The 72,089-nt window shown below is 38.4% G+C and overlaps 2 protein-coding genes across 7 annotated transcripts; both read right to left on the bottom strand.

Annotated features, from left to right (window-relative positions):
• Window positions 1–18,570: 18,570 nt before the first annotated feature.
• On the bottom strand, window positions 18,571–27,917 carry LOC114386870 (G-type lectin S-receptor-like serine/threonine-protein kinase B120). Of its 4 annotated transcripts, none has more exons than XM_028346932.1 (7): window positions 27,787–27,917; window positions 27,618–27,660; window positions 26,483–27,244; window positions 19,638–19,742; window positions 19,336–19,535; window positions 19,049–19,259; window positions 18,571–18,744 (listed from the first exon to the last, which is right to left on the bottom strand). In XM_028346932.1, the coding sequence occupies exons 1-7, from the start codon at window positions 27,895–27,897 to the stop codon at window positions 18,605–18,607; spliced, it is 1,572 nt and encodes a 523-aa protein (XP_028202733.1). In that variant the 5' UTR covers window positions 27,898–27,917; the 3' UTR covers window positions 18,571–18,604. The 4 variants fall into 4 exon arrangements, with proteins under 4 accessions (XP_028202733.1, XP_028202734.1, XP_028202731.1 ...); XM_028346933.1 differs by having other exon boundaries at window positions 27,530–27,660; window positions 27,787–27,888; XM_028346930.1 differs by having other exon boundaries at window positions 26,483–27,660; window positions 27,787–27,888.
• Window positions 27,918–33,931: 6,014 nt separating this feature from the next.
• Window positions 33,932–42,196, bottom strand: LOC114387649 (protein PAT1 homolog). Of its 3 annotated transcripts, XM_028347857.1 has the most exons (6): window positions 41,858–42,196; window positions 41,567–41,748; window positions 40,923–41,071; window positions 40,290–40,346; window positions 38,179–38,242; window positions 33,932–36,833 (listed from the first exon to the last, which is right to left on the bottom strand). In XM_028347857.1, exons 3-6 carry the CDS (start codon window positions 40,971–40,973, stop codon window positions 34,525–34,527), a joined length of 2,481 nt encoding a protein of 826 aa, XP_028203658.1. In that variant the 5' UTR covers window positions 40,974–41,071; window positions 41,567–41,748; window positions 41,858–42,196; the 3' UTR covers window positions 33,932–34,524. The 3 variants fall into 3 exon arrangements, with proteins under 3 accessions (XP_028203658.1, XP_028203657.1, XP_028203656.1); XM_028347856.1 differs by lacking the exon at window positions 41,567–41,748 and having other exon boundaries at window positions 33,932–36,824; XM_028347855.1 differs by lacking the exon at window positions 41,567–41,748.
• Window positions 42,197–72,089: the final 29,893 nt, after the last annotated feature.

Raw genomic sequence — 72,089 nt, forward strand, 5'->3', positions numbered from 1 at the left:
TTATAACTTTTTGAATAAAACGAGTTTATCCCACGTTTTTACTCTAAAAATCAGTGCGAATCAAGTCACTCCTGCATTTTATCTCTAGCATGCATTGTATGTTGGTCTCGTCCTTTGTCACGGGAAGCCGGAAGGTCCATATCACCTTCTTAATTGTACACATGGGGCACTGCGCTCCCAAATGCGCAAGTAAGAAGAGATAATTTTCCGGGCTCTCATGTCCGTAAAATGCATTCATATCATGCATCGCATAAGCATCTCTTCATAACATCATAATGAACATATCGTTCCTGCATTTGTCCGTTATCATATTCCAGCCTCACATTTTGCATAAGTCATGGCATCATCATGCATATGCGTTCAACATACTTTTTGTTCTACAAACTGCATACCTTTTGTTTTCATGTTTGCTCATGCATGAGCCTTGCATTTTCCTCTACAAAACAAAAACAAAAAAGGGGAAGCGTGAAACTTCACACTACATTCTTAGTTGCATGTGTTAGGCACCATGAGCCAACCATGTTGGGATCATAAACCCATTTGTAAAAAAAAAAAAAAAAGCACACAACAACAAAACAAAATAATTGAACATGGTACCTAAATGCATGGTTAACTAGGAAATGGTGTCTCTTCGGGCATCTCAATTTCATAATTACATTTTCCGTGCATAAGCTTAAAGTATGCCCGAGTCATTCATCCCTATGAGATGTTGTTGAAGTATTGGCGATCGGAATTGCCATTCCTTGGATTATAGGGTTGAACCAAGCTCATGCTTTTACAAAAAGGTTCATCAAGTCAAGTTGAAATATGGAAGTAACCGTCTTGCAAAATTGGGGCAAAAGAAGAATCGAGTCGCATCATTGCTTCGTCTACTTCCAAACATTTTTAGGATTGTTGATGTCCTTGTTACTTCCAGTTTCACCTTAACAAAGATGTCATGGACCATGTTGAAAATCTAAATTGATTCAACCCCATATCCTGCGTAAAAATTCGCAATACTTCAACTGTAGATCATTCGCATACATCCATGCTTTTCATTGGTTGCATTGTTCATTACATTCTTTCCTTGAAAAATAAAATAAAATAAGATAAAATGAACTTAATCATTGTTATCAAAAAGAAAAGGACACGCTTTACGGCGCCCTTACCAAACTCGTGCTAGAGCTATAGTAATGGGTGAAGCAGAGGAGGTGCAAGAGAAGATGAAGGCCGAAATGGAGGCCATGAAAGAGCAAATGGCCACAATGATGGAGGCCATGATGAGCATGAAGAAGATGATGGAAGCCAATGCGGTTATAGTTGTCGCTACTAGCGCTGTCGCTAAGGTGAACCCGATGCTCCCATCTGGCCTCAAGCATATGAGTCATCCAACCTCAAATATGGTAGGCAAAGATTTGGGAAGTACGGACGACCCCATGATGTGCAAATTCAAAACGAGCACGCCTTCCCATCATATGGCTTGCCTCCTAACTATACACCACCCAATGTGGCATACACTCTCAATGAAAATCTCAATAACTCCACTCCTATACCCATTGAGAGCCAACAACCCCGAACTGATCATGCACATGTCTCTTAAACCGTGGGGGAGACACATGAAATTTCCCATCACAATCTAGCCGACTTCGAGCCTTGGCTCGAATATGCCACTGAAGGGCAAGCAGTTGGTGGTATACCCCTTGAAAGCACTTCGGAAGGCCCTCAGTATCACCCCCAACCACAACCCTCATGTTCCACAACGGTTTAAAACCCTCATGACTATGGCAGGAATGGGAAAGTTGGATCATCTAGAGGAAAGGCTTAGGGCCATTAAAGGAGGTGAAGATTATGCCTTTGCTAACCTAGAAGAGTTGTTCCTAGTACCTAATATCATCACCTCTCCCAAGTTCAAGGTGCTGGACTTTGACAAGTACAAGGGGACTACTTGCCCCAAGAACCATCTAAAGATGTATTGTAAGAAGATGGGGGAATACGCAAAAGATGAGGAATTGCTGATACATTCCTTCCATGAAAGTCTTACTGGGGTAGCTGTTACCTGGTACACTAACTTGGAACCTTCCCGAGTCCATTCTTGGAAGGACCTAATGGTTGCCTTTGTTAGGCAGTATCAGTACAATTTTGATATGGTTCCGGATAGGATGCAACTACAAAACATGTGCAAAAAGGGGGACGGATCTTTCAAAGAACACGCCCAAAAGGTGGAGGCATCTGGCGGCCCAGGTGGTACCCCCAATGATGGAAAGGGAGACGATAATCGTGATGGTAGACACATTATCGATACTCTACTATGAAAAGATGGTGGGCTGCGCACCCTCAAAGATTTCCGGATTTGGTCTTCACCAGTGAAAGGATCGATGTGGGTCCGAAAAGAGGCAAATTTGATCATCCTACTAGGACAACTGAGAAAACTGGGGCAAATGAAGAGGGTGAGAAAGAGGGAGAAACCCATGCTGTGACTGCCATTCCTATACGGCCAAGTTTCCCACCAACCCAACAATGTCATTACTCAGCCAATAACAAACCTCCTCCTTACCCACCGCCCAGTTATCCATAAAGGCCATCCCTAAATCAACCACAAAGTCTGTCTACCGAACTTCCAATGACGAAGACCACCTTTAGCACAAACCAAAAAACACCAACAAAAAGGAATTTTGTAGCAAAAAGCCTATAGGGTTCACCCCAAATTCCGTTGTCATATGCTAAACTTGATCCCATATCCACTCAATAATTCAATGGTAGCCATAACCCCAACCAAGGTTCCTCAACCTCCATTTTTCTGAGGATACGACTCGAACGCAACATGTGCTTATCATGGAGGAGCCCCAGGGCATTCCATTGAGCATTGTATGACCCCGAAGCATGAAGTGTGAAGTCTAATTGATACGGGCTGGCTGAAATTTGAGGAGAATCGCTTGTTCAATCCTAACATTGACAAGCAACACCATACATGGGGCAATTCTGGAAGCTGTTGTTATGACTCATCAGGATTTTCAAGTTTATGCCATAAACCACAGTTACAATGCTAAATGATATGGATAAAATAGACATCCTCTCAAGAACACATCTTTGCTTATTCAACATCCACCGGAATGTGAGTGTAAGCCATTGGTCTGTTTGCTCAAGCAACCTGCGCTCCTGAGTGTTGACTTCCAAGACCGTTCAATCAGAGATTACTCATCTTGCACGTTGGTGGGGGTGCCGTAAAACAACGAGCAAAGTTCAAAACAATTAAGTTTCAAAATAAAAAATAAGTTTCAAAATAAAAAATAAAAAGGCATTTGATTGACTGTGTTTTCAAGTAAAAATATAGACGTTCATGTGACCTCATTTTGTCTTTTTAGAGAGAAGTGAGTTATCAAGAATAGGATGTTGGACAAATGGCCTCAGTTACCTTAAGAAAAAGGGGGGTTGAATTAAGATGCAAAGACTATTCCCCAATTGAACTATCACTCTTTCTTTTTGGATTAACAATGCACCCTTAACATGAATTACTCAAAAGACAATTCAAAATAAACTTCTTTAAAGCAAAAGATAAATAGCAATAAATAAAAGAAGTTTAAAGGAAGAGAGGAATGCAAACTTGATTTATACTGGTTCGGCCACTTCCCGCGCCTACGTCCAGTCCTCAAGCAACCCACTTGAGATTTTCCACTCTCTTTGTAAAACTCCTTTTACAAAGTCTGAACCACACAGGGACAACCCTTCCCTTGTGTTCAGGAATCCTCTACAACAAGAGACCCATGGTCTCTTAATCCCTTTTCAGAAATAAGAAGAAGAGAAGAAGAGATCTCTCTTAAAAGAGATAGATTGTACAATGAAGATCAATCAAAATTCTTTATTGAATATGCAAGTGGTTGACCAAGGAATCTTTTGAGAGGATAAAGACATTTCAGTTTGGAAAAACTCTTAATCTTCTGAGAGGATAAAACTTTGTGGGCAATGAAAACTCTCTTTAAATTCGTGCTTCCAAGCCACCTTTGATGCCCATTCATAAACCATTTGAATAGATGTGACTCTTGGAAATTATTTTCCGAAAATCCCCTCTGGTAATCGATTACAAGACTTGTGTAAACGATTACAGGTTTTAAAAATTTGAATAAAAACATTTTCAACTGCTGGTAATCGATTACCAGAGAGCAAATCTCAATTTGAAATGATAGAATTCTTTGGTCAAACCTTTTGTTTTTCAATTTGGAAACTTCTTCCTAAGATTCTAGAGATCAACTTGATCATATATCTTGATTTCTTGTCTCGAATAAAACTTAGAAGCACTTGATCCTTCGGCATCATCAAAACATCAAAATATCTTGCTTCTACATAGGAGTCATTTGACTTAATCCATCAACTGAAAGATCCTTCAACTATTTCTCGTCCTTGGAAAATTCTTTTTGCAAGAATCAACTACTTCTTTCATTCTTCCTCACTACGAGGCTATGAAAACAAGACAACACTTGGTACCTCTAAGCCCTACACTGGGACAACGAAAGGCACCATGCATGAGCCTCAAGTGAACCTAGGGGCAGATTAGAAGTTCTCCCCCAATAGGTTCCCTCCAACAAGGTCATGATGAAAGACAATGATTGGTACCTCAAAGCCTTACACTAGGGCAATGAGGGGCACCGTGCATGAGCCTCAAGTGAACATAGGGGCCGATCAAAAGTTCTCACCCATCGATGTTTTCAACAAAAAAAAAGGGGATAAACCCAAGGATTTCAATGGATTTATTAAACATCAAATGACTCCATTGTCGTCACTCCAAAATGGTCAAGTGACTAAATCAAACAGAACACACACTCTGAGGGAGTTCTCGGAGAGATTTGCAAAAGATAGGATAAGGTCGCATGAATTATCACCTCTTTCAAAAGGACAGTCAATCTGTGTTTTCCAAAAAAAATTAAATCAAAATCAAAATCACAAAACAAGGAAAGAATGACATGAACGTTGTACAAACTTTCCATTTCATTGCATTATTTCATATGAAGTCCGCATTTACCAAATTTCACAACAAAGGTTGCATGCATCTGCATCCCTAAAAATCATGTTGACTACATAGATTCCCTACATCTAAATGTCCAAATCTTTTGAATTTGGGATGACCGGCTCTCTCGATGAGTCGATCCCTTGCTTTCTCATAAGGATGGACCCTTGGGTACTAGTACCCTCGTCTCAAGAGGACTATACGTCCTCACCTTCAAAGGGCTACACGTCCTCACCATCAGAGGGCTGCACGCCCTCACCTCCAGAGGACTACATGTCCTCGCCTTGAGAGGACTACACGTCCTCACCACCAGAGGGCTGCACGCCCTCACCTCCAGAGGACTATATGTCCTCGCCTTGAGAGGGCTACACGCCCTCACCTTCAGTACTAGTTACCCTCACCGTCAGAGGACTACACGTCCTCGCCTTGAAAGGACTACACGTCCTCACCATCAGAGGGCTGCACGCCCTCACCTCCAGAGGACTATATGTCCTCGCCTTGAGAGGGCTACACGCCCTCACCTTGGGTACTAGTTACCCTCACCGTCAGAGGACTACACGTCCTCGCCTTGAGAGGACTACACGTCCTCACCACCAGAGGGCTGCACGCCCTCACCTCTAGAGAACTACACGCCCTCGCCATTAGAGGACTGCATGTCCTCACCTTCGTAGGGCTACACGCCCTCACCTTTAGAGGACTACACGTCCTCGTCAACAGAGAGCTGTACGCCCTCACCTTGAGAGGACTACACGTCCTCGCCAACAGAGAGCTGCATGCCCTCACCTTGACAGGACTACACGTCCTCGCCAACAGAGGGCTGCACGCCCTCACCTCTAGAGGACTACACATCCTCGCCTTGAGAGGGCTGCACGCCCTAACCTTTAGAGGGCTACGTGTCCTCATTTTCAGTGTGCTCCACATCCGCACCTTAAGAGAATTTAAGGTCCTCTGTCCTTAAATGCTTAACTGAGACTTGCACTCCCGGTTAAGGGACCAGTAGTTTCCTTTTAACGGTTCCTGGGCCACCCCCTGATATTGGAGGAGGGCCAACTGTGCAAGCACAACCAGAGAGGGAGGCTATCACACAGCTACTATGCATACCGGGGCAAGATTTCACCCGTGCCGCTGCAAAGAGACGAGTGCGGATCATGCGCACCAACATGACCACTCTTACACAGATATAGATGACATTGCTACTTAGCAACATTCTGCCCAGCGACCGCAATGCCAATCTCCCCCCTGCAAAAGTATCGGTTGGTCTGTGTCGTCCCGACATGGGTAAGTATGCATATGGTTCAACTGATTTCTGATACCATCTATTGTTTGCAGCGATCGCACCCACAAAGACACCCAGTGGAACTGAAGAAGTCCAACAGGGCCCTGGGGTTTCCAGCTTTGGTTACGGGCCTCTGTCGGCCCTACAGGGCGCCCGTTTCCCCCAGCAAGTTCATGTCGTCGTGGCATAGGTAAGTGTGCACCTCCCCCAACTGATTTCTGATGTCATCTATTGTTTGCAAGGATTGTGCCCGCAAGACACCTAGTGGACCCGAAGAAGGCCAACAGGGTCTTGGAGTTGCCATCTCTAAATACGGGTCTCTGTCAGTTCTAGGGAGTGCCTGTCGCCCCCAGCAAGGTCATCAGGCCCCCCCTACCAATCGAGCTTTCATCAAGAAGTACTGCGCCCCCAGGCAGGCGCAGGGCGAAACACCACATCAGCATTGGGATGGCCGGTAGTGGGCAACAGACGCACCGCCATCACCTCTAGAGTTTACCTCTGCTCATCCACAAAAAGGTTTGAGTATTGCCTACACCACATGGCCGACCAATAGGTGACCAAGTCCAAAGCCAAAGGTAAGCAAAGTACTAGGTCAGTGACCGACAAATCATAAGGCGTCCAGCACAAGACGTTAAAGAAGGGCTACTAGGAGGCAACCTAGTACCTTTTAAATCTCTGCTTGTTATTTGATCAGCTTTGTTTCTCAAGTCATAGTGGGACACACCTAGTTGCTCATGATCCTAAGAATTTAAATAAAACGAGCACAAGCTCGGAAGGTAGTCATACCTCACAAAATATATGTATGCGTGTTTAGGTAGCGAAAAATACCTTAGATATGCATGTATGTAATTTAGGTAGCAAACAACTACCTCACAAAATATATATATGTATGTTTAGGTAGCAAGATACCTTAGATATGCATGTATGTAGCAAAAAGATACCTCACAAAATATATATATGTATGTTTAGGTAGCAAGATACCTTAGATATGCATGTATGTAGCAAAAAGATACCTCACAAAATATATATATGTATGTTTAGGTAGCAAGATACCTTGGATATGCATGTATATAGCAAAAATACCTCACAAAAATATACACATGTTTAGGTAGCAAAATACCTCATGAAAAAAAAAGGAAAAAAAAAACAAACAAGAAAAAGAAATAAACAAATGATAAAAAGGAAAAAGAGAGAAAAAAGAAAAATAAGTTGTCTAGCTGAAAAACCGACATGCTTTTGAAAAGAGATGACTTCCAACTTTTCTTTGAAAAAAATTCATTGATCATAACCAATTTTTGAAAAAAAATGTGTATACACCTGAAAGGTGAATGCTGTGAAATTTTTCCGGACGCCCGAAATGGACTCGGATGAATGCACAAATTGATAAAAGAACATATTTTGGAAACATTGGGTTGATTTAAAATAGAGGAAATGAATCCTGAGCCCTAGCATCACATGACCATAAAAATTTGACACTTGAGCGTCCTCATAGGTGCATGCATGACCAGTTTTGCATAAAATTTCCAAATCATCATTTTTGCATTTGTGTCATGGAAAAAATGTGGGGCATCCCTTTTTATCCTTGAGCCAAACCAAACCCCTGACATGTATCATGCCTAGCCATTCTACAAGTCTTGAGCCAAAATCCTGACTCACCATAAACCTTGACCCAGGGTGAGAATGTCAATCCTTACCCCCGGAAGCAAAAAAAGAAGAGAAGGAAAATTTCCAATCAAAGAAAAAGAGAAGGAAAATTTCCAATCAAAGAGAAAGCAAAAAAAGAGGGAAGGAAAATTTCCAATCAAAGGAAAAAAGGAAGCAAGAAAATTCCCAATCAAAGAGTGGGAGAAAGCGAAGAGAAAGGAAAGAAAATTCCAAGTCAAAAAAAAAAAAAGAATGGGAGAAAGTAAAAAAAGAAGAAAGCTCCTGGTCAAAGAAACCAGAAGAAATGTGCAGAGAGGTCTTTGGACCGGACAATATTTGAACAATACAGAATTGTCACCAAATGAACAAAAAGAAGGAAAGGAAACCACGACCTAAAATGGTCTTCCCCCATTAGTTGCCAACCAAAATCTTGTGCGCTAGCAACCTTTTTTTGCCCCGCACTAAACAAAAACAGAAAAGGAAAAAGCCAACAAAAAATCAAAAGCCAAAAACACACAAAAGCCAAAAAACCCATCAAAAGAACCCATTCCCAAGGGAAGTCCTATTGATCCATGGTCACGCATGTAATTTTTGATTTGATAGGAAATAATTTGCAAAGTTAAGTCAGGACATATCTATGGTTCGGAATTAGGATGAAACACTTACCTGTGCGAGATTGATACACTTTGAGTGGATTTCTTCTATTTTTGTCGAACCTAGTGTTTCCTCTAAATGGTCATTTAGAAACGAAATGCTAACATCCAAAATCTCATTTATGGTTATGGGGGATTTCATCAACATACTCTCCTTCCCCGGTAAACGCATTGTTCTTTTCACTAAAAAAAAAAGCATATGCTGCTCTAATCAGTTGGAATATTTGTCTCTTTACTAAAGCATGTTTGCATTTTTAGTGAAGAAAACACCAAGACTTTTTTAAGTCTCACAAGTTATCCAGAACTACGTAGGTCTGAGTTCCTCATTGGAGGATACGTAGGAGCAAAAGCCTCGCTTTTGTCGACCACACTGCTTTCTGTTACCATGACCCAAGAGCTGGTAGCCCGCGGAGACACCTTACGGTTATCCGCACCTCGAGTGTGATTGATAAGCGGAGGCCAATATGGTCATCTGCGCCCTTTCCGGAGATGTAGGCATCTTCTGGTGGAGACTTTTTCAAGTCTCACAAGTTATCTAGAACTACGTAGGTCTGAGTTCCTCATTGGAGGATCCGTAGGAGCAAGAACCTTGCTTTTGTCGACCGCCCCATAATCTTTGTCATACTGACCCTGAGGTCATGTCACATGCACCCTTATGTCATCCAGAGGCGGCGGGACCGATGACACGCGGAGATACCTTACGGTTATCCGCACCCTTTTGTCATCCAGAGGCGGCGGGCCCGATGACACGCAGAGACAAAATTTGGTCATTCTGCACCCTTGTGTCATCCAGAGGCGGCGGGCCCGATGACACGCGGAGATACCTTACGGTTATCCGCACCCTTTTGTCATCCAGAGGCGGCGGGCCCGATGACACGCAGAGACAAAATTTGGTCATTCTGCACCCTTGTGTCATCCAGAGGCGGCGGGCCCGATGACGCGCGGAGATACCTTACGGTTATCCGCACCCTTTTGTCATCAAGAGGCGGCGGGCCTGATGACATGCAGAGACTGACATAGTCTTCTGCACCTTTTGTTCCTCCGGGAACAACGAGTCATTTACATGCGGAAATTTTATGGTCACCCGCGACTCTCGTCAACCGAGAGGAACGAAATTAGTGTCATACCCTAATTTCGTCCGGGGACCTTTGCTTGATGACATGCGACCTTTCTTTGGTCCTTGTGAGGTGCTTGGCACCCATCATTAGGCAATTTGTGAAATTCCGGGAACAACAAGTCATTTACATGCAGAAATTTTATGGTCACCCGCGACTCTCGTCAACCGAGAGGAACGAAATTAGTGTCATACCCTAATTTCGTCCGGGGACCTTTGCTTGATGACATGCGACCTTTCTTTGGTCCTTGTGAGGTGCTTGGCACCCATCATTAGGCAATTTGTGAAATTCCGGGAACAACAAGTCATTTGCATGTGGAGATTTTATGGTCACCCGCGACTCTCGTCAAATCGAGAGGAACGAAATTAGTGTCTTATCTTTACTTTCCTTTTATCTCCAATAAAAGACAAGTAAAGAGGGGCAACTGTCATACCCTAATTTCGTCTGGGGACCTTTGCTTGATGACATGCGACCTTTCTTTGGTCCTTGTGAGGTGCTTGGCACCCATCATTAGGCAATTTGTGAAATTCCAGGACATGCCCGAAAACCGAAAAAATATTGATGCACAATCCGTAAGTTTCCGTGACACACCAGAAATCAAATGGAAGCATCATTGCATAATTAAGTGAGATTCCGTAACATTCCGTAAGTCAAAAAGGGGATGATTATGTAATCCGCAAGGTTCCGTAACATTACGGAAAGAAAACAAGTATCGTTACGAAATTCGTAAGTTTCCGTAACTTTACGAAAAAAGAATCCCAAAAAAAAAAGGCAGAGGGAGGTGTACTTAGTAAAAATGGGGGTGCAAATAGCACCCAGGCCCACTTTGGCCCTCCAGAATATTCCTCCAGAAGGCTGTTGCTTCTGGAGGAAGCAACCTGGCTCGCCTGGGCGAGCTGGGCGGCAAGCACCTCCCCTATTTTGCTATAAATAGGGGAGGAAGTGAAGAAGAAAAGGGTTCAGCCCCTTAGGCACTTCTCTCTCTTTCGAATTTGCTTGGAAAAATTGTTTCCGTGAAGAAAATCTAAGCCGAGGCGCTTCCGAAACGTTTCCGTAACGTTTTCCGTGAAGAATTTCGCGAAGGTTTCGACCGTTCTTCGACGTTCTTCATTCGTTCTTCATCGTTCTTCAATCTTCAATGGGTAAGTACCTCGAACCAAGCTTTTCGATTCATTCTATGTACCCGTAGTGGTCCACATTGTGTTTCGTGCATTTTTATTCTCGTTTTGTTTACTTTTTATACCCCCTCTTGACGTGCTTAAGCCATTTTACTTAAGTCATTTCTCGCTTAACTTAAAAATAAAATAAATTTCCACCGAACGTTTGAATTGTATTATCCGTTAACTTCGGTTAAAATAAATTCCGACCGTTCGGTCGTGCCGTAACCACGTTGGAAATCAAAAAAGGAGGTAAAAAGTAATATAATAATCAAAAAAAATCTTTTAGCAAAATAAAGCGGAAAATCAATCGAACATTTTCTCTTTGGGATTTCTCATTCTTAATCGAATTGATTAATAACTAAAGTGAAACTAAGGCTAAAATCAACTCGCCTAGTCAAGCTCGTCCATAAAAATAGGCTTTTGAAGTTTGTCATTTCAATTTCTCACTAAGTAAAATGGATCATTTTTAACGGTCCAACGCCTTAAAATGATCACCACTTAAGTAAAAAAAGAATCACTTGATAAGAAAGAACTACGTAGGTCTGATTTTCTCATCCCAAATTGAGGAATACGTAGGAGCAAAGGCAAACACCCTTGTCGACCACAAAAAAGAAAAAAATATAAAAAGGGTATAAAGGATATAAGGACATAAAAGGGAACGTAAAAATCAAAGTCATGTTTGCACATTCGATTAAAGGCTGTCGTCCCTTGGGACGGACGTGTGGGGTGCTAATACCTTCCCCGTGCGTAAATACAACTCCCGAACCTTTCACTTAAAAGTTCGTAGATCGCGTCTTTTCCGGTTTTTCCGACGTTTTCCTAAAATAAACGTTGGTGGCGACTCCGCGCGTATTCCTTTCGTGGAATACGCATCCCGCGAGTCTCGCGTCGCCCTCCCGCCGAAGGGTAGGTTGCGACAGTTGGCGACTCCACTGGGGAGGGCTGCACGTCCTCGCCAACAGAGGGTTGCACGCCCTGACCTTGAGAGGACTACACGTCCTCGCCAACAGAGGGCTGCACACCCTCACCTCCAGAGGACTAGACATCCTCGCCTTAGAGGGTTGCACGCCCTCACCTTTAGAGGGCTACGTGTCCTCATTTTCAGTGTGCTCCACATCCGCACCTTAAGAGAGTTTAAGGTCCTCTGTCCTTAAATGCTTAACCGAGACTTGCACTCCCGGTTAAGGGACTAGTAGTTTCCTTTTAACGGTTCCTGGGCCACCCCCTGATATTGGAGGAGGGCCAACTGTGCGAGCACAACCAGAGAGGGAGGCTATCACACAGCTACTATGCATACCGGGGCAAGATTTCACCCGTCCCGCTGCAAAGAGACGAGTGCGGATCATGCGCACCAACATGACCACTCTTACACAGATATAGATGACATTGCTACTTAGCAACATGCTGCCCAGCGACCGCAATGCCAATCTCCCCCTGCAAAAGTATCAGTTGGTCTGTGTCGTCCCGACATGGGTAAGTATGCATATGGTTCAACTGATTTCTGATACCATCTATTGTTTGCAGGGATCACACCCACAGAGACACCCAGTGGACCTGAAGAAGTCCAACAGGGCCCTGGGGTTTCCAGCTCTGGTTACGGGCCTCTATTGGCCCTACAGGGCGCCCATCCCCCCATCAAGTTTATGCCATCGTGACCTAGGTAAGTACGCACCTCTCCCCAACTGATTTCTGATGTCATCTATTGTTTGCAGGGATCATGCCCGCAAAACACTCTGTGGACCCGAAGAAGGCCAATAGGGTATTAGAGTTGCCAGCTCTAATTACGGGCCTCTGTTAGTTCTACGGAGTGCCTATTGCCCCCAACAAGGTCATTAGGTCCCGCATTAACCGGGCTTTCATCAAGAAGTACTACGCCCCCAGGCAGGCACAAGGCGAAACACCACGGCAGCATTGGGATGGCCGGTAGCGAGCAATAGACACACCGCCACCACCTCTAGAGTTCACCTCAGCTCATCCACAAAAAGGTTAGAGCGTTGCCTACGACACATGGCCGACCAATGGGCGACCAAGTCCAAAGCCAAAGGTAAGCAAAGTACTAGGTCCATGACCGACAAATCATTAAGCGTCCAGCTCAAGACGTTAAAGAAGGGCTACTAGGAGGCAACCTAGTAACTTTTAAATGTTTTCTTGTTATTTGATCATTTTTTGTTTCTCAAGTCATAGTAGGACACACCTAGCTGCTCATGATCCTAGGAATTTAAATAAATCAAGCACAAGCTCGAAAGGTAGTCATACCTCACAAAATATATATATATATATGTATGTTTAGGTAGAAAGATACCTTAGATATGCATGTATGTAAACAAAAAAAACACTTCACAAAATATATATATGTATGTTTAGGTAGAAAGATACCTTAGATATGCATGTATGTAAACAAGAAATACTTAACAAAACATATATATGTATGTTTAGGTAGAAAGATACCTTGGATATGCATGTATATAGCAAAAATACCTTACAAAACATATATATGTATGTTTAGGTAGAAAGATACCTTGGATATGCATGTATATAGCAAAAATACCTTACAAAACATATATATGTATGTTTAGGTAGCAAGATACCTTGGATATGCGTGTATATAGCAAAAATACCTCACAAAAATATTCACATGTTTACGTAGCAAAATACCTCATGAAAAAAAAAGAAGGGGAAAAAGAGAGCAAATAAGAAAAGAAGAGAGCAAGAAAAAGAAAAAAAGAGCAAATAAGGAAAAAGAAAGCAAGTAAGAAAAAAGATGGGAAAAATAAAAATAAGTTGTCTAGCTGAAAAACCGACATGCTTTTGAAAAGAGATGACTTCCAACTTTTCTTTGAAAAAATTCATTGATCATAACCAATTTTTGAAAAAAATGTGTATACACCTGAAAGGTGAATGCTGTGAAATTTTCCCGGACGCCTGAAATGGACTCGGATGAATGCACAAATTGATAAAAGAACATATTTTGGAAACATTGGGTTGATTTAAAATAGAGGAAATGAATCCTGAGCCCTAGCATCACATGACCATAAAAATTTGACACTTGAGTGTCCACATAGGTGCATGCATGACCAGTTTTGCATAAAATTTCCAAATCATCATTTTTGCATTTGTGTCATGGAAATAATGTGGGGCATCCCTTTTATCCTTGAACCAAACCAAACCCTGACATGTATCATGCCTAGCCATTCTACAAGTCTTGAGCCAAAATCCTGACTCACCATAAACCTTGACCCAGGGTGAGAATGTCAATCCTTACCCTCGGAAGCAAAAAACAAGAGAAGGGAAATTTCCAATCAAAGAAAAAGAGAAGGAAAATTTCCAATCAAAGGAAAAAAGGAAGCAAGGAAATTCCCAATCAAAGAGTGGGAGAAAGAAAAAAGAAAAGAAAGAAAATTCCCAACCAAAGAATGGGAGAAAGTAAAAAAGAAGAAAGCTCCTGGTCAAAGAAACCAGAAGAAATGTGCAGAGAGGTCCTTGGACCAGACAATATCTGAACAATACAGAATTGTCACCAAATGAACAAAAGAAAGAAAAGGAAACCATGACCTAAAAGTGGTCTTCTCCCTTTGATTACCAACCAAAATCCTGTGCGTCGGTGACTTGTTCGCCTCGCGCAAAACCAAAAAGGAAAAGGCCAAAAACACACAAAAGCCGAAAAAAAAAAACCACTAAAAGAACCCATTCCCAAGGGAAGTCCTATTGATTCATGATCACGCATGTAATTTTTGATTTGATAGGAAATAATTTGCAAAGTCAAGTCATGACATATCTATGGTTCGGAATTAGGATGAAACACTTACCTGTGCGAGATTGATACACTTTGAGTGATTTTCTTCTATTTTTGTCGAACCCAGTGTTTCCTCTAAATGGTCATTTAGAAACGAAATGCTAACATCCAAAATCTCATTTATGGCTATGGGGGATTTCATCAGCAGACTCTCCTTCCCCGATAGACGCGTTGTTTTTCACTCAAAAAAGCATATGTTGCTCTAATCAGTTGGAATATTTGTCTCTTTACTAAAGCATGTTTGCATTTTAGTGGAGAAAACACCGAGACTTTTTCAAGTCTCACAAGTTATCCAGAACTACGTAGGTCTGAGTTCCTCATTGGAGGATACGTAGGAGCAAAAGCCTCGCTTTTGTCGACCACACTGCTTTCTGTTACCATGACCCAAGAGCTGGTAGCCCGCGGAGACACCTTACGGTTATCCGCACCTCGAGTGTGATTGATAAGCGGAGGCCAATATGGTCATCTGTGCCCTTTCCGGAGATGTAGGCATCTTCTGGTGGAGACTTTTTCAAGTCTCACAAGTTATCTAGAACTACGTAGGTCTGAGTTCCTCATTGGAGGATACGTAGGAGCAAGAGCCTTGCTTTTGTCGGCTGCCCCATAATCTTTGTCATACTGACCCTGAGGTCATGTGACATGCACCCTTGTGTCATCCAGAGGCGGCGGGCCCAATGACACGCGGAGATACCTTACGGTTATCCGCACCCTTTTGTCATCCAGAGGCGGCGGGCCCGATGACACGCAGAGACAAAATTTGGTCATTCTGCACCCTTGTGTCATCCAGAGGCGGCGGGCCCGATGACACGCGAAGATACCTTACGGTTATCCGCACCCTTTTGTCATCCAGAGGCGGCGGGCCCGATGACACGCAGAGACAAAATTTGGTCATTCTGCACCCTTGTGTCATCCAGAGGCGGCGGGCTCGATGACGCGCGGAGATACCTTACGGTTATCCGCACCCTTTTGTCATCCAGAGGCGGTGGGCCCGATGACATGCAGAGACTGACATAGTCTTCTGCACCTTTTGTTCCTCCGGGAACAACGAGTCATTTACATGCGGAGATTTTATGGTCACCCGCGACTCTCGTCAACCGAGAGCAACGAAATTAGTGTCATACCCTAATTTCGTCCGGGGACCTTTGCTTGATGACATGCGACCATTTTTTGGTCCTTGTGAGGTGCTTGGCACCCATCATTAGGCAATTTGTGAAATTCCGGGAACAACAAGTCATTTACATGCGGAAATTTTATGGTCACTCGCGACTCTCGTCAACCGAGAGGAACGAAATTAGTGTCATACCCTAATTTCGTCCGGGGACCTTTGCTTGATGACATGCGACCTTTCTTTGGTCCTTGTGAGGTGCTTGGCACCCATCATTAGGCAATTTGTGAAATTCTGGGAACAACAAGTCATTTGCATGTGGAGATTTTATGGTCACCCGCGACTCTCGTCAAATCGAGAGGAACGAAATTAGTGTCTTACCTTTACTTTCCTTTTATCTCCAATAAAAGACAAGTAAAGAGGGGCAACTGTCATAACCTAATTTCGTCCGGGGACCTTTGCTTGATGACATGCGACCTTTCTTTGGTCCTTGTGAGGTGCTTGGCACCCATCATTAGGCAATTTGTGAAATTCCAGGACATGCCGAAAAACCGAAAAAATATTGATGCACAATCCGTAAGTTTCCGTGACACACCGGAAATCAAATGGAAGCATCGTTGCATAATTAAGTGAGATTCCGTAACATTCCGTAAGTCAAAAAGGGGATGATTATGTAATCCGCAAGATTCCGTAACATTACGGAAAGAAAACAAGTATCGTTACGAAATTCGTAAGTTTCCGTAACTTTACGAAAAAAGAATCACCAAAAAAAAGGCAGAGGGAGGTGTACTTAGTAAAAATGGGGGTGCAAATAGCACCCAGGCCCACTTGGGCCCTCCAGAATATTCCTCCAGAAGGCTGTTGCTTCTGGAGGAAGCAACCTGGCTCGCCTGGGCGAGCTGGGCGGCAAGCACCTCCCCTATTTTGCTATAAATAGGGGAGAAAGTGAAGAAGAAAAGGGTTCAGCCCCTTAGGCACTTCTCTCTCTTTCGAATTTGCTTGGAAAAATTGTTTCCGTGAAGAAAATCTAAGCCGAGGTGCTTCCGAAACGTTTCCGTAAGGTTTTTCGTGAGGAATTTCGTGAAGGTTTTCGACCGTTCTTCGACGTTCTTCATTCGTTCTTCATCGTTCTTCGATCTTCAACGGGTAAGTACCTCGAACCAAGTTTTTCGATTCATTCTATGTACCCGTAGTGGTCCACTGGGAGGACGTAGGAGCAAAGGGAAACACCCTTGTCGCCAACTATCGCAACCTACCCTTCGGCGGGAGGGCGACGCGTGACTCGCGAGATGCGTGTTCCACGAAAGGAATACGCGCGGAGTCGCCACCAACGTTTATTTGAGGAAAACGTCGGAAAAACCGGAAAAGACGCGATCTACGAACTTTTAAGTGAAAGGTTCGGGAGTTGTATTTACGCTCGGGGAAGGTATTAGCACTCCACACGTCCGTCCCAAGGGACGGCAGCCTTTAATCGAATGTGCAAACATGACTTTGATTTTTACGTTCCCTTTTATGTCCTTATATCCTTTATACCCTTTTTATATTTTTTCTTTTTTGTGGTCGACAAGGGTGTTTCCCTTTGCTCCTACGTATTCCTCAATTTGGAATGAGAAAATCAGACCTACGTAGTTCTTTCTTATCAAGTGATTCTTTTTTACTTAAGTGGTGATCATTTTAAGGCGTTGGACCTTAAAAATGATCCATTTTACTTAGTGAGAAATTGAAATGACAAACTTCAAAAGCCTATTTTTATGGACGAGCTTGACTAGGTGAGTTGATTTTAGCCTTAGTTTCACTTTAGTTATTAATCAATTCGATTAAGAATGAGAAATCCCAAAGAGAAAACGTCCGATTGATTTTCCACTTTATTTTGCTAAAAGATTTTTTTTTATTATTATATTATTTTTTACCTCTTTTTTTTATTTCCAACATGGTTACGGCACGACCGAACGGTCGGAATTTATTTTAACCGAAGTTAACGGATAATACAATTCAAACGTTTGGTGGAAATTTATTTTATTTTTAAGTTAAGCGAGAAATGACTTAAGTAAAATGGCTTAAGCACGTCAAGAGGGGGTATAAAAAGTAAACAAAACGAGAATAAAAATGCACGAAACACAATGTGGACCACTACGGGTACATAGAATGAATCGAAAAGCTTGGTTCGAGGTACTTACCCGTTGAAGATCGAAGAACGATGAAGAACGAATGAAGAACGTCGAAGAACGGTCGAAACCTTCGCGAAATTCTTCACGGAAAACGTTACGGAAATGTTTCGGAAGCGCCTCGGCTTAGATTTTCTTCACGGAAACAATTTTTCCAAGCAAATTCGAAAGAGAGAGAAGTGCCTAAGGGGCTGAACCCTTTACTTCTTCACTTCCTCCCCTATTTATAGCAAAATAGGGGAGGTGGTTGCCGCCCAGCTCGCCCAGGCGAGCCAGGTTGCTTCCTCCAGAAGCAACAGCCTTCTGGAGGAATATTCTGGAGGGCCCAAGTGGGCCTGGGTGCTATTTGCACCCCCATTTTTACTAAGTACACCTCCCTCTGCCTTTTTTTTGGTGATTCTTTTTTCGTAAAGTTACGGAAACTTACGAATTTCGTAACGATACTTGTTTTCTTTCCGTAATGTTACGGAACCTTGCGGATTACATAATCATCCCCTTTTTGACTTACGGAATGTTACGGAATCTCACTTAATTATGCAACGATGCTTCCATTTGATTTCCGGTGTGTCACGGAAACTTACGGATTGTGCATCAATATTTTTTCGATTTTCCGGCATGTCCTGGAATTTCACAAATTGCCTAATGATGGGTGCTAAGCACCTTGCAAGGACCAAAGAAAAGTCGCATGTCATCAAGCAAAGGTCCCCGGACGAAATTAGGGTATGACACTAGCTTTCAAATCTCTGTGAACGACTTTGAGTCTTGAGTACTTGTGAAGATAAAGTAATCCTTGAGCAATTCCTTCTATTATGTTGAAGCGCTTATTCCAATCTAGTAATTTGCTTCTACTACTATCTACACCCAATAAGAATATAATTATATGTGTTAGAATGTATACTATACAAGTGTAACAAACAAAAATGAAATTTTTTCAATAGTATGACTGACGAGTAAAGAAAACCATGATATTTACTTAATTAAGTTCTAGTTAGAAAAGCACAAATCAATATAGTCAATCTATATCATTCACAGCAATTATAGCTGAGAAAGCTCAATGTTTCCTTACATATGTATTCACATATCTGCATAATAACGAAAACAAATTTTATGTATTTGTTCTCCAAAACAAAACATTATTAAACAGTAACACATTCCTCACCGAATAGATAGAAATCCAAGCTTTTGTTGGGCATATATTCGTAAATTAGAATCTTCTCTTCTTCATGAATGCAACAACCAAGTAGTTGTACGAGATTCATGTGCTGAAGTTCACATATAAGTGTTAGTTCATTTTTAAACTCCATAATTCCTTGTGTAGAAGTTTTTGAAAGTCTTTTTACAGCAACCTCCTGCCCTGTTGGCAGAATTCCCTAAAAAGGCAATAAAAAAATCATCAGTCGTCTATAACAAACTTGTGAACAAATAACTTTAGGGGTTTCAAGTCACCTTGTAAACGGGTCCAAAGCCTCCCTGTCCTAACTTATTTTCAGATGAAAACCCATTTGTAGCCATCATAACTAATGTATAATCAAATACATTTAACTCGTGTCCCTTTTTGAAAACATTTCCAAAATCTTCGATTGAAGATAACCCATCACAAATTGTAGAATGTGGCATCTTCATCACCATTTCTTTCCGTTTCTTCTCTGTTTAGAAGAAAACGAGAAAGATTAATTGAAGTATAGAAAATTGATAGAGATTGTTTTTAGTAAAGCAAGGACAACAATGTTTTTGAAGAATGTAACTACCTTGACCCAAATATTTTCGTTTCTTCAATAGGCACAGAATGGACAGGAATATTATTAGTAAAGTAGTTGCTATTACTGCACTTAACCATATCCACCTTTTTGTACCTGCATAGAATAGTTACGTAAAATCTTCATGTATCAATCATCCATAGAGGATTGCTTTCTATTTGGAGATAGGAAAAAGACTGACAAAACAAAACTTTTAGTGCAGTGCCCTATATGTCATATATGCTATACATGACTAATTAAATTAATATGTTTATAGATCCTTTCTATTCTGTGTCATTGTAGATATTTAATGAATTTCCGTGGCCACTAAAAAGATGTTAATCAATGGGTTAAAAGGTTAAAATTGAATATGAATCCATTTTGACTAGGTTAATATTTTCTTATCTCTTTAATTTGGACTATATGCAACTTTGGTGATTTAAGTTCGTTTTTTGCCAAGCAAGTCCTTTTTTAGACAGTATGAATTCGGTTCTGTCGTAAATTTTACTCTACTTTAGAGAAAGTCTTCTATAGACACAACTCTAGCGTATCATATTTAGACACATTCAATCAAAAGTTTACATATTATTAAAAATAATATATAGTTTTTTTTTCTCTCCTGTTCATCGATCCTTCTTTCTTGCTCTCTCACTTGCGCCCTCCTATTTTTCTTCCTCCATGAACAAAAACAAGCCACTGCATCACTACCCAAAATGCTTGATTAAATTATTTTAAATCTTCTTCCAGTTAAAATTCACCGCCCAAAACATAAAATCTTGCTAAAAGTTACAAAATAGTATAATGTCATACTTTCCCCCTTTTAAACCGCATTCTCACCTCCTATAAACACTCAATTTTTATTAAATTTTCACTAAATTTATAACTTTTTGCAAACTTTTAAATTTATTTTATATCCCAAACCTATCATACACCCCCTCATATAGTTGGATAAAAATGAATAATATGAGAGTTTAGGGTAGACAAAATTGGATAAAATATGTTTTTAGTGTATTGACTATTCAATGTTTAATTTTTCCGTTAAATGATAACTCAAAAATTGATTTGTGGTGGACTTTTTCTAGTGGTTAAAAATGACTAGAAATTGCTTGGTGAATACATTAGGGGTGTTTGGTTTGACTGTTTTCTGTTTTCATTTTACTGGAAATAGAAAATGATGATGAAAATGTATTTGGTTGGATTTTTGAAAATATTTTGAATGAAAATATTTTCTCAAACGAACCAAAAATTGGAAACAATTGTTGGTTTAGAGGAGGAAATTATAAAAAACAGAGGAGAGAAGAGAGACAATACGTATGTGGAAGAAATAGAATTATTTTATTCTAATTCAAATTGTTCTCAGCAGTGATACAATAAATAGCAAAAGATAAACTAATTAGATAACAAGATATTAGCAAAACAAAATATTAAAACTAACTTGCTCCTTAAAGATAGGAACCACTTATTGACTAGGCTAATTCATTAAAACTGCTTTACTCTTAAAATATAGGAAATCAACTTATTTACTAAATCTTATCTTAAAAACTGAAAAATAAAATATTATGCAGTTACAAAAGTATATCTCCAACACTCCTCCTTGCTTTTGGAACTGCAAACTCCAATTCTTTGAGTTCAAGTTTGTTGATAGGTAATGACTTTGTAAACATGTCAGCCAATTGATCTTTAGACTTACAATAAATTAAGTTCACTTCACCACTTTGTTGCATCTTTATCAAATAATAGAACTTGATGTTGAAATGTTTAGTCTTCCCATGACACACGGGATTGTTTGCAATAGCAATGGCTACTTGATTGTCAACAAAAATTTCAGTTTTGTTCTTTTGAGCAAATAGAATGTTTGGTCTTGTTGTAGTGAGATACATTAGACATCCAATCAAGCTCCCATAATATCCTTCATCAATGTTATCGATACCTTCTTCTTTTCTGAACTTCTCCTTTTGATTCATTAGTGTGCTAGCAGATTTGCATTCCTCCATTTGAAACTTCTTCAAATTTTCTTTTGCATATTTCCTTTTTTTCATGTTTAGCATTCTTTCAAGATGGCAATGATCAAGTCTCTTGTGCTTGAATTCCGTGGGTGTGACTTGAGTGAAATAGGTTGTATGCTCCTCTTCTGCTGGATCAAATGAAAAGCTTTTACCTTTCATTTTAACCCTTAGAACTTCCCGGCCAAAATTGTCATAGATAAAGCAATGTTGATGTTCAAAGGACACTTTAAATCCCTTTTTAATCAACTGACCTACGCTTAGCAAGTTTTGGTCAATGTTAGGTACATAAAGAACATCTGATATTAATTTGATACCTGAACACGTTGAAATTGCAACAGTTCCTTTTCCTTTTACAGGAATATAGCCACCATTCCCAATTCTGACCTTTGAGACATTAGTTGGCTTCAAATCCTTGAATAGAGTCTTACCATATGTCATGTGGTTCGTACAACCACTATCAATCAACCAACTTTCACTTGATTCACTACTCAAGAAGCATGTGGCCACAAACAGTTGGTCATCTTCTTATTGATTAGCAATCTGAGCTCCCTCATCATGGTGATTTTTGTTGGCGCAGATCACCGCTTCATGCCCTATCTGGTTGCACTTGTTACATTTTGCATCTGGTCTCCTCCAACATTTGAAAGGTGCATGACCTTTTTTGCCACAATGCTGACAAGACGGATATTTTTTCTTTTAATCCTTACCTTGGTTGTTTGCACTGTTTTTGCTGCTTGCTGGTTGATTCTTCTTGAAAAAATCCTTTTTGCTTTCATCAACTTTATGATGTTTGGCGGGCAAAGCACCTTCGACAACACGATCTTGCCTCATCAACCTTCGCTGCTCTTGAGCTTGCAGGGCATGTAGCACTTCTGCCAATGTGATTTTCGACAGATCCTTTGTGTTCTCCAATGAAGCTATAGATGCTTCATACCTCTCCGGCACCGTTACCAAAATTTTCTCTACAATTCTCGAATCAACAAAATCACTTCCCAACAACTTTATCTTGTTGGCAATACCCAACAATTTGTTTGAGTATTCTTTGATTGTCTCTGACTCTTGCATCCTTTGAAGCTCAAATTCCTTCCTTAAATTCAGCACTTGCATGCTTCGTATTCTATCATCTCCAGCGTATTCCTCTTTCAGATATTCCCAAATTGTTTTGGGTGATTTAAGAGTCATGATTCTAATGAATATCATTTGTGAAACACCAGTGAACAAACATGACATCGCCTTTGCCTTCTTCATCTTTCTTTTCTTGTGATTTTTAATTTGGGCCATGGTGGGATTTTCAGACAACGGATATATTTCATAATCCTCTTCCACAGCATCCCACAAATCCCAAGACTCCATGTAGGATTGCATTTTCACTTCCCAAAGATCATAATTCTCTCCATCAAAGATTGGAAGAGTTATGTGGGAAAAACTTGCTTCACCTTCCATGGTAGAGGTCCCGTAAGAATAAGGCTCTCAATACCAATTGTTGGTTTTGAGGAGGAAATTATAAAAAACAGAGGAGAGAAGAGAGACAATACGTATGTGGAAGAAATAGAATTATTTTATTCTAATTCAAATTGTTCTCAGCAGTGATACAATAAATAGCAAAAGATAAACTAATTAGATAACAAGATATTAGCAAAACAAAATATTAAAACTAACTTGCTCCTTAAAGATAGGAACCACTTATTGACTAGGCTAATCCTTTAAAACTGCCTTACTCCTAAAATATAGGAAATCAACTTATTTACTAAATCCTATCTTAAAAACTGAAAAATAAAATATTATGCAGTTACAAAAGTATATCTCCAACAACAATAAAATCTCGTTTTCAGTTGAAACCAGGAACCTCATTTTGGGTAAAATGAAAACGCGATGGCAAGGAATGTAATTTTAAGCAAATCTAAAAATACATTTCCTTTTGAACACACATTTTTAGTGTTTTTATTTTTTGAAAGCAGAAAACAAGAAGTCAAACCAAACATGTTTTCAGAATTCTAATCTTTTGAAAATGAAAAACAGTTTTCAGAAAATGAAAACAGGAAATAAAAATAAAAAATGAAAATGTAAACCATACACACCCTTAAAATTTGTCGAACCATTTTCTAGCCGTTAAGTTAAGTGTCAAAATTGTTTTCTTTCGATTTCAAAGACACATCTTTAGACTCAAACAAAAAAAAATGTAACACTCCATTTTTCGTAAAATAAATTAAAAAGGGATTTTATTTAAAAATAAATAGAGTTTTAAAAAAATAATGAAATTTTTATAATTACATAAATAAGGATAAATAATTTTATTAATTAAAATAATAATTTTAAAGTAAATAACATAAATATATGTTCTTAGAAAATAAAAATATGTTTTATTTATTCACTTGATAGAGAGAAAAATAAAGTTTATTTTTATAAAATAATAAAATGAAGAGAAATAAAATAAATAATAGATTGATAGTACCCTACCTATAAATAGAAACATATTAAGTAAGTTTTTATATATACGATAAGTCTATATGCTCTCTCTTTCTCTCAAATTTGTTTTTGCTTCTTCCTTTTCCAAAATCTTATCTTTTTCCTGCATACACCCAAACATGCCCTAGTAAAATTACGATCCTGAACTCTTTAACCGTCGATCATCATTCTTTTTTTCCCGCATACACCCAAACTTGTCCCAGTAAAAATATGGTCTTGAACTTGTTAACCATTAGATCATCCTGAAATTTGAACACTATGTGTGTAACTTATGTTGGCATATTTCCACAGTTGGGATTTGCGAAATAAGATCTTTGGAAGGAGAAATGTCTCTCGAACGAAGACAATGAAATTGAGGCTCTAATCCCTTCTCATTTTCTTTATCACTTGGAAACCTTAGCAGAGCAATCAAAGGAAAAACTTGAGGAATATTAGGAAACAGCTAGAGACACTTAGAGGTAAGGGATGATTTTATCGCAATTGGAGTTAGAATGAACCTGCGCAGAGATTCTTAGAGGATCAAATTGAGGTTTATTTTGGGATGTTTATTGTATTGTAATTCTTCCTTTACAATTATAATTACGAGATTGTTGTGTTTGACGGGCCAATTGATGCCTTGATGCAAATTGGTTAATAAAATTAAGTGCTCTTGGTGTGTTTTTGTGTTTTTGAACCTATAATTTTGATTCCTTTGATTTTGACATGATTATGTAAAATTGTTTGAGGGTTTTATTCCCCATATTATGAGAAACATTTTTGTATAATTCGTTCGTGTTTTGGACAAGATTTACTATATTAAAGTGATAAATTGTTATATTAGGTTCAAGAAATTGTGATTGAGATTGTGTGTAAGTGATAAATGAAATATGTGATGAATTGTGAGATCGCACATGTATTGAGATGCTGTGTGCATTGAGTTATGAGTTATGAACTGTACAATCACACGACTGTAAGACCTTTTAAGAGCGTTGAGTTAATGTACGATGAGTATTGTGATGGAATCCACTGTGGGAACCCGACGAGTTTAATCACTTTGAGGCACGACGAGTTAAAATTATTTTGTGAACAATTGAAGAGTCGTGTGTTTTGTAGAATTCATAGATAAAGTTTGTGTACTAAAATGTTTTATGGGTTGGATCCAAATCAGGAGGGAGAGGGCCTAACGAACTTTTCGATGTCTAAGCCTTGGGGTAAATGCACCTGGTATGAGTGTTCATTTAAGCTTGTGTCAACCCCACATGGTTAAAGCATTCCCGCAAAATAGCACGACCCTGACTGGTCTACTTATGATTTAGCTAGTAAGAGTGACCTGACTTACCAATGTGTGGTCTGTCTTGTCATGTACTCCTAGGAGCCTATTACGTGAGTTGTATTTAAGTAAGTTGTATTTTATTTATATGATATATATATATATATATATATATATATATATATATATATATATATATATATATATATATATCTACATGTTGTCATGTTTCTCTCTGTTAGTTAGGAATGTGATAACTCACTCCCCATGTGCTGTTTGTGTTTGGATCATGTGATGATCACGAACCTTGTATTTGAGGTAGCAGATGACTATATGGATTGCTTTAAGGAACATTGTGCTGGAGGACGCCATGACTCAGTACTCTGATAGGATGTGACATTGGGACACGAGTTGCTATTTTAATTGCATGATATTTCGAACATATTATTTTACTTTTTTTTTTACTTTGTTGCTTAACATGAGTTTTTTTTTAAACTTGGACGACCTTGTTTTGAATTGGAGATGTTTTTTTATAAGTTTTATTTGGTAAAATTAAAATAGATTTAACCTTTTTACCCATGTGAATTTATTGAAGTGACTTGAATAAAATTGATTTAACAAAATTTCAAATTTTTTTATATGTTTTTCTTAATTATATGTATGTCGAGATCGAGAGTGTCATAAAAATCACATTATTTTACTTCATCAAACAAAATCATCTTTAGTAATTTACAACATATATAACAAATTAATTGTCATGTCATCATTTAATTGTCACAAATTAATTGTCATATCATCATTTAACAGAAAATTTTGACAATAATAATAAAAAATGAAGAAAAAAATAATTTGAGAACAAATATCAATGAACATTTAATTGAACAACTAAAAAAACCTTAAGAGTTGAGAGAATAAAAATATTTTAACAATTCATAGGAAAAGCAAATTTGCTAAATAAAAATATAAGAATTCAATTGGCTGAAAAATAATTAAGATCACCAAAATCGTGCATAGTCTAAATTAAAGGAATCAAATGCACAGTTAAACCGAAGATATTTTGCATATATATCATTATAGTAGTACTACGGAAGTAGTCCAAAAAAAAAAATCCACAGGCAAGTTGACATTAGACTTACCGTTATGCGGGGTTATGTTGCCTGTGTTCTCCAGCATGTAAAGCTCTACACCAGCAACACTAGTGTCAACAAAATTTTTCGATGAATTCCAATGATAGAATGTACATCCAGTTTCATTAACCCATAATGCACTGAATCCATCGCAACTACAATTGCTCCAGCAACTGGCCTCACAATCACTGTAGCCAAAAGCCGGATTCATTTCAAAAGTTACATTTTCATAATCGGGGAAAAGAGTCTTTTTCACAAACAAATCGCCAGGATTCCTACACTTTGGTAAATCTTGCCATCTTTGGCACCCTCCAGTGTTGTTATATCCATAACACAGATCCGCCTTTACATATCCTTCGTTGCAAGATAACCGCCCACTTCTACTAAAAGACCACCGTGGTGTAAGCTTGTCATTCGTAGAGTTGAAAGAGAAAGAGTCTTCATCCCCATTAGACACAATAGTATACTTCAACATGCGTTGTGCTTCCTCCGGAATGTACTCAAATCTATTGTTTCTCAGTTTCCCACTTCGCCAACAAACTTTTCCGCGTCTCCTTATGACCAGTTCTTGTCCCTTGGGTTCCCATTCAAGACTAAAGGCACCGGGATTCAAAACTAAATCAGTCAAAGATGAAACCAGTACCCATTGATGGCCTGTTTTGTGATTAACACCTAGCTTCATGGTGGGGATCAAAGTGCTGGGATAATCAAAACTCTGCCACAACAAAGTGTTTGTCCCATTGGGGTGAAGTTGTTGAAGAACAAAGTTCCCTGTGTCCAACAAGATGGCCATAGTGTTATTGATAGCTTGAGGTGGAGAATAAAGGATTATTGGTTTGTTCCCGTATCGAGATTCTATTTTCAGCACGCCAGAGGTGTTTAGTGATAGAAATTCATAATCCTTGCTAAAAGGTTTTCTAATTTCGACCCAATCAAAATTTTTATCTTTTGACTGTATTCCTAAGTGATATTCATCCTCATCAAGAATACGAAAAATTATTGTTGAATATTTGCCGCTTTTAGAAATTAGTGATTGTGAAAAATTCAGTGAATCACCAGGCTTTAAACGATCATTTTCTGCTTTAACATGAATACAAGTACTCCACCACAACCAAAGGAACACGAAAGCTAGGAGTTTCAGTACCATAAGCTTCATAGCCTGCAGCTTCGAATATGGAAAAACTAATCTGCAAGAGGTTGGTTTGCCAAGGGATGAGAGTGTGATTCTTTGTCAGTACCTTAGAAATAAATAAAAATAAAATAAAAAGCTAAGCTCTGAAATTAAAATTTGGCAGAATAATATATATACTCACAGACGTCAAGAGCGTTATTCCAAATCTTATTACAAGCTTCTCACACGACCTATATGCTCCCCCTTCGAATTCTGCCGCGAATTTAAATATGCCTGGCCGCTGTAAGCACATGTCACTAGGAAAGAAAAAGATCGACCAGTCTACCTCGTTCTCATTTTTTTTTTTCCAGGTCATGCATTTGTTATCTCAGTTATTTTCTCGTAAACATATTTAATAATTTTAAGAATTAAATATATTTTTATTTCTAATAAATATTTTATTTTTATATTTATTTTTTAATAATTTTTTGTTTTGTGATGTGTTCTTAATAAAATAATAATTTTACTTTTTATTTTTTATACTTATTTTTATTGTATGATAAATTAGTAAATTTTATATTTATTCCATGATAAATATTTTTTATTTGTTATTAATACAAATTAAAATAAAATTCACTAATTTATTAAAATGTTAACATAAAATATAAAATTTATTAATTTATTAGAGATTAAAATAAAATATCACGAAAAAAAAATAAAAATATTATTTTATTAGAGACTTAATATAAAATAAATATTTTTTTAGAACAAAATAAAATTTAGATATTTATAAAAACTAAAAATATATTTGTCTAATTTTAACGTAAGTTATGTAAGAACTCGGACCTAACTCTACTTAGAAATTAATTTATTCCAGTGAATATGTATTTGAGTTCCGTTCAGTCATTAGTTCATCTCAAACACATGATCAATGATGAAATAAAAAAAAAAAGAAAATTGATCACTAGTAAAAGAAAGGAAATGAAAAAAGTCTAAAAGTTTTGTCGGCCATTTCTTTAAAAAAATTCAATTATTAAAATTCTATGGCTTTCCGCTGTTATAATGCGCTGCCCTTTATATATATCTTTTTGTTTGGGGTTAGACTCAATAACATGTGCTTGATCTTATCTGTTAATTAAAGCCAACAACAAATATAAACACCATAAAACATAAAGAGTACAGAGAAAGGAGAGAGTAGAGTAATTTTTTATTTTGCTGTACAACCATATTAATTTGCATGTTTCCATTCATATTTAAATATAAATACATAAGAAATGACATTCATAATCCTTTATGACTTGCTCTCTTTTTCTTTGGGGGTTGGATATATACCTTTATGACTCATTTTTTTCAAAAGACATTTAAACCCGATAATCAAATGGTGGGGTTAGACGAAGGATTGTTTCATACTAATGCAAGATTTTCCATCCATGTAAAAATGGTGCCTTTTGTCTGTTGTTGTTAATGTCAATGGGGTCCCTTTATTGACCCTCTTTTGCTTCATTGATCTTCCCTTTACCGTGAAATATTAGTTTTTGTTTTTGTTTTCCTTTTCTTTTCTATAAATCTTTTGTCATCAATCATCATAGTTAATATGCTTACTTGGAAATTCAATTATTTTCTTTGTATGCACAACAATCTGTAAGTTAGTAAAAGATTAAGTTTAGGGTCAAATTTATGTGGACTATAAGCCTAAGCAGCTATATATTTGGTTCAAAACCATTAAAATAAAGGTAGTCACATTCATTGACTAAAGTAGTGAATTTCTTATTGTATATGAATAAATTATATTACCGTGTACCTAATCTAGAAGTAGCTAGCACAAATGGTGTTTCAAGGATTATGTTTGTTAGGGGGGAAATATAGAATAACATTTCATTTTATGGCTCATTATAGAGTCACTAATTCTTAGTTGTTAACCACATAGTTGATCTAATCATCTTATCTGATTCTTTGTATTCAGTCGTTTTTTATATTCTCTTTTAGTGTTTTTCTTTCATTTGAACCTTGTTTTCTAACATGATATTAGAGCAATGGTATCTACCATGAATTTTACTTTTGCAGCTCTAGAGCTTATCTTTCATCTTGTGATTTTCTTTCATATTTTACCATACTTTCTCAACAATTTTTGTTAGTGGTAGTATTGCCAATTGTGAACTGCTTTGTAATAATGAAATTTCCTTGATTAGTATGTTGAGTGTATTCTTGTATGCTAGCTTGTTCTGTCTATTCAATTTTTTACTCTTCCATTTTCCTATATATGCACATATATGAAGGAAACCTTCCATCGATCATAGGAAATTTGTTTAATATTTGCAACAAAATTGATCCTTATCTTTGGTTCCGCAGGGCACAAAATAAATATATGCTGCTGCCTATGTCGTTTATTGTAATAAAATCGATAAATGTATGTGATAAACATGCAGTGGCAGGTCCTCTTTTTTAAAACCCTAATGATTCTAACAATGCATCTCAAGATTCTATCTCTTGTTTGATTTCCCAATTGCCTCAGAGCTTGAGCCACAAGCAAATACTGCTTCGATGTAGGGTAAATAATTTATTTTACATTATTCCATGAAATATTTGTGCTCTCAAAGAACTATTTTTGCTACTTTCTGTTGTGAACAAGTAGTTGCAATGTTTGTTTTAGTTATAGAGAGAAAGACTACAAATTTTATTGCAGCAAAAAAATCAATTAATGCTAAGGGGACTCTTTTGGACATTCCCCTTGCTTGTTTTGTTGTGTTGGGTAAGTGATTGAGCGTTTTTAGTTTAATATTTTCTTATATATTCTTCTTAGCTTATTTGAATTTTCTTTGACTCTTATTTTTCCACTTTAACTCAATTTTGGTTCTAGACAAATAATTGGGCTTAATTGATAATTGTTGCTTATTTTTGGATTTTATGCTTACTTAGCCTATCTGTCTTGTGCAGGAATTGTAGGATGCTACAAAACTCCAAATGGAGCATTTGAGTAATCCCTGGAAAGTTAAGGAAATGAGATACAATTTTTTCCAAAAATGAGCTCGGGTCAATTCTATCATTTTAAGGGTCATTTTAAGCTTGGAAGGCAGAGTCTCAGCACTTGGATTTTGGGCTGTGAATTTGGGTCTTTACATTGTGTAATTAGCTTAATTAGATAGATTAAATAGTCCTATTAAGGACCCATCCATTACTTCTGAGTAGTTAGAGTATATATTAGTGTAGTTAGTTTGTTAGTTAGTTACCCTTTGCACAAAATAGATTTTAGAAACTTGTAGCGTAAGTTTTGAGATAGGTACCACTTTGTAAGGCCATCCAAACTCTGAGGACTAACTCCTAAACCACTCTTCACTTATGTTTTACTTTATCATCGCTACGCGACCGGACTACACAGGTACAAAACGTCATTGAAAGGTGAACCAAGTTTGAGAATCATCCAAACTTCACATAACAACAACAAGGATCTCATCCACACCTCATATTGGAAATCATCAATCGATCGTCGTCTAGTGAGCTCTAACAACTTCCAGCATGTCCCCCCCCCCCCCAACACACACACAACTCTCTTGAAGGATTTATCCGCATTCCAATGTGAGTCTGTGTCCATTTGCACGACTTATACATATATTACTTTCTAGGAGAAAACATCCTAGTCACACAACTACTCGCATCTAAGTCCCTATGAACTAACACAAATTTGCACATCATTCGAGACACAAAGTCCACTAGAATAGGGCTCTAGTTGACATTGGGACTCATGTCTGAGTCCCTGCCTCATACAGACAAAAGCACACATCTTTCAAAATGTATTGTGCCCACTAGAATGAGGTCCTAGTTGACACTGAGACTGGTGTCAGAGTCCTTGTAACTACTACACACAAGTCTTAACACAAATCATTATCATCACTGGTTGCAAGCCAACCAGGTCACACACCAAACATCACATGAAACAATGCCCCAAGTCACACCTCCTAGTCTCAAATTAAAACATCACATTCCATAGTTATAGGTGCATAGGATTCACACTTCTTGAGTCTTTCAAACGTAAAAAAACATATTATACTTATAGGAAAATCACCAAATTATCACACAACACTCAGACAAAAATTAACACGACAAATCAACCATACTTAGTCAAAATTTAAACAATAAGTAACATGAATTAAAAAAAACCTAGCTTTCAGAAACAGTCAAATTTAAGCCTATGTAAAACTTTGCAAATAATTTTATTATTGAAAACATTTTATATAGAATTGAAGGAAATTTTATTATCTTTCCAACAAGGTAAAATACACCATTAAAAAAATCTACTAAAGAAACATAAATATTCTTTAAGGCAGTGAATATAGAAAGCATTTGAATTTGGACGTAGTTCAAAGATTTTTTAATTTCTATGTCTCCCCAAAACCAAAAAGACTTATACTTTTTACATTGTGAAGCTACATCATCCTTTTTCAAAAAGGTAAAAATTACACAAATATTCATCCTATGTTGTTCCTTGTGAAATTTTCTTTATAACACTTTTCCTAAACCAAAAACTTTCTTTCCTATAGCAACTATGTTTCACTTGAACCTTTAGAAAATGAAGATGAAATCTATTTTTTTTTAATTTACATGGATGGAAATTTTTTTTTTTTATCTAGTTTCATAAGTAGTAACCATTTTGTTCATATGATAATGAAAAAAGCCCAAATTTATGAAACACTGATCCTTGCCAGACACTTGCACAACAAGTCACAGATAGGCCTCAAAATGACCTGATCTCTCTATGGATTTAACACAAAAGTTGTTCCAAATTGTGTCTAGAAAAAATCAAAACAAGTTTCATGAAAATCCAACCGTTATATTTTATTCTAGGATCAAAACCCTGAGACTGGTCCAGAGGATCAAACCTTCCAGCCAGCATCTCCCTTCTGATAGCCTAGTTTCGTAAATCCAAACTTGCTTTTTAAAATCTTAACAAAAATTTGGCAGTCTCCTTTTTACTAGGAGCTCTTCCAAAGCACAAAAATGAAGAAAAATTTGAAGGAGAACATGCATGCAAAGAGCAAAGGTTTCAGCTTGGCAAAAGCAATGAAAAAAAATTGAAAACAAAATAGTACTTTGATGCATGCAATGCATTGGAGGATCAATACACCATGGTTTCCTCCTCCCCAAGGCAACCATGGGCAGCTGAGTTCATTATAAAGGCCCCCTTACCATTGAGTTTCAGATTGTAAAAAAAACAGAGTGAAAAAAAAAAAAGCAGGGGGTGTGGGGGTGCGTGTGTGGATGGGTGAATGCTGCCCCAAAAACATTTTTCTATCAACTTTAATAATTAAAACTAATCAACTAAATTTTAATAAACTTAATTCTTAAGGAAATTGACAAGATCAAATCATTTACTTTTTCAAAAAGGATTTAATTGACGGCAAATTATCATACGCAAAATAATTTGCACGCACGCAGGGAAATAATCACACAGAAAGAAATTAATTAAGGAATAAACATTTAACAGAAAAGAACTTAGCATTGTATTTTTAATTAAATCACAATCCGTGGTTAAAACAAACACAAACAATTACTTAAAAAGAACTAATCGCACACACAAATCGAGTTAAAAATTTTCAAGGTGTTACAATGTTTTAGCACCATATTTCCCAAATTAAAAATCGTGTTACAATGTTTTTAGCACCATATTTCCCAAATTAAAAATCCTCAATTGTGTAGGTCCAGTGAGGACCCCAACATGATCATCATAAGAGAGAGATTAGTGATGAGGATAGGGAGAAAAGAAATCCCTAGACGCATTAGGGATGAAGTTATGATTAATAATCTTTGATTTAAGTTTTTAATAAATTGATGATTTTAATTAATTTTATAATTAATTTAATAGTTCTAAAAAACACGTTGCAATAAAAAAAGAAATCAAGCAAATCAAAATTGTGAATTTAAAAAATTAAGACAAAAATTACAATTTAATCTTTTAATATCTTTTGATTTTACTATTATAGTATTTAAAGACTATTTAATTCAATACATTATTAGGTTAAAGAATTTTATACTATTAACTAATAAAATAAGAAAAGGAACTACGCACAACTGTAGAATAATTTTGCACTATCATAAACTACAAACCATCATATATTTTACTTAACTGTCTTTAAAATTACAAATCACCATATATGAAAAATTTGTTAATTTTTACATAATTATCTTTAAAATTACTTATGCTGTTCGTGCGTCACCAATTCACCATAAACATTGTCAGGTAAGGAAAGAAACAAACACAAATGAATCTCCAAAATTTCCCAACAAACTCGAACCAAAGTCGAGAAAAACAGAAACTAAATGGCTCTAACAAATCATAAAATTGAGGAAAGCAATAAGAAAACACATCTACCTATTAACAAATTTTGAAATGATGAGATAAAAATACGCGTCAACATAATTTATTCAACATTTGTTCCTATGTATTTCAGTACCTCCAACTTGTCAACATGTTTCCCGGTAAAGTTTATGGCACCACCCACCCAATGCCACTTCCACTAGAACGGTGACCTATCAGGAGTAAATTTGAATACAAGCAACCCCACAACTTGTATATATAACAGAAAGGAAACATGGGAATCAAATATGTGCCTAAACCTGTACAGGCTAACCACTAAAAGTTTATACCAGACACAGTAATAGAATAAGCTCCCCTGTCATGAGTAAAAGAAAAGACATGAGGGAACAGATAATGCTGAATATATCATAATACATGGAGAGCCTGATTGCAAATATATCATAATGCTACCACATCGTTATGGCACTATGATAAATATACAAAAGGGGCAGAAACCTCTACCATAGAAGCAACTTGCACTTCCACTTCAGTTTGCTCCAGATATACTCAAGTACAGATACAAAGTTGTACAGTTGATGAAACCTTCAACACAAACCATTATAATTAGGAGGACTTCTCTCCAATCATCTATCAACTTAGCACAGTCTCTGAGTTCACATGACCACTACTGCTCCCAGTATAACTGTTAAATCCAACCACAGGCACAGAGCGCTGACCAAAATCTAGTAGTAATTTCCTCTGGTGATCATTGGTGTGAGGAAGACTTGCTCGCAAGAGTTCAACAGGCATTTCCCTACTGATTGCTTTAGCAGCATCTGATCCAATTACAGACACATTTTCCATCCCTTGTACAAGCAATGATTGCATGATACTCTGATATTTATTCATGCAATACATTGTGAGAAGGCCAAAAAATTCATCAAATGAGGCCTGCCAAAACGAACGATTACCTACATAGCTCCCAGCACCATGGGGATCGGTAAGAAGTTCAGTGGCCCTCTCAAGGACAGATACTAAAATACGGGAGGCACCGTCCCCAGCGGTGCTTCCAAGGGGACGTAGAGGAGGCTGCTCAGACGAACAAACCACTGCTGCAAGACAAGCACCTAGGGCACCAAGATCCATTCCTAGGACACACTGACAAACAACCTTAGCAAGGTCACTTGTAGTCTCTGCAGCTGCTGGATCAGAGGGCAGACCACCAAATAAGAGTCTCAAATGACGGAAAATGGCCATGCAGACTATCCGCATAAGCTCACTACCAGGAACAAGTAACTGAAGATACTTTGCTAGGAGTTTACGCCCTTTGGCTATAGATACTAATCGTAAGAAAACAACATCATCCTTAGCACCAAACCCAACTTTGTGTCCATTCTTTCCCAGTGGGTCAACAAGTTGGAGTGATGTTGCTAGTCCTTCCAAAAGGACCTTCCGTCTTCGTCTTAATTGAGTTCCACCATCTTGCAGTTGATTACACTGTAGAAAACGATCAATATCCTCTACATCAAGAACAAGACATAGACCATCCTCAATTGTCACTCTGGCTGCAAACAGAGGCTCCTGCTCAAGGGCCTTCTCAGAAATATTTCGCTCAGAGATACCACTGTTTGACGGATCAACTTCAAGCAGAGCATGAGGCCGGCGAATAGCCAGGAATGAAACCCTCCCTAAAGCATCCACCTGAAGAAAACCATGGGAGTCTGTATTGGAGCGGGCTCGAGAAGGAAGTTCCTTTATTTGGGTTGGGCAAAATGATTTTTTCAACTTAGCACCAGTTTTTTTAGAAAGACAAGCTAGGTGATAATAGTCATCAACATAGGGATCATTACAATGAGTCACAGCTAGCTGCATTTTAAGAATACTCTCAATTTCATCACTAGTCATATACTTGGACCTAAAGTGTAATGAACCACTTTCATTCTTCTGGCTACTTGCATCGGAACCCTGTTGAAAGACACGATGACTCTGTTTACCCTTATGAGTTGATTTTGGTCTGGGTTCTCTAACATCAGCAAGACCAAGCATATGTTCATATTTGCTAACCATGGATGATCCAGAAGAAAGTTGAGGGTTAATTAAATGGGATTGGAAACCTGACATGTAGCTTCCTGATTGCAGAATGGGATGATGCAATCTATGCTGCTGTTGCTGCAATTGGGTCAACAAATGAGGTGATAATGATCCACTACGATGGTGTAATTGTTGCTGCAACATATTACTGAGGAGGTTTGGATGATCTCCAGAATACAACCCTGATTGGTTGACCCAGGGATTCTGCATTTGATAATTTAGATGGGAGCCGGCAGTAAATTGACCCACCTTTCCACTAAAAAGTGACTCATGTTTCGATCCACTCAACTGTAGAGCAGAATTGAACAAATGAGAATGATTTTGAGATGGCAAAGCCATGTGATCTCCTCCAGCATGAAAGGGAATGTTCAAACGACCTGTACTGTGATTTGGAGAAGACTGTTGGGACCTACCACCAGGGGGAGGATAGGAAGTATATGAAGATTTTGGTACCAAAATAGGTTCACTAGAAAAACGAGTAAGCTCCTGTCGCTTGTCAGGATATGATGATGTTCTATACAAGGGCTTTGATTCTTGTAAGTGGGCAATGGAGGAATGTGGCTGTGATGACCATCTCTTTCCATCCTCAGTAGTTTCACTATCATTAAAATGCTGATCAAACCAGTTTGAAACAGGTTCACTAGAGCAATGTTGAAGTTGGTGTTGCAGCTGTCGTTGCTGCTCAGGATATGAAGATGTTCTGTACAAGGGCCTTGAGTCATGTAGCTGAGTTAGAGAAGAATGGGGATGTGATGACCATCTTTTTCCATCCTGAAAGCCTTGCCCTTCAGGGTCGTAAGCATGCTGATCAAACCAGTAGGGAATGTCATCCCTTTGTGACCATTCAGAAGCAGAGGAATCTGTAAAATCTAGAATTAGAAATAATTCAGTCAATGGAAACAATGCATGGAGAGAAAAGGGGAATAATACAGCCATAGAGCCAAAATACATATTTCACTCAGAACACTAGATATGCATCATCTCATACAAGTCAAAACAGCATGATGATATCTATCAAATAAATTTCCATGAACCTGACTGGTGTATTGCTTTGTTTCCTACAGCATTCTAAAAAAGCAAATGAATTTTACAGACACTAGAGACCTTGTGAATAACCAAACCAGAGGAAAAATTCCTCCGATACATATTGCACCAATTTGTAACCTTCCCCTATCATTAGTGGGGTTACTACATGAGCCAAGAAAACACCAACTGAATCTCAACCCAGTCAAGACCTAAAATTTCACAGGCCCCTTCTTTAGCAGGTGAAACTTTCTCCACTTAAAAATCATTAAGCTAATAATAAGCTTACAGCAGACACCAACACATTTGCACGGTAATAATTGATAAATCAATGCATATATACAACTTATTTTTCTTGAGAGTATACAGCACAAGATCCCAGAAAAAAAAATACTCTTGATAAGTGACAGCAGAAAGAAAAAAACTACCACAGAATATTTATGATTACCTAGAACATGTTCTCAAGCATCTGGTAATTGGTATCATCACTATAACCCAAAATTCTTTTGAATTACCAGTAAATTGAAAAATGACTTGTATTAATTTTCAAATTTGTAGTGTGTCCTATAAAGATAAGACATTAAATTGCCAAGGCAAAAACATAAAAAAAAAGACTATTTTACATATGTTTTTACTTTGTACATTTCCGGTGACGAAACCCATCTTAAATTTATTTCAGTACTTCTGACTAACCTCTTTATGAGTTGCGGTCAATTTCTTCCCCTTTGTTGTGTAAAGCAGTATTGATATCAAGAAGTAGGACTAAGACAAACTTTCAAGAAAATTATTAGAAAGGTTCTCACAAACAAGTGTTCTAAGCGCATTGATTAAGGCACTTGTAAGGAGGCATTTAATACACTATTAAATGCTTCTAATTATTTAAAAAATGCGTTAATGGGATTTTGTATTTATGAATAAATACTTTTCTAATAAAAACTCTTTTACTTGTTAAGCGCCCTAATTATCACCTTCCTATCAGAAAATAACGGTACAAAGTAACAAACATTTTCTTACTATGACACCACAATATTAGAATTTGCTATCACAATTTAACACCCCAAATAGATAATAATGTCATATTTTCACACACTGAAATCCAATCCTAAGAACCTCATGTTAAAAATATGCAATTTAACAAAGTGATAAATACATATAAGTAACATCAATTAGCTGAAGCAATTGCTTACTCACTTTCTCTTGATCCCCGTTCACCAATAACTCCTGGACTTCTTGGTCCACTAACAGCCTTGTTCAACTGAAATAAATAAATAAAAAGCTCAATTTGCATAAAGCAGAATATATGACCATAAAGAGAATGACATTATTTTCAATACAATAAAACAGAATCATAAAATCAATCACTGATTGAATTCATGCAAGAGTGCATCGGAAAAGATTTAAAAACTAAGATGAATTATAGAGAAAATTTGTTAATTGTCAAAACATTAAAAATAAATCAGAAATGCCAAATATATATTTGCCAAATAGTTGGAGTAATCATCAATGCAAGAGAAAATTCATGGCAAGCAAAGCATGGAAGCTTCAAAGCAATAATATAGGAGACCCAAATTATTTAAATTGAAGGTGAGACCAATGCATATTGGACAAAGTCATCCAGACTAGTGCACATGGGGCATAGACATGGCCAGTGCATCTTGGACAAAGAAAAGAGCCAGTGCATCATCGAGCGAGACAGGAACCAAAAATGCAACCTAAACAACCCCTTAAAATGTGCAAAAAATAAGGCTCGAGAAACAAAACAGTCTTTGAATGGCCCAAAACCAACTAGGCTTTGTGCGCTTCAGTCCTGTGAGCCTAGAAACAACGACCAAAAAGGTGAACAGACGCGTCGGCAAAGCACCAACAGGAGGAGCTGTTTAGCGTGGCAAAAAATAACCTGTGAGAAAGAGTCAAATGTAGACGCTGGTATGGTTGGGTAGATTGGCGAGGGGTGATCCGGATCCAGTTCATGATCACTGAAAAAGTCATCAAAGTTGTGTTAGTGATCGAAGATAACAGAAAAAGATGTCGAAAAATTTGCTGGAGCGCGGCAACAGGTCACCAGAAGAACAGTCAACCGAGAATAGGGGCCTTGGTGAGGCACAATTTTCGTGATGCAATACAATGAAGGATGTGAAGAGGTGCTTAGCCCAAAACTTAGAATCAAGTGGGAGTGAGGTTGGGGCTTAGACAATGGTGTGATATAGTGATCAAAGCTACTACACGTGTAGGACAAGGGCAAAAATGAGGGGCAAAAAGGTCAGGGCTTGGACACAAAGATGACGGCGAGTGGGAAAGAGGTGAAACCCAGGAACAACCGCAAATGCTCGAGATTAGCAGCGCTACAACCAAGACAATATTTTCATGCCACGACGCAATCTTGGTGAACAATTGTGTCCTTAAACTATGGAGCACTTTTTGTTGGTTTTGTATACAAGTTATTAAAGAAATTAAGGGTTTTAAATGTTGAAGGCAATGTGTTGAGTGCACAATAAACTAAATCATAATAATAATAATAATAATAAGAATAGTAATAAAAATATCAAAACTATTTAAAGCATAATAATATAATAAATTAAATAATAATAGTGCTAAAAATATAATAAACTAAACAATAATAGTAAAAAATGCAATATACTTCTTAAAACATAATAAATTAAATAATAATAGTAATAGTAATAAGAAAAATTCAAAATAGCAGCTATCCCACTATAGCAGTTTTTGAGCCAGGTGCTATGCTCCGCTGTCCAGGATTTAAAACATTGATATTTACATAGTATACATTATATAAATTGTATCCAAAGTTTCAGAATAGCAGCCTGCTATGCATGCCAATATCCAGGATCGCTAACACTGGTTTATGTCCTTTTGGTTTTCAGTATTTAAAGGAGCTGCTCCTGTGATTGGGCAACGTTGCTGTCTAACTTTATTTTTCACTATAAAAAAAGTAAAAAAAAAATCTATCTATTTAACTATAGAGTTGCTGAGGGCGAGCCCTGGTGCAGCGGTAAAGTTGTGCCTTGGTGACTTGTTGGTCATGGGTTCGAATCCGGAAACAGCCTCTTCGCATATGCAAGGGTAAGGCTGCGTACAATATCCCTCCCCCATACCTTCGCATAGCGAAGAGCCTCTGAGCAATGGGGTACGAAGTTTTTTTAACTATAGAGTTGCTCCAATAATTGGACAAGTTTACCACCAAACTTCATCTATCTTGCTATTTATATCAAAGCAACCACTCATTCATCTATCTAAAAATCCCCAGCATCCAGAGAAAACATTATATGTCAGTTTCAAAATCTTACCTTTAAAAAAGTGGTAGTGAGATCATCAATATCGGAAAGAGATCTTACATCCACTGCCTGCAATGTAGAAATCACAGTTAGTAGAAATAATAATAGCATAATAGTAATTAGGAAAATTGTATATTTTTTTTCAGTATATTCACTATGAAAATATAAAATCAGTGGTGTAGTTGAAGCTGAACCATATGGTGTTCAGTATATGCCTCTCTTTTCTACTCTCAACAATCTTCAATATTATGTCTCTAGTACAACATCAACAAACAAAACAGGCATTGTATCACCAAAATTTATTAGAAAAAAATCATATATTGACATATAAAATTCTTTTTATTTCCTTTTTCCAGGACTCTCTACTTCTATTAAACATAACTGCAATTGAAACTCTACCATCTGCATAAAAAGATAAAGAATTTAAGAGTTAAGGGGGGAAAAGTTAACAGCTAACCACCAAAAAACAATCTTTTTAGTTAACCACAGAAAAGCGTGAGTAAAATAAAATGAACCACTTGATGAAATGAGAAAGAAAAAAAAAAAAGACACAAGCTGCAGTTAAACTAAATGCATGAGATTTAGAGCATGGTAGCTGCATAAAATTTAAAATTTAGAAAAAATGACACAAGACTGAAAAATAACCTCTTCTTTATTGAGTAAGAAATCTTCCTCCTTGAACTCAGCAGCAGGCATAGCCTTATAGTCATCTTCATCTTCTAACCCCCTCAACTCAACTTCCTCAGCAACATCTTTACCAAAGAATGCATATTGTGATGCATCAAATACACCTTCTGCATAACAAAAGAAAACCGAATCAGAGACATTTCAGCAGCTTCATACAACCATTTTATTAACATATAGAATACAGTTTGTACATCTACATGGGAATCAACATTTGTCAGGACCACGGCTCACCAAGAAAGACAAACTGACCACCAAATAATAAAACAAAACTATTGATGATAATAGGTCACAAGATTTCATTACACATACAAAAATGGCCTAACAATTGTAATTGTAATATTGTGATATCTTGAAAAATAAGCAAACCCAACAAGTCATTTACCCGAGAATAGAACATTGATTGAGAAGGAATATCTGCAATCTTCTTAGTAGTTATATATCGAAGAAACACTAACATACACTACAACTACCTACTAAAGCAACCAAGAACAGCATAAACCCAAATATAAGAATAAAAATTCTCAAAAGCATTTCAATTCAGACTTTACAATAATCAGGGAAAACTTTTCAAAATTAACAAAACACTAAACCCTAGCTCGGACCTTACGAAAACTCATTCTGTTGCTGTGAAGTAGAGGTATTAAAAAAAACAGAACTTGAAATGCAGAGCAAGTAATTTAATTTCCCCGTCTTTTTTTTGGTGATCAAACTCCTGAGCAAGACTAGATCTACATGCACAAACTGAATCAAAGAACGCGGAACAAGAACGAAGCGATTGTTGTAACTATACAAGAAAAAACGCCAAAAGAATCTCGTAAGAAAATAATAACAACGCAGGGAAAGTGGTATCAAAACAAAATAAAATAAAATAAAATAGTGAAAAAGAAACGAACCTTTGAAAGCGTGTCCGAATTGTTTGTGATCTTCAGTGTTCGGAGCAGCGGCACCAAACTCATCCATGAAGAAAGAGAAAAACGCGAACGATGAAGAAGGGAACTTGAACGCGCTTTGCGGAGTAGTGTGTGCGGAATTGCACAGAGATTAGGTGATGGCGGAGATTGAAGATGGAATGGATTTGGATTGAGAGAGAAGAGCAGAACCCTACCGGAGGAAGAGGATGTGTTATGGGTTTGGATTGCGAGAGAAGAGAAGAACCCTACCGGAGGGAGAGGGTGTGTAATGGGTGGGATAGCGTACCTAATTCTTTTAATTTAACCGAGGGAACATTTTCGGTGTGTTTGTTCGGGAAGGAAATCGGAAATCAGGCCAAAATAAATTAATTTTTATTTAAATTTACATAAATAATTTTATTTAAATTTACATAAATAAAAAAGTAAATCACATCTCTCTCTCAAGTTTTCACTTATTACACTCAATAATATTCCTACATTTTGTGGTCCTACCAAAAAATCTCCTAACTTTTTTTTCTAATATGATTTTGGGTATCCTTTCACATTACTCACTCCCCTTTTGTTTTTATGTGAATTGTACCTAATAGTCATTTGATTTTTATATTTTAGTTTTAGTCTCCACTATTAAGTAACAATGTTAATTGATTGTGTAAGTCACATTGACATCTCATTAATTTTTTTAGATCATCAAAGAGTCTAACCAGATAACCAAGTGTAATTGTTTTTAATTGTTTATCAATTTGTTTGAAGTCATCAACTAGTCTAAATTGATGAGAAATTAAAAACATAACTTACCTAAAAAAATAACACAAGGTTGTCTTGTTAAACTTCTTGATGGTGTGGTAAGTTACTATGTTGTAGTATAGTCATTATGTCATCAGTTAAATGTTTTTACTTAATGACAAGAACTAAAACAAAAAAAAAAGCAAATTATATTATCACTCAATGAGGTTTTTACAAATTTTGCACAATACTCCTCCTAGATTGATTTAATATTTAATTTTTACAACAATTTCCATCACTGGAGGTATCAATGTAATATATAACAAGATGCAAGTGCAATGTTTTTAAATATTAAGAACATTAGTGAAATAAATAGGTGGTGTTAGTGTAATATTTTCAAACATTAAGCAAGTTAGTGTGGGGATAAAAAAGAGTGTTATTGTGTGTAATTCAAAAAAAAAAATCAAGGGTGCAAATGTAATTTGCTAAAAAAATAACAAATGAGTATCAGATGCAATTTGTAACATCCCAAAAAGTTACAAACACTTGACCTAGAGGGACAAATTATGCTTTGCACTTGTATGCTCTTGGACTAGATCTCTTTACCTAAGGAACATACACACTAAACTAATGAGACAGGGTCTTAGTGAGTGCTAAACATACAACATTTCACTTATATGCTTCATGAATGTATCATAATTGTCAAACATTACTTGAACATTTACATGAACATAAATATAACTTGAACATTTCATTTATATACAAAACATATATTTGATTATAGTGTCATATATTTTTTATTTAATTTACCATAGTTAATTTAGTACTCAAATGATTAGCAATTTGTGTATATGAAGCTATTAAACATAAAGTTAATACATTATTTTGTAATGAAAAATTATATATTGTTGAGTCATGAAATGCAACTATGTTAAATATTTATAGAAAAAGCTTTGTCATTTATAATGGTGTCAACTAGAATTATCTCCTGTGAAACATATTTGTGATTTAGTTCATAAAAAATTAAAACTAATTTAATTTACGATATTATTGAGTAAGTAATTTAAAACTATTTTCATAAAAATATGTTTAACAAATTATTTTTTATATTTTTATTATATTTTTTGTCCCCGATCAAAGACCACGGATGGGTGCTCTAATCAAATGGGTCAAAGATTAATCCCGCTCATGGTGCTGACTATTGTTGGCTCAAGAAAATTTAACAAACGGAGGGTCGAACACAACTTCTCCTACTAACAATGTTGGACAAATTATTTTTAATATTTTTTGTCCTTGGTTAGAGATCATGGGTGGGTGCATGGGAACACGAACGTCTAGCCCTTAGCAATTAGGCTCTCAACCGACAGATTATCTCTAACCAATTAATTATTCAAATATATTGTCATCTCTTTATCTTTTGGCAAGTATTCAATTATCTACAAAGCTACAAATTATTTGTAGTAATAACTATCTACTAGCTTTTATCTCTAAGCTATATATTATCTCTAATATTATATATAAACCACATTTATCTATTGGTTATTATCTGCAAGCCAGTAATTATCTACAAGAGTTGTTACATTACCGTAATAGCCGCTATCAATAAGGACCTGCAGCTCCTTCTCCACACTATAAGTATCAGGTTCTCTCGTACTCTTTTCATACTCACTCATTCATACTTTCCTAACTCACGTACTTACTTGAGCGTCAAAGTCCTTTATTTTGCAGGTCCCCCCTCTTGTCTTCCTAACAAAGGTCATTCTCAGTCCGATGTGCAAAGTCCAGGAGCCCACCTTAGCCACCTCCACCTTGATGTGTGCCAACTCTGGATTTTGGTAAGTACATTTGGCTCCTACCATGGGGCTACAGTAAAACATACCTTGTGGCTTGTATCTCTTTTTCACCCATGGTTAGCAAGCGGTCTGGCCTCAGATGTGAGACCTCTTTCGAAGGCTCCCATCCTCCCCCAGCAACCATGCCAGATATTGATACCTTTTAACAACTCCAAAACCACATTGTAGAGATGGAGAGACGCCATGAAGAGGAACTTAGAAAGCTAAAGGCTAATCGTGATCAGCTCGAGGCTTGTTTGAGACATCCCCAGGGCGATGAGCACTTTGCTCATACATTGCTTGAGCGCACTCAAGGGGAATCACACCCTTGACACACAGTCAACACTCGTGACTATCCAAGTATCTCCCTCATACACCATCCAACAGGCCGAACAGGAGCTGCCTTTGTTGACCTCATCATGGAGGATGACATACCCCTAGGTTGGAAACCACTCAACCTAGAGCGGTATGATGGGACCACCGATCCAAATGAACATCTAGAGGCTTTCCTCACTAGGCAAATATGTACACCAATGATGATGCAATCATGTGTCGTGTCTTCCCAACATCCCTTAAAGGGGTGGCATTGACCTGGTACGGTGGACTTCCCCCAAGGTCCATTGACAGCTTCGACACTTTTGTTGAGCGTTCCAGTGTGCAATATGCAACCAGTCGGTCACATCGTATGACATCGACTGCTCTAGCCAGCCTGTGATAAGTAGATGATGAATCTCTCCAAAAATTCATGGATAGATTTGGACGTATTGTTGTCGAGATCCGTAATCTCAACCCAGAGGTAGCATTACACCCCATGCTCTTCACTCTAAGGCCTGGTAAGTTTGTGAATTGTTTGTGCAAAAAAAACCCCTAGTAGCATGGATGAGTTGCGTGAACGAGCCAAAGGCTACATCCAAATGGACGTGATGTCTAGGTTCTGGAACAAGGTATGACATGCCGAACAAAAGCGCGACAAGCAGGAAGGAAACACCAAGGCCAACTCACACAAGTTAAACAAGAGGCACAAGCCAGACAAGCGTCAGCCTCTCCCGAAAGGGCCCAGGTACGAGCGTTACACACCCTTGACGACCAATCATACTACAATCCTTAAGAAGGATTTCAACTTGGAGCTACTTGATGGAAGCTTGCTTGAGAAGCTTCTATGGAGGCTGGATCTTTGAGCTTCAATGAGGTCCTTCAATGGTGATTTTCCACCATGGAGATGCAGAGGAAGATAAAGGAGAAGAGGTGATAGGAGGTGCCATCCACTAGGGAATAAGCCATGGAAGGAGAAGCTTCACCACCAAGAGAGTGCCTTGGATAAGAAACTTAGAGAGGAAGCTTCAATGGAGGAAAAGAATGAGAGAGGGGGGGGGGGGGGGGGGGCACGAAATTGAAGGAGAAAAAGAGGGAGAGAAATTGAACTTTGAAGTATGTCTCACAAGTTTCACATTCATCAAAGTAATGACAAGTGTTACACATGCTTCTATTTATAGCCTAGGTCACTAACTAAATGAAAGCTTCCTTGAGAAGCTTCTTTGAGAAGCTTACTTGAGAAGCTAGAGTTTAGCTACACACCCCCTCTAATAGCTAAGCTCACCTCCTTGAGAAGTTAGAGCTTAGCTACACACACCCCTCTAATGCTAAGCTCAAAATACATGAAAATACAAAAAGTCCCTACTATAAAGACTACTCATAATGCCCTGAAATACAAGGCTAAAACCATATACTACTACAATGGCCAAAATGAAAGGCCAGAAAGAAGAAAAACCTATTCTAATATTTACAAAGAAGAATGGACCCAACCTTGGCCCATGGGCTCAGAAATCTGCCCTGAGGTTCATAAGAACCCTAGGGCCTTCTTTAGTCGCTCTAGCCCAATCCTCTTGGAGTCTTCTAGTCAATACCCTTGGGGGTAGGATTGCATCATCCCATCCCCCTTGGAAAGGATTTGACCTCAAATCCAGAGGTTCTTGATACCCTGACCAAGACATTTATAGTAGTCTCATCTTGGCTACTATAAATGTCTTGGCCCTTCATAACCATGGTTTTCCTTGTTGGGCATTGAGAAGTAATGTGTCCTCTTCCAAGACATTTAAAGCACTTTATAGAGCTAGTCTTCTCTTGCATACTAGCCTTAGGGGGCTGCTTTTCTATTGTCTTCCCCTTATCATCTTTGGGCTTAAAAGGTGTCACCCCTAAGATGCCTTGACCTCGGTCTTTCTTTGGATAAGAGTGAGAGCCATAAGATTTTGAAGTAGACTTTCTTTTAAGTTGTTGCTCTACCCTTATTTCCCAATCTAAGTAAGCCTCTACATTATCCTTTCAATGGAAGTATAAGAGGTTAATGTTAGCCTCTTGAGGCTTTCTTTCCTTTTCTCTCCTATGAGAGTGAGGTCTAAGATGTGACCGATGCCTTCCGTCATAATAGTCACGAAGTTCTTCAGTTAGGCTCTTGCAAAAGTCATGACTACTATAGGAGACATATTTTTCTTTTCTTAACTCTTTTAGTATTTTCCTTCTTTCTTCTTCCCTTATGCGTTCCCTCTCATCTTGATTTATTTCTACCATTTCTTTTCCTTTTTCTTTTCTTTCTAGTTTTTCTTTCCATAATTTGAGGAAACTCAACTCATCTAAGATTCTAGATAGAGGGTCCTTATGATTAGTACCCTCACCATTAACACTAGATGAAGGATGACTCATGTTGGTTCTTAAGTTGTGGTTCTTTCTTGTTTGGGGTTTGCAAAAGGTAAAAGCTAGGGTTCCAAAAGAACTCAAGATAAGCGTGATAAGCAAGAAGAAAGTATTATGCAATAACAAGATAAACTAGGCACGACTAGTAAAGAAAATAAGCTATGAAAGTAAGCAAGAAATTAAAGTGCAAGAAATGTAAACTAGGAGGATCCTAAGAGTGTTTGGATGACCACATTTAAGGTTCCCAACAAAACACTCACTATCCTAAGGGAAAATTGCGTATAATTATTACACACAAATGAAAGTTTGGTAACCTAACAGAGGCTCACAATACACTTCCAATGAAAGGCCTTTTTGTTACAAAATTTAAAAGCAATGGAGGTAAGTAAATTGTCAATTACAAAGTTACAAAAAAGTCCTCAATTTTGGTGGCTATTCTCTTTGGTGTTTCACTCAATTTGGAGTGTTTCCAATAGCTCTTAAGGTGGGTTTCCCCTTGCTTCTTGACTCAAATTCTTCAAGGGATGGCACCAATCCTCCTTTCTAATTCCCTATATGGCAACTCACTAACAAGGAAACAAGCAGACAAGCAATAACCAAAGACCAAAAAATGAAATAAAAGCTAAACCAATAGAGTTTTAACAAGACAAATTTTCAAGGATTATTCAACAATTAAAGCAATGAAAAACACATAAAATCAAGCTAGGACTCAAAGAGAAACCTAGAATGGCTCTAGAGTAGAGTAAAAAAATTATAAAAAAAGACTCAAGAAACCTCCAATTTTGGCACTTGTTTTTACACTACTTTTCAATTGAAATTTCAGAACTAATATTGGTATAAAATAGGCACCAATTATAGAACAAATTTTGAGCCAAAACAACAAGCACGCTTCCCTTTCACTTTTTTCCTAGACACTAATTTTCCTGCCAACTTGTGTGATTTTTCTTAGTTTTTCATTTTATCCAAATCACTTGGTTCTTTTTTCCTAATTTTTATCCAGATATCTAGAAAATTCAGTAAAAATTTAAGCTCGCAGTGACCAATTCCCAATAATTTTTACAAGCTCATATGTTCAAGCTACCCGCACCAGCGATTTCAAACTTCAAAATTTTTAAGCATGGTATATTGATTGCCTTAGGCTTATTTCAACCTTAGTATGTATGTTGAACTCACTAGGCTTGTTTACCACAGTTTTAGGAGTTCAATATTCACTTAGGATCAAAATTTCAACCAACAATTTAATCACCAAAACTCAAATTCACAATAGACACAATCATAAGGAAACCTAAAAGTTCAAGAAAAGGTTCACAATCAAAGACTCTCTAAGAATTTTGCATGAACATGTTAAGGACTAATTAACATGAAAGATTTGACTCAAATCAACTAATAGGCTAAAAGAATTTCATATACTCTTGAACAAATGAGTTAGACAAAGAAACAAGAAAAATAAAATTTAGCACAACATAAGAAATCTTATGTGACAAGTTTCGTGACTAGACATAACTTCTATGACAAAACTACAATAGGAGAACAAGCCACTCTAGATTTTTGAGGTTTTCTTCTACTTTAATGTTTTTGTAAGAATTTTATGGTTTAGGTTTCAACCACAAAAAAATATCAAGACAAGACTCAAAGGAACCTAAACTCAACACAATTCATGGTTCAAGAATAAGAACAACAAATTTGAACCATAGAAAATCAAATCTAGCTTCTATAGCAAGTTTAATCGGTGGAAATTCTAAATATCATGTTAAAAACATTTAGCACAAGACATGTGAGGAGATACATGGAGAAAAATGAAGAAACAACAATGGAGGAGAAGGTAAAGCTGGAAATTAGTGGAGGTTTAAGGAGCACCTTCTTGAAGCTCTTGTGCTTTGATTACCACTTGATGGAAGCTTGCTTAAGAAACTTCTATGGAGGTTGGATCTTTAAGCTTCAATGAGGTCCTTCAATGGTGATTTTCCACCATGGAGATGCAGCGAAAGATAAAGGAGAAGAGGTGAGAAGAGGCGCCATCTACTATGATGCAAGCTCCATTGGAGCTTGTAGGCCTAGGATCTTCTTCATCAATGGATTCCTTTGCTTCTTGGAAGATAAATGGCAGCGGAATGGAGAAGGAAGAGAGAGAGGAGACGCCACTTCAAGGAGAAGATGAGTCTAGAAGAAGCTCACCACCATAGGAGGCCATGGATAAGAGCTTGGAGGAAGAAGGAGATGAATGAAGGGAGAGGGAGAGAAGAGCACGAAATTTTGTGCTCAAAAGGAGCTCTGAAATCTGAAGTTAATATTCAAATGATCAAAGTTGAAAAAAATACACACACATGACCTCTATTTATAGCCTAAGTGTCACACAAAATTGGAGGGAAATTCAAATTTCACTTGAATTTGAAATTGAATTTGTGGAGCCAAACTTTGGAGCCAAAATTTCACTAATTATGATTAGTGAATTTTAGTTATGGTTCAGCCCACTAATCCAAGATCAATTACAAGATTCTCCACTAAGTGTGCTTAGGTGTCATGAGGCATGAAAAGCATGAAGGACATGCACAAAGTGTGACTATATGATGTGGCAATGGGGTGTAGTAAGCAAATGCTCACCTCCCCCTCTAAAATTTAATTGGATTGGGCTTCTACCAATTCAATTAAATTTATTTCCAACCACACACATCAAATATCCACTTAGTGCATGTGAAATTACAAAACTACCCCTAATACAAAAACTAGTCTAGGTGCCCAAAAATACAAGGGCTGAAAAATCCTATATTTCTAGGGTACCCTACCTACAATATGGAGCCCTATATACAAGGACCAAATATAATGACATCCTAGTCTAATATGTACAAAGATAATTGGACCCAACCTTGGCCCATGGGTTCAGAAATCTACCCTAAGGTTCATGAGAACCCTAGGGCCTTCTTCAGCAGCTCTAGCCCAATCTTCTTGGAGCCTCTTGCTCATGGTTCTAGTGATTGGTCCCTTCCTAGGGAGGATTGCATCATCCCCTTCCCCTTGAAGAGGATTTGACCTCAAATCTGTTAGTTCCTCCTCCTCAATATCAGCTCCACCTGCAAAAGGAGTTAAATCAGAAATGTTAAAAGTGGTGCTGACTCCATACTCTTCTGGGAGGTCCAACCTATAGGCATTGTTATTGATCCTCTCCAAAACCTGAAAAGGTCCATCCCCTCTAGGGCTAAGCTTGGATTTCCTTTTAGTAGGGAATCTATCCTTCCTAAGATGGAGCCAAACCCAGTCACCCTCATTAAGAACTAGCTCTTTTCTTCCTCTATTGCCTTTAGTTGAATACACCTTTGTTTGGTTCTCTATTTGGTTCTTAACCCTCTCATGCATCTTCTTTACAAATTCTGACCTAGATTCCCCTTCTTTATGTATAAAAGAAGTGTCCAGTGGGAGGGGAATGAGGTCTAACGGTGTTAGGGGATTAAACCCATAGACAACCTCAAAAGGGGACTGCTTGGTGGTTCTATGAACCCCCCTGTTGTAGGCAAATTCTACATGAGGAAGATACTCATCCCAAGACTTATGGTTGCCTTTCAGAAGAGCCCTTAAAAGGGTGGATAAAGACCTATTCACTACCTCTGTTTGCCCATCAGTTTGTGGATGACAAGTGGTAGAGAAAAGAAGTTTAGTTCCTAACTTAGCCCATAAGGTTTTCCAGAAGTGGCTAAGGAACTTAGCATCTCTATCTGACACAATGGTCCTAGGCAAACCATGGAGTCTCACAACTTCCCTGAAAAAGAGTTTTGAGATGTGGGAAGCATCATCCACCTTGTGGCATGGTATAAAGTGTGCCATCTTGCTAAACCTATCCACCACCACAAAGATAGAGTCTACACCTCTTTGGGTTCTAGGAAGCCCAAGGACAAAGTCCATACTAATGTCTACCCAAGGTGCAGATGGGATGGGTAAGGGTGTGTATAGCCCATGAGGCATCACCCTAGACTTGGCTTGTAAACAAGCCACACACCTAGTGCAATGCTTATGGACATCTTTCTTCATATGGGGCCAATAAAACTTTTCTTTGAGTAAGACAAGGGTCTTGTCTATCCCAAAGTGGCCCATGAGCCCACCCTCATGGCTCTCTTTCACAAGTAATTTCCTAATGGATCCTTGGGGTATGCAAAGCTTTCCCTCTTTGAACAAATACCCCTCAGCCAAATAGAATCCATCTTGGGCCTTTTTCCCACAACTCTCATAAATGGGAGAGAAATGTTCATCTAAAGCATACAAGTCCCTAATATTATCAAATCCTAAAATTTGAGCTCCTAGGGAGCAAAACAATGTGTGTCTCCTAGAGAGGGCATCAGCTACCACATTTGTTTTTCCCTTTTTGTATTTGATAACATATGGAAATTGCTCTAGGTACTCTACCCATTTTGCATGCCTCTTGTTTAACTTGCTTTGCCCTCTAATGTACTTAAGTGATTGATGATCACTATGAATGACAAATTCCTTGGAAACAAGGTAATGTTCCCAAGTTTGGAGGGCTCTTATTAAGGCATAAAGCTCTTTATCATAGGTGGGGTAGTTGAGGGTGGCACTATGAATTTTTTCACTAAAATAAGCAATAGGGTGCCCACCTTGTAACAATACAGCTCCAACTCCCACTCCAAAGGCATCACATTCTAGCTCAAAAGTTTTAGAAAAGTCAGGAAGAGCTAGAACAGGTGCCTTAGTAAGCTTTTCTTTGAGCAAAGCAAAGGCTTGCTCTTGTTTTTCACCCCAGGTAAATGCCACATTCTTCTTCACCAGCTCATTGAGAGGTGATGCAATTGTAGAGAAATTAGGAACGAACCTTCTATAGAAGCTTGCTAACCCATGGAAGCTCCTAATATCTCCCACACTTTTTGGGGTGGGCCATTCTTGGATGGCCTTGATTTTCTCAGGGTCCACTTGGACCCCATTTCTACCAACTACAAAACCTAAGAAAACTATATTATCTACACAAAAGGTACACTTCTCTATATTTGCATAGAGGGTGTTTTTCCTAAGGACTGAAAGAACTTGTCTGAGATGTCCTAAGTGATCATCTAGGCTCCTACTATACACTAAAATATCATCAAAATAAACAACTACAAATCTACCTATGAAATCCCTTAAGACATGATGCATAAGCCTCATAAAGGTGCTTGGTGCATTAGTGAGCCCAAAAGGCATCACTAGCCATTCATACAAACCAAACTTGGTCTTGAAAGCAGTTTTCCACTCATCACCCTTTTTCATCCTGATTTGGTGATAACCACTTTTAAGATCAATTTTTGAAAAGATATTGGCACCATGCAACTCATCAAGCAGATCATCAAGTCTAGGAATGGGGTGCCTATACTTTACAGTGATGTTGTTGATGGCCCTGCAATCTGTACACATTCTCCACGTACCATCCTTTTTGGGCACCAACAACACTGGCACAACACATGGGCTTAGGCTCTCTTGGACCCAGCCCTTCTCCAACAATTCTTTAACCTGAGACTCTATCTCCTTAGTCTCCTGAGGGTTAGTCCTATAGGCTGGCCTATTAGGAAGGCTTGCTCCTGGGACTAAATCTATTTGGTGTTCTATTCCCCTTAAAGGAGGTAGCCCAGGGGGTATCTCTTTGGGAAATATATCACCAAATTCATGTAAGAGTTCTTGGACCTTTGGGGGTAAGGTCTCAAATGTAGGAATTGTGGCAGTGCTAAGGGATGTTTCCCTTGATAGGAGAAGGTAGAAAGATTGTTTAAGAAGGAGTGCTCTTTTAATATCACCTTTTGTTGCAAAATGATTTTCCTTCTTAACAATCTTCTTGGAGGAATCCTTTCCCTCTTTTTCCTTCCCCCTGGCCTTTGAAGACAAGACCTTACTATCCTTCTTTTTCTTTTGTTTTTCTAATTTTTCTTCCTCATCCCTCTTATCTTTCATAGTTAGTTGATCTTTGGCCACCTGTGAAGGTGTTTGAGGATGCAACACAAATTTAGTGCCAAGATGGGTGAGGCTAATCTCATTAGTTAGGCCATTATAAATGATCTTCCTATCAAATTGCCACGGCCTTCCTAAAAGAATATGTCCTGCCTCCATGGGAACTATATCACAATTAACTTCATCCTTATATGTCCCAATGGAGAAAGGTACCTTTACTTGTTGGTTAACTATCATTTCCCCTTGCTCATTGAGCCATTGAAGTTTATAAGGTTTTGGGTGGGGAATGATAGTGAGGTTCAACTTGGAAACTAATCTTGTGCTACAACAATTGCAACAAGATCCACTATCCACAATGAGAGAACAAGTTTTATCTAAAATTTTGCATCTTGTATGAAAGATGTTCTCTCTTTGGGATTGAGATAAATCACAAGATTGACCTCCAAGGAGCCTTCTAACCATTAAGAGGTCACCTTCTTCATGAGGGTAGACTTCCTCACTAGACTCTTCACCCCTTACTTCATCTTCACTTCCACTAGAGGAAGGGCAAGAAGTAGTCTCCTCTTGACTACTATAAATGTCTTGACCCCTCATGATCATGGTTTTCTTTGTGGGGCATTGAGAGGCAATGTGACCTCTCCCAAGACATTTGAAGCATTTAATGTTGCTAGTCCTTTCTTGGGAACTAGTCTTAGGGGTGTATTTCTCTATGGTCTTACCCTTATCTTCCTTGGGTTTTGAAGGTGCAGCCCCTAAAATTCCATGGGCTTGGTCCTTCCTTGGATAAGAGTGAGAGCCATAAGATTTTGAAGAAGGCTTTCTTTTAAGTTGTTGCTCCACTCTTATACAAAGTTGGACTAGCTCATCTAGGTCCCTATATGGAAGGAGTTCAACCTTGTCCCTCACTTCCATATTGAGCCCACTAAGGAACCTAGCTATGCTTGTTCTTTCCTCCTCCCTAAGTCCAGCTCTTAAAAGGAGTAGTTCCATTTGTTGTCTATATTCTTCAACACTCATACTCCCTTGTCTAAGCCTTTGGAGCTTGTCCATAAGCTCCCTTTCATAGTAGGAGGGAATGTGCCTCTTCCTAAGGGCACTCTTAAGATCATTCCAATACTCTACTGGAGGATCCTCATGAATCCTTCGTTCTTTAACAAGGGAAGTCCACCAATAGAGGGCATACCCTTGAAAGCTAAGGGTAGCCAATGGAACTTTTCTCTCTTCGCTAATATGATGGCAAGCAAAGAGTTGTTCAACCTTCATTTCCCAATCTAAGTAGGCCTCAACATTATCTTTTCCGTGGAAATATGGGAGGCTAATGTTAACCTCTTGAGGCCTTCTATCCTTTTCTCTTCTTTGGGAGTGATGTTTAGTATGTGAACTATGACGCCCTCTATAATAGTCGCTAAGTTCTTCACTTAAACTCTTGCAAGAGTCATGACTACTATAGGAGACATGTTTTTCTCTTTTCATTTCTTTCATTATTTTTCTTCTTTCTTCCTCTCTTATTTTCTCTCTTTCATCTTGACTTATTTCTTCCACTCTTTTTTTACCTTTTTCTTTTCTCTCTTGTTTTTCTTTCCACAACTTAAGGGATCTCAACTCATCTAATATCTTATACAAGGGGTCCTTAGGAGTAGAACCCTCACCATTAACACTAGATGAAGAATGAAGACTCATGTTGGTTCCTAAGTTATGGTTCTTTCTTGTTGGGGGTTTGAAAAAAAGGTAAAAGAAACTATGGTTGAAACTAGCCAAAATAAACACTAAAAAAGGTGTGAAAGATAAGGTAAAAACTAATTGGTAAAAGGAAAGCTATCTAGGCGGTTTGACAATGGAGGGTAAAGGAAATAAGCTATGAAAGTAAGCAAGAAATTAAAGTGCAAGAAATGCAAACTAGGCGGATCCTAAGAGTGTTTGGATGACCTCATTTAAGGTTCCCAACAAAACACTCACTATCCTAAGGGAAAATTGCCTAAAATTATTACACCCAAATGGAAGTAGGGTGACCTAGCGGAGGCTCCCAACTTACTTCCAATGAAAGGCCTTTTTGTTACAAAATTTGAAAGCAAAGCAAATTGCCAATTACAAAATTACAAAGAAAAAAGTCCTCAATTGTGGTGGCTATTCTCTCTTTGGTGTTTCACTCAATTTGGAGTGCTTCTTAGTCCAATAGCTCTTAAGGTGGTTGGCCCCTTGCTTCTTGACTCAAACTCTTCAAGGTATGGCACCAATCCTCCTTTCCAATTCCCTATATGGCAACTCACAAGCAAGGAAACAAAGAGACAAGCAATAACCAAAGACAAAAAAAATGAAATGAAAGCTAAACCAATAGAGTTTTAACAAGACAAATTTCCAAGGATTATTCAACAATTAAAGCAATGGAAAGCACAAAAAAGCAAGCTAGGACTCAAAGAGAAACCTAGAATGGCTCTAGAGTAGAGTAGAAAAACTAAAAAAAAAAAAAAAAAAAAAACAAAAACGACTCAAGAAACCTCTAGTTTTGGCACTTGTTTTCACAATAATTTTCAATTGAAATTTCAGAACTAGGATTGGTATAAAATAGGCACCAATTATAGAACAAATTTTGAGCCAAAACAACAAGCACACTTTCCTTTCACCTTTTTTTTTTCCTGGACACTGATTTTTCTGCCAACTTGTGAGATTTTTCTTTATTTTTCCTTTAATCCAAATCGCTTGGTTCTTTTTTTATAATTTTGGTCCAGATGTCTAAAAAATTCAGTAAAAGTTTCAGCTCAAAAAACGTAGTGACCAATTCCCAGTAATTTATACACTTTTGTATGTTCAAGCTGCCTGCACCAGCGATTTCAACCTAGAAATCAAGAGTAGTGTTTATGTTGCTTAAGGCTTGGATAGTTACAATTTGTGTTTGCTTATTGAAATTCTGATACTGAGGACAGATGTCGTACAGGATGTCACGACATCCCGCTTCAGAACATGCAGATTATATATGACAGTATGAACAGATTAAACAAGTAAATAACACAAGAGAATTGTTAACCCAGTTCGGTGCAACGTCACCTACATCTGGGGGCTACCAAGCCAGGGAGGAAATCCACTAGAATAGTATTAGTTCGAAGATCTAACAGCCACTGTATACAACCTTCTCACCTAATCACTACCCATGCAACTTCTACCTAAGAGCCACTCTTAGATATGAGAACCCCTCTCACTCCCTCTCAATCACTCACCCGTGTTTACAAACAAATCAAAGACACACCAGAGATTGCTCTCTGAACAATAGAGATCAACTCTACACACTCAGGTCCAACACTTGATGTTAGGGTAACATCAAGGTGGCTCACAAAACACTCAAGTCCCAAAACTCACAAAATAACTCTTCAATCTCGGACTTGGTGCAAAACCCGTGCAGCCTTCATGTTTATATAGCAGTGTACGTATCTGGGCTGCAACAACTTGCGCTGGATAAGATCTATCATTCTCCTGAAAAATCTGCACTTAAAGATCTAAAAGATAAAGTTTGATCTTTTAGTTTTTATCTTTAATCTTTAATCCCTGAACGAACTATTCAAGTTTGTAATTCGAACTTTAATTATCTTTTAATTCGTTCCTAAAGATAGATCGCCTAATCTGTTGCTGACTGCACATTAATCTGTTAAAGGTATAACAGATTTATGTGTCCAGTATTTTCGGGCAGGATGTCCTGGACATTGTATCCGACATCGTGGATCCTGCAGCTTCAATTCTTCATTTGACATTTTATCTTGCCTTGTGCATTGTGCAGCCCGATCTGATTCCTTGACATAATGTTAGACATCATGTGCAGCAACTCCAGCTTTCCTTCATTGTCTAAGTGCTTATGTTTTAACAAAATTTTAGCCAATCTTTTAAAACTCAGTAAAGCTAAGCACTAACAATCTCCCCCTTTGGCAAATTTTGTCTAAAACATACTTAGACACTTCCTGAGCAGGTACGAGCAGTCATGCAAGTGGGATCAGCAACTTTCATTATCAGAGTAATCAAGCACAGCAGTCTCTGTAGTGGTGACAGCAAAATTCTGCAAGTTGCAAATCTACAAGTCTTTTCCAGGATGTCAAGACATCTCACGTGACATCAGCTTTCTGCTCCCCCTGTCTCCATGCTCTTACTGCAGCATCTTCTATCAGCTACTAGTTTCAGTAGCTTACATCAATCATCATCAGCAGCAGCAGTATAAATACTACTCCCCCTCAAAATCATAAATCATGCATAATATCCTACATGCATAATCTACTGCATAATCTACATGCATAATATCCTATCCTACTACTCCCCCTTTTTAGACAGAATTTGGCAAAAGTAGAATGCATGAAATTAAGGTGCAAATATTACAGACCAATAGCAATCCATTGTTCAAAGAGACATGCCCCAATAGCTAGTAACAGTAAAAAAATAAAGGTCTGATGGTCATGGGGTGGCATCAGAATCATCATCATCTGATTCTGTATCCTCTGCTGCATCTTCTTCTTCCTCAGCTGCTTCTCCATCATCAATGCCATTGTCTGAGAGTCTTTTGATCAGGCGTTCCAGCTCCATTTTCTTCTCTGTGTTGGCTTTGATGGTTGCCTCCAGCACCTTGCATGTGTCCTTGAGTTCAGCAATCAAATCATCCTTGGACACAGCACCTGAAGCAGCAGCTTTCCCTGATGTCGAGACAATGTCTGGGACATGTGTCCCCTCAAACAGTTTGTAATGCAGGGATAGAGGAGATTCTCTCTTCTTCACAGAGTCAATGTTGTTTAAGATATTGGGATGTTGACTCAACATAATGCCACACAATACAGTTGGGAAGGCAATGGGTAATTTGACAGCAAAAGATTCTGAATGCTTAATAGTTTGATCAAAAATATAGTTTCCAAAATTAAATTTGGACTCGGTTCCAACAGCATACAGAAATTTACCCAAACCTGTGGCAACAGTGGAAGTATGATTGGTGGGTACCCAGTTGGCAGTGCCAATCCTATGCAGGATTGCATACTTCACACTTAGCTTCCCTGCAGAAAGCTTCCCTTTCTTTGGCCAATGCTGGACTTGCTTGGCAGTGATTTCCTTGGCAATTTGATGCTCAGAAACAGCAATATCCACCACTCCTTCAGTTGGTCTGCCCAGGTATTTGTTGATTATAGCAGGGGAGAATCTAATACATTTTCCTCTGACAAACACTTTCTGATACTCATCACTCTTTCTGTTTGTTATGTCAGAGGGAATGTTGACAATGAATTCCCTGACTAGGCTTTCATAACAATCTCCCAACTTGGTGACTGTTTTCAGCAGTCCAGCAGCCTTGATGAGGTCCATGATCTCCTTGCAATCCAAGGCATCTCTTCCCAGTTCTCTTTCTACAGCAAGTCTGCGTTGATATACAAATTTCCACCTTTCAACATTGCCAATGGAGTGGAATGAAATGTTGTCCAATGGGGCATCAGGGACATTTCCAGGCACCTTTTTCCCTGATTTCTTGGCTCTCTTGATGTCGGGAACATCTAGTTCGACATCATCATCAGAATCAGATGAGGAAATTTCTTTCCTCTTCTTGGAAGGGATTGCAACTTTGCTCCATCTGGATGTGGTAGGAGTGATTGGTGTGCTCTTCTTCTGTGCAATAGTTTTGATTCGTCCAGACCTAGTAATGGGGGTTTTTCCCTTTCTGCTTTGTAATCTTTCTGCAATGCCAAGTGCCAACTTTTTGACAATGGGTTCCTCATCAGATTCTACCTCTTCTAGATCAATGAGGTCACCTGGAGCAGGTTCTGGTGCCCTTGGTGCAAGGGTCTCCTCTGTGGCTTGATCCTCTTCCTCTGTTGATTTCTCTTTACTGGATGAAGAGAGGACTTCAGCATTTGGGGTGGAAGATGTTGGGACATCTTTATCAGCATCAGGGACAGAAGCATTTTTCAAAATGCTATTCACAAGACTGCGGATCTTCTTATCCATCTCAGTGTCTACTTCCCTAGGGCTTGTTGCAAAGCTAGGGTTTTCAGAAATCTTCACTCCCTGTTGTCTTTTAGGGATCAGTTTCTCAGGAACAGGGCCTGGACCAGGAATCATTTGTATGGGTTGGATATTGAATTCGGGTTGTTCCTGGTTTGATGGAGTTTTGGAGGATGATGGAGATGATGGTACAGAGGGTGAAACAGGGGATGAGGTTTCTTTTGGTGAGGTAGCCATGGAGAAGCAGAGCTTTTGGAGTGGTTTCGTGAATATCTGAGAAGTGTTGGGGAATGAAAACGAGATTGCCACGAAAATGTAAGTTTGAATGAGGAAGGTAGGGGGACGGAGTTTGAATTTGTTTTGGCTCAGTAGTGAACGTGCTATTAATGTTGAGTGAGACGTTTGAGCACGTTCAGATAGAAGTAGCTGCTATAATTCCTCTAGCAGACAAATGCCCAGCTTGCCCCTCAGTTTTTCAAACTGATTTGCATCCAATGCCTTTGTGAAAATATCTGCTACTTGTTCCTCTGTGGCAACATGCTCTAGTGTGATAACTTTATCATCAACAAGATCTCTAATATAGTGATGTCTAATGTCAATGTGCTTGGTTCTGCTGTGTTGAACAGGATTTTTAGAGATATTAATAGCACTCATGTTGTCACAGTACAATGTCATGACATCTTGTTCGACATTGTACTCCTTCAGCATCTGCTTCATCCAAACTAGTTGTGAACAGCTGCTTCCTGCTGCAATATACTCTGCTTCTGCAGTAGATAGGGACACACAGTTCTGCTTCTTGCTGAACCATGCAATAAGATTGTTTCCCAAATAGAAACCTCCACCAGAAGTGCTTTTTCTGTCATCTGCACTACCAGCCCAATCAGCATCACAATATCCAACCAGCATTGAATCTGAACAATGACAGTACATAATCCCATAGTCACTGGTGCCATTTACATATTTCAGAATTCTCTTTACTTGATTCAAGTGACTTATCTTGGGATTGGCTTGTATCTTGCACAAACACCTACTGCAAGGTGATGTCAGGTCTGCTTGCTGTTAAATATAGTAAGCTCCCAATCATGCTTCTGTACAAACTTTGATCAACACTGGTGCCAGCTTCATCCTTTGACAGCTTCAAGTGAGTAGGTGCAGGTGTTCTTTTATGGCTGGCATTTTCCATCCCAAACTTCTTGACAATGTTCTTTGCATACTTGCTTTGTGAGAGGAATATGGAGTCTTCCATCTGCTTCACTTGGAGTCCCAGAAAATAAGTCAGCTCTCCAACAAGACTCATCTCAAATTCAGATTGCATCTGTTGGACAAAATGTCGAAGCATCTCATTCGACATCCCTCCAAACACAATGTCATCAACATATATCTGTGCTATCATCAAGTTTTCAGCATCTTGTTTAACAAAGAGAGTCTTGTCAATTCCTCCCTTCCTATACCCTTGCTGAGTAAGGAACTTTGTTAGCCTTTCATACCAAGCTCTTGGAGCTTGCTTCAATCCATAGAGAGCCTTCTTGAGCTTGTATACATGATCTGGATGAGTTGGATCTGCAAATCCCTTTGGCTGCTCCACATAGACTTCTTCATTCAGGTATCCATTCAGAAACGCGCTCTTCACATCCATCTGATACAGCTTGAATTTGAGGATGCAAGCTACACCAAGTAATAGTCTGATGGACTCAAGTCTAGCAACAGGGGCGAAAGTTTCATCAAAGTCTACACCTTCAATCTGAGTGTAGCCTTGAGCAACAAGTCTGGCCTTGTTTCTGGTTATAACACCTTCTTCATTGGTTTTGTTCTTGAAGATCCACTTGGTGCCAATCACATTAGTTCCCTTGGGTCTAGGAACTAGCTCCCAGACTTCATTCCTTTTGAATTGCTCCAATTCTTCTTGCATAGCATTGATCCAGAACTCATCAGTCAGTGCCTCTTTCACATTCTTTGGCTCAGTTTTGGAGACAAAACATGAATTGGAGACAATCTCAGACTCCCTTGATCTTGTAGTGACTCCTCTGTTTGGATCTCCTATAATCAGCTCCTTGGGGTGCATCTTCTGGATTCTAATGGAAGGACTCTTGTCAGGTTGATTGATGTTTGGTTCATCTGTAGCAGAATCAGAGTTTTCTGCATTTTCTGCATTTTCTGCACTTTTAGCTGTATCTGCTACATTGTCTCCCGATGTTCTGACATCGTCTTCGGCATCCTTCTTTCTTGCTGGAGTTAGATCATCAACAACCACATTGATGGATTCCATCACAGTTCTGGTTCTGGAATTGAATACTCTATATGCTCTGCTGTTTGTAGAGTATCCCAAGAATATTCCTGCATCACTCTTGGGATCCATCTTTCTCCTTTGCTCTCTATCTGCCAAAATGTAACATGGACTTCCAAAGATGTGGAAGTGCTTGACAGTTGGCTTCCTCCCTTTCCAGATTTCATACAGTGTGGTTGGAGTCCCTCTTCTAAGTGTGACTCTGTTGTGGATATAGCATGCTGTGTTCATGGCTTCAGCCCAGAAATTATAGGGAAGTTCTTTGGCATGAAGCATGACCCTAGCAGCTTCTTGCAAAGTCCTGTTTTTCCTTTCAACTATGCCATTTTGTTGTGGTGTGATGGCTGCAGAGAACTCATGAGTGATGCCTTCAGATGTGCAGAATTCAGTAAACTTGCTGTTTTCAAACTCTCTGCCATGGTCACTCCTAATTCTCTTGATGACACAGTCTTTTTCTCTTTGAAGTCTTAGACTCAACTCTTTGAATACTTCAAAGGTGTCTGATTTCTCTCTGATAAAGTTGACCCAGGTAAATCTGGAGAAATCATCCACAACAACATAGGCATACCTCTTTCCTCCAAGGCTTTCAACTTGCATAGGCCCCATCAAGTCCATGTGAAGTAGTTCCAGCACCCTGGAAGTGGTCTGATGTTGAAGCTTCTGGTGGGACATCTTGACTTGCTTTCCAATCTGACATTCACCACAGATTCTGCCTTCTTCTATTTTCAGATTGGGAATGCCTCTAACAGCACCTTTGTCAATGATATTCTTCATGCCTCTTAAGTGCAGATGTCCAAATCTTTGATGCCATATTTTGACTTCATCTTCTTTGGAGGATGGACATGTGGAGGAGTAACTGGTTTCTTGAGGTGTCCATAGGTAGCAGTTGTCCTTTGATCTGCTGCCCTTCATTAGAACTTCATTCTTCTCATTTGTCACCAAGCATTCTGACTTTGTGAAGTTTACATTGAATCCTTCATCACACAACTGACTGATGCTGATCAAGTTTGCAGTCAGTCCCTTCACCAGCAGTACTTTGTTCAGACTAGGAAGTCCATCATGGACTAGCTTTCCCATTCCAGTGATCTTTCCTTTAGAGCCATCTCCAAATGTCACATAGCTAGTGGAGCAAGGTTCAATGTTCACCAGGAATTCTTTAACTCCTGTCATGTGTCTGGAACAGCCGCTATCTAGGTACCAATCTTCCTTAGCTGATGCTCTAAGTGAAGTATGAACAACAAGACTAACAATCTTGTGTTTTGGAACCCACACCATCTTTCTTCCGCTGCTGCTATTTTGAGTTCCATGACGTGGATGGCCATGTAGATGATAACAAAAAGGCTTTATGTGACCATACTTGCCACAGTAGTGACACCTCCACTTCTTTCTGTTGCTCTTTTTCTGCTGCGTTCCATGATGTCGAGACCGATGTTGTGACATCGAGGCTCCAGTGCTGTTTTTGGCAGGAACAAATTTTGTCATGGTTGATCTGCCCGCAGATTTATGATTAAATCCAAGTCCTCTCTGGTTTCCAACATTCTTTCCAAGCTGTAGCACCTCATCAAGCATATCTGAGCCTTTATTCAGCATCTTTATTGATTTTGTCATGTTTTCCAGTTTAGAGTTCAGAAAACCAATTTCTCCTTTAAGCTCAGAGATTTCCTCTTCATGTGCCTCCTTCTCAGCCTCCAGATTTGCAATGATCTTCTTCAGTTGTGCTTCTTGCTGAAGAATCTTCTCACTTTTGATGCATAGTTCTCTATAGGATATAGCAAGCTCATCAAAAGTGATTTCAACATCAATATCACTTGAATCTTCATCAGATTCAAATATCCCAGTGAGTGCATTCACATCTCTGTCAGAATCACTTTCTTGTTCACTCTCTGTATCATCAGACCAACATACAGAAAGTCCTTTCCTCTGCTTCTTGAGATGGGTGGGACATTCAGCTTTGATGTGTCCGTAGCCTTCACACCCATGGCATTGAATTCCTTTGCTGGGCTTTTCATCTGACATCTTCTGGTGTTCACTACCTTTCCTGATGTCGAAAGGGATGTTCCGGACATGTGGTTTCTGCCTCCTGTCCATTCTTTTCAGCACTTTGTTGAACTGTTTTCCAAGGAGCACAACTGCGTTAGTCAGACCTTCATCAGTATCCAGGTCATACTCATCTTCTTCTCCTTCATCATTGGACAAGAACGCCAGGCTCTTGCTCTTCTTTTCAGTCCTATCCGAGAGTCCCAGCTCAAAGGTTTGAAGGGAACCAATGAGTTCATCTACTCTCATGTTGCAAATGTCTTGGGCCTCCTCTATTGCAGTGACTTTCATGTCAAATCTCTTAGGCAAAGATCTGAGGATCTTTCTCACCAGCTTTTCATCTGTCATCCTTTCTCCCAAGGCAGTGCAAGCATTGGCAATTTCAAGGATGTTCATGTGGAAGTCATGAATGCATTCTTCCTCCTTCATCTTCAGATTTTCGAATTTTGTAGCCAATAGTTGCAATCTGGACATCTTCACTTTGGAGGTTCCTTCATGAGTGATTTTCAGAATCTCCCATGCATCCTTGGCAACTGTGCATGTGTTGATCAATCTGAAGATATTCTTGTCAACTCCATTGAATAGGGCATTCAAGGCTTTGGAGTTTCCAAGTGCCAATTCGTCTTCTTCTTTTGTCCAGTCTTCTTCTGGCTTCAATTCATCAGTGGGCTTTCCTTCTGTGTCCAGCATCTTGGGATGTTCCCAGCCTTTGATGACAGCTTTCCAGGTTCTGCTATCCAGTGATTTGAGGAAGGCCACCATCCTTGCTTTCCAGTATTCATAGTTGGTTCCATCCAGAATTGGTGGTCTGTTCACTGGTCCTCCTTCTTTCTCCATGTTCATCAGAATTTATCTCCCTAGATCTCACTCAGTGATTTAGAGTGCCTGCTCTGATACCAATTGAAATTCTGATACTGAGGACAGATGTCGTACAGGATGTCACGACATCCCGCTTCAGAACATGCAGATTATATATGACAGTATGAACAGATTAAACAAGTAAATAACACAAGAGAATTGTTAACCCAGTTCGGTGCAACGTCACCTACATCTGGGGGCTACCAAGCCAGGGAGGAAATCCACTAGAATAGTATTAGTTCGAAGATCTAACAGCCACTGTATACAACCTTCTCACCTAATCACTACCCATGCAACTTCTACCTAAGAGCCACTCTTAGATATGAGAACCCCTCTCACTCCCTCTCAATCACTCACCCGTGTTTACAAACAAATCAAAGACACACCAGAGATTGCTCTCTGAACAATAGAGATCAACTCTACACACTCAGGTCCAACACTTGATGTTAGGGTAACATCAAGGTGGCTCACAAAACACTCAAGTCCCAAAACTCACAAAATAACTCTTCAATCTCGGACTTGGTGCAAAACCCGTGCAGCCTTCATGTTTATATAGCAGTGTACGTATCTGGGCTGCAACAACTTGCGCTGGATAAGATCTATCATTCTCCTGAAAAATCTGCACTTAAAGATCTAAAAGATAAAGTTTGATCTTTTAGTTTTTATCTTTAATCTTTAATCCCTGGACGAACTATTCAAGTTTGTAATTCGAACTTTAATTATCTTTTAATTCGTTCCTAAAGATAGATCGCCTAATCTGTTGCTGACTGCACATTAATCTGTTAAAGGTATAACAGATTTATGTGTCCAGTATTTTCGGGCAGGATGTCCTGGACATTGTATCCGACATCGTGGATCCTGCAGCTTCAATTCTTCATTTGACATTTTATCTTGCCTTGTGCATTGTGCAGCCCGATCTGATTCCTTGACATAATGTTAGACATCATGTGCAGCAACTCCAGCTTTCCTTCATTGTCTAAGTGCTTATGTTTTAACAAAATTTTAGCCAATCTTTTAAAACTCAGTAAAGCTAAGCACTAACACTTATGCTCAATTATCTTGAATAACACAATTCAAGAGAGCTTAAGACTTATTTGATTCACAAATCCAGCCACAACTCAACACCACATCTCAACTTCATCATAGGCATCATGTAGGAATCTTAGAAAACAAAAAAGAGTTCAACAACAAGACTACTTCTTGGAATTGATTTAGAACATGTTATGAACTAAATAACATGCATGAATTAGACTCAAAATTCAAAAGATAGGCTAAGAATGACAAGAATACATGAAAAAATGTATCTAGAATTCAAAAAACAAAATAAAAATTCAACACAAACTTAGAGCATAATGTGACAATTACTATGACTAAACATGACTCTAAGACAACATGGATTAAGTGATTTTGATATGAACCCTCATGGCACAAGGGCTGACTTAGGATCGTCTAGGATTAAACCTTGATGAAAAATGCGGAAATTGATTAAGGAAAGGATGGAAAATAAGGTGGTTAATCTCGTGGGTCTTAATAAGGTGGTTTCTGGCATAAAATGGATGAATGGGATGGTAAAACGTAGGTTAAGTGGTGGCTGGACAGAAATATAGAAATGGCAATAACGGAAGCTACAGGGCTCCAAATGAGGTGATTCCAAAACGAGGTGAAAGATCTCGTTTTGAAATTCAATTTAGGATCAAGAATCACTTAATTTGAGTGTGTGAAATGGGAGTTATGGTCACGAGATAATTTTGGGCAGAGGTGGATTTTCTGGAATTGTGGTTTGAAAGAACAAGGGTGGAGATGATAGGAAGGAAAGAATCACTCTTTCCAGCGAGGGCAACACACAAAGGTTGTGAAAGTCCTTTGATACAGCCAGGGTGTTCTTGAATCACTCAAGAATTTAGGAGAATCACTCTCACTAAGATAAAAGAGATAAACTCTAATTTTCTGAATAAAACTCAACTTGTGTTTATTGATAAAATGGTTCAGCTTATATAGAAGCTTTACAACAGATTTTAGTAATGACCCACTAACCTAGAATTAAAATAACTTAATGCCATTAACCTAGGGAATTAAAAAAAACTTAATGGCTGAGTGTAACTGAAATTGTGGCAACCAAAAGTCACCCCCAATAGCCAACAAGTCAGCCACCATTTGGTCTCCCAAAAGGCTGATGCCTAGGTTGCCAATTGGGCCCTTATTACAACTTGAACTAAACCTAACTAAAGCCCTTTTAGTTGATTAACCCAAAACATATTTTTGGTCAGCCAACTTTACAAGGATTGGGCCATTATTTAGACAGACTAAACACTCTAAAATTGAAACAAAGTGGTGTCATTTAGTCCTCCTCCATTTGGGCCATGATACAACTCACAACCTTGGACTTTTCTCCTTGAAACTTGGGCTTGTATTCAAATAGTATGGACAGCACTTGTTGAAGAGCTTCCTTGGCTTTCCTTGCTCTAGCCCTTGTCATATGTCCTCCAAGTCCTTCAAGTGGATCCTTGCCCTTGCTCTTGGTCATGTCCTCATCATTCTCTCCCTCTTGAGAAGGATTTGTCCTCAAATCGGATTCTCCATCTGCATCAAAAAGAGATAAATCAGAGACATTGAAGGTGGAACTAACATTATACTCACCGGGCAGCTCAACTTTGTAAGCATTGTCATTGATTCTTTCAAGCACTTGAAATGGTCCATCTCCCCTTGGTTGAAGCTTTGATTTCCTTTGTTCCGGAAACCTTTCTTTTCTCATGTGCACCCAAACCCAATCTCCGGGTTCGAAGACAACCTTCTTTCTCCCTTTGTTGGCTTGTTTAGCATAGCTTTTATTTTTCCTCTCAATTTGATCTTTGACTCTCTTATGAAGCTTCTTCACATAGTCCGCCTTTGCTTGACCTTCTTTATGCTTAAAAACAGAAACATTAGGCAAAAGATCAAGAGGAGTTAGTGGATTAAAACCATAAACAACTTCAAAAGGAGAACAATTAGTGGTGCCATGAACAGCTCTATTGTAAGCAAATTCAACATGGGGTAAACAAGCTTCCCAAGTTTTTAAGTTATTCCTCAAAACTGTCCTAAGCAAAGTTCCCAAAGTCCTATTAACAACTTCCGTTTGCCCATCGGTTTGTGGGTGACAAGTGGTTGAAAATAACAATTTAGTGCCCAACTTGCTCCACAAAGTCCTCCAAAAATGCAAATCATCAAGCCTAGGTATAGGATGCCTATATTTAATGGTGATGTTATTAAGGGCTCTACAATCAGAACACATGCGCCATGTCCCATCCTTTTTAGGGACCAAAATCACTGGGACAGCACAAGGACTCGTACTATCTCTTACCCAACCTTTGCTAATGAGTTCATCCACTTGTCTTTGAATCTCTTTGGTTTCTTGTGAATTACTTCTATAGGCTGGCCTATTGGGCAAAGAAGCTCCCGGAATGAGATCAAATTGATGCTCAATTCCCCTCAAAGGTGGTAGTCCACTTGGCACATTTGGTGGAAACATGTCATGAAAATCCTGCAAAAGAGTTTTAACACTAGAAGGCACTTCAAAATCATCAAAAGTGTTAGTGGTCAAAATCTGATTTTTGCAAAACAAGATATAGAGTGACTGTTTAGCACGAAACAACCTCTTGACCTCACTTTTTGTGGCTAAATAGCTCTCCCTCACTTCAAGTGTTTCACTCTTCTTTTGTTCACTCTTTTTCCTCTCAAGTGTTTCCCTCTTTTTCTCACTCTCAAGTGTTTTGCTCACTTTTTCTTTTTCTCTTGAAGAAGTTTTTCTCTCATTTTCTTTTGATCCTCACACACTTCTTGTGGACTCAATGGCTTGAGCACAATCTTTTTGTCTTGGTGCATGAAAGAGATCTTGTTGGTGTAACCGTCATGATTGGCTCTTTTATCAAATTGCCATGGTCTCCCCAAAAGTATGTGACTGGCCTCCATAGGAACAACATCACAAAGTACCTTATCATTGTATTTCCCAATGGAAACGTCCACTTCAACTTGCTGCCTCACTTGCACCTCCCCATCCTTACTAAGCCATTGAAGTTTGTATGGCCTAGGATGTGGTTTAGTAGCTAAATTTAGCTTTGACACTAATCTAGCACTAGCCACATTGGTGCAACTACCTCCATCAATGATCACCATGCACACCTTGCCATTGATTAAACATCTAGTGTGAAAGATGTTTTCTCTTTGGCTCTCCTCCTCATGCTTCAATTGACCACCAAGTAACCGCCTAATCATCAACAAATCTCCCTCCGGAGTCTCCTCTTCCTCTACGTACTCACTCTCCTCTTCCTCTTCAACATCAGATTCACTTATATATTCTCCATCTCTAAGAACCATGGACCTTTTGTTAGGGCACTCATAAGCATAGTGTCCTAGGCCTTGGCACTTGAAACACTTCACATCTCTACTCCTTTTAGAGGGTTCCTCTTGGGACTTTGAACGAGTTTTTGATGGGATAGGTGTGGAACTACTAGAAGTAGCAGCCCCATCTTTCTTACCTTTGTCTTTCCAACCAGAAGAATCAAAGTTGGTAAAACTCCTCTTAGCCACTCCCTTCCTTTTTAATTGTTGCTCCACTTGGATTGCTTTGTGAAGCAAATCATCCATTTCAACAAACTCCTGCAGCTCAACAATATCACGGATATCATTAGTCAAACCATTAAGAAATCGAGCCATAGTTACCTCCTCATCTTCTTCAATATTTGCTTGAATCATGAGCACATCCATTTCCTTGAAATACTCCTCAACCCCCTTGTTGCCTTGGGTTAGTTTTTGGAGCTTGAATTTCAAGTCCCTTGAGTAACTAGCCGGCACATACCGCTTCCTCATGATCTTTTTCATCTCCGTCCATGTATCAACCATTGGCTCTTCATTTCTTGCTCTCTCCTTTTGTAGCTTGTTCCACCACACAAGAGCATAGTCGGAAAACTCCGTGGCGGCAAGCTTCACCTTTTGGTCCTCCTCATAGTTGTTGCATGAGAAAACATGCTCTATTTTCATCTCCCACTCCAAGTAGGCCTCCGGATCATTCTTTCCTTTAAATGGAGGAATGTTGAGTTTAATACCATCAATTCGGTTTTGTCTAGGAACACCATCATTCCCTCTTCTCCTCCTTTCTTCTTCATTATGATCTCTATTCTCCATTTGATTCAACCTCTCATGGAGCGCATCATCTCGTTGTTTCATTAACCTCTCCAAATGTTGCATCAAAGCTTGCATTTGGAATTGCGAAAGCCCCACTCCATCATTAGGATTAGTACCTGACATCTCAAACAAACAAATCAAACGTAACAAGACAATTATAGTTGCTGTTTGAATACCTCACCCACTCAAGTGTATCACACAATTATGGCTTTTCTCTAATGAAACACTCTTGCCTTTTACCACTCTAATTCCCCTTGAGTTCTTAGGTAATTCAAGAGATTATGGCCACAACAAAGAACAATTCACCAATATGTGTAAGGTAAGGCTAGAGAGACAAGGAAAAGGTTAACCAAGAAAAAGGCTAACAATGTTTTTAGGCACAAATGAAGGAAATAAAATTCAGAATTTAGGAATTCAAGTAACAATCCTTCATGCAACCAATATATTACCTTAAAGAGATTTTTTTTAAAGTTCTTCAAGCATGAACCATTCAGCCCAATTTTTATTTTTATTTTTTTTTTATTTTTGCTTATACGAAATTCTGCTTCTTTTTTTTTTTTTTTTTTATAACAAAGAGATCAAAAGGCTTAACTTTTGCAATGGTTCAGCCTAAAAAAATATATATGAATAAGAAGGTAATATAAATGGCAAAGAGAATAAAGAAGGATGTTACCCAATATTTCCAGCAAAGGAAGTGTTGATCCTAGAACCGGAGCTCTGATACCAAATGATATGAACCCTCATGGCACAAGGGCTGACTTAGGATCGTCTAGGATTAAACCTTGATGAAAAATGCGGAAATTGATTAAGGAAAGGATGGAAAATAAGGTGGTTAATCTCGTGGGTCTTAATAAGGTGGTTTCTGGCATAAAATGGATGAATGGGATGGTAAAACGTAGGTTAAGTGGTGGCTGGACAGAAATATAGAAATGGCAATAACGGAAGCTACAGGGCTCCAAATGAGGTGATTCCAAAACGAGGTGAAAGATCTCGTTTTGAAATTCAATTTAGGATCAAGAATCACTTAATTTGAGTGTGTGAAATGGGAGTTATGGTCACGAGATAATTTTGGGCAGAGGTGGATTTTCTGGAATTGTGGTTTGAAAGAACAAGGGTGGAGATGATAGGAAGGAAAGAATCACTCTTTCCAGCGAGGGCAACACACAAAGGTTGTGAAAGTCCTTTGATACAGCCAGGGTGTTCTTGAATCACTCAAGAATTTAGGAGAATCACTCTCACTAAGATAAAAGAGATAAACTCTAATTTTCTGAATAAAACTCAACTTGTGTTTATTGATAAAATGGTTCAGCTTATATAGAAGCTTTACAACAGATTTTAGTAATGACCCACTAACCTAGAATTAAAATAACTTAATGCCATTAACCTAGGGAATTAAAAAAAACTTAATGGCTGAGTGTAACTGAAATTGTGGCAACCAAAAGTCACCCCCAATAGCCAACAAGTCAGCCACCATTTGGTCTCCCAAAAGGCTGATGCCTAGGTTGCCAATTGGGCCCTTATTACAACTTGAACTAAACCTAACTAAAGCCCTTTTAGTTGATTAACCCAAAACATATTTTTGGTCAGCCAACTTTACAAGGATTGGGCCATTATTTAGACAGACTAAACACTCTAAAATTGAAACAAAGTGGTGTCATTTAGTCCTCCTCCATTTGGGCCATGATACAACTCACAACCTTGGACTTTTCTCCTTGAAACTTGGGCTTGTATTCAAATAGTATGGACAGCACTTGTTGAAGAGCTTCCTTGGCTTTCCTTGCTCTAGCCCTTGTCATATGTCCTCCAAGTCCTTCAAGTGGATCCTTGCCCTTGCTCTTGGTCATGTCCTCATCAGATTTACACTTAGATTTTTGTGTTTTTTTTTCTAATCAATATTTTGGAACAAAATTTAGATCTAAAGGTTCAGAACAAGAATATTATGAATGAAAATTGATAGAACCTAAAATCAACACAAAAACAAGATTCAAGAGTAGATCTACAAAATTTGAACCATAGAAATGCAAGAACAAGTGTAGATCTAAGATTTAATCGGTTTATTTTTTTTTGAATCTACTCTAAACAGCACCAAACCACAAGACAATGGAGGATATACATGGAGAATAAGATGAAGAACAAGGAATTAAAGAGAATTCACCGAACAAAAAGATAGAGGAAGCAAAAGAACATCACCTAGATGAAGATGCTCTTGATACCACATGATGCAAGCTCCATTGGAGCTTGTAGGCCTAGGATCTTCTTCATCAATGGATTCTTTTGCTTCTTGGAAGATAAATGGCAGCGGAATGGAGAAGGAAGAGAGAGAGGAGACGCCACTTCAAGGAGAAGATGAGTCTAGAAGAAGCTCACCACCATAGGAGGCCATGGATAAGAGCTTGGAGGAAGAAGGAGATGAATGAAGGGAGAGGGAGAGAAGAGCACGAAATTTTGTGCTCAAAAGGAGCTCTGAAATCTGAAGTTAATATTCAAATGATCAAAGTTGAAAAAAATACACACACATGACCTCTATTTATAGCCTAAGTGTCACACAAAATTGGAGGGAAATTCAAATTTCACTTGAATTTGAAATTGAATTTGTGGAGCCAAACTTTGGAGCCAAAATTTCACTAATTATGATTAGTGAATTTTAGTTATGGTTCAGCCCACTAATCCAAGATCAATTACAAGATTCTCCACTAAGTGTGCTTAGGTGTCATGAGGCATGAAAAGCATGAAGGACATGCACAAAGTGTGACTATATGATGTG

The sequence above is a fragment of the Glycine soja genome, chromosome 15 (genome assembly GCF_004193775.1).
Source record: "Glycine soja cultivar W05 chromosome 15, ASM419377v2, whole genome shotgun sequence".
In the NCBI taxonomy this organism is placed as follows: Eukaryota; Viridiplantae; Streptophyta; class Magnoliopsida; order Fabales; family Fabaceae; genus Glycine; species Glycine soja.

Bases quoted from the DNA above. Each gene is read 5' to 3' on its own strand.
- LOC114386870 (XM_028346930.1), bottom strand. From the start codon at position 27,629: ATGAAGCTTATGGTACTGAAACTCCTAGCTTTCGTGTTCCTTTGGTTG. The intron at 19,743-26,482 runs GTAAGTCTAATG...TATTCTATGCAG, and splicing joins CAACATAACCCCGCATAACG to GTACAAAAAGGTGGATATGG. The intron at 19,260-19,335 runs GTGACTTGAAAC...TTGCCTTTTTAG, and splicing joins GCTTTGGACCCGTTTACAAG to GGAATTCTGCCAACAGGGCA.
- LOC114387649 (XM_028347855.1), bottom strand. From the start codon at position 41,924: ATGGATGAGTTTGGTGCCGCTGCTCCGAACACTGAAGATCACAAACAA. The intron at 41,072-41,857 runs GTTCGTTTCTTT...TTTGTTATGCAG, and splicing joins ATTCGGACACGCTTTCAAAG to AAGGTGTATTTGATGCATCA. The intron at 40,347-40,922 runs GTTATTTTTCAG...TCTACATTGCAG, and splicing joins TCTTACTCAATAAAGAAGAG to GCAGTGGATGTAAGATCTCT.